Source organism: Melospiza melodia, assembly GCF_035770615.1.
Source record: "Melospiza melodia melodia isolate bMelMel2 chromosome 10 unlocalized genomic scaffold, bMelMel2.pri SUPER_10_unloc_1, whole genome shotgun sequence".
In the NCBI taxonomy this organism is placed as follows: domain Eukaryota; kingdom Metazoa; phylum Chordata; class Aves; order Passeriformes; family Passerellidae; genus Melospiza; species Melospiza melodia.
In genome coordinates, this window is record NW_026948501.1 from 861,063 (window position 1) to 916,579 (window position 55,517).

The following is a 55,517-nucleotide window of genomic DNA, read 5'->3' on the forward strand; positions in this document are numbered from 1 at the left end:
GGGGCTTCTGTTTGGTCTTTTGCTGAGATTCCTTTGGGTTTGTTTTCCAGGGACAGGGAGTTTAAGAGCATGAATTGGAGATAGGTGGGACACCTGCCTGCTGTGGTATGATTTGGGGGCTTAGCAACAATAATGACACGGGGGGAGTTTTAACATTCAAAATAAAATACATTTGCTAACAACAGGTGGTTCTGTCAGGATGTTCTCAGGGAGGCTGTAATTTCTTTCTGCCTGTAGACATGCTTTTAATATTTTTGTATGTGTCATCATAGTGCTTGCAGCACTATGCCTCTGAGTTTTCTCAAGTCTTTGGAAATCCAGTGAAAAATAGGGAACTTGGGCTCTGATGCAGAAGCAGTGCTGGTATTCTGTAAATGTTAAAAATATCCGAGTTTCTAGATTCTGTCAAAGCACATGCACAGACCCAGAAAAAGTACTTGTTACCTTTGAAGTTATCTAGCTGTTATATGTTGTTTTAATCATCTCTTATTAAAAGTTTTGTTTAAAATTACTGTGAACAAGGAATGTTGTGACAATAAAATTTAGTGTATGAAGTTAATGGCTAACATTAGGTGGCCAAGAGGAGAACTGCTCCACAGCTCAGAGAGCAGCTGTATAAACAACAAAGGAATAGAAATGTGGAATGAACAAAAATATATTAAAAATTAATGATTTACTGTAAAGCAGAGTTTGTCACTCAAAAAGTGAGATAAGTTATATGTGTGTGTCTTTCTATGCTCTTCCCTGTGGTTTTGACCCCGCTGTCCCCTTTCAGCCAAGCCAAACAGACATGCAGTTCTTGTAAAGATAAGAAGTTTCAGTCAGATCATGCCAAGATGCTACCAAGTACGCTGAACTGCATGACCAGTCCAGTAGATCTTGGAAATCTGTGTGCAGGAAGACACGTAATGAATACTCCCAGCCAGCCTGAGTACTGAATTAATCAGAATCTAACAATACAGGGATCCATAGGGGACCGTGCTACTCAGAAATTACTTTTTTAAAGTGTTTTTAGTGTCCAACATGTACGAGTCTGAGCAGATAATGTCGCGACATCAGTTGCTTTGTGCTGGGGATGAGGGCAGGGGAGCTGTTGAATGGCCCTGATGGAGGGTAGCCGTGGGCTGATGCTTGGCAGAGCAGCCAGCATTGGCCGCCCCGAGGTCTGGCATTTGTTTTGGCCATTGGCTGTGACCGATTTACAGTCTGGTGTCAGTGAAGCCCCAGTGGATGGCTTCCCTGCTGTGTCTGTGTTCGCTCCGCAGGGCAGTGCGGCCGCCTCCTCCCGCCGCCGCTGGGCTCGCTGCGGCTCCTGCACGGCAACGGCACCGAGCTGGGAAGCGTGCTCGCCTTCCAGTGCTCCGCCGAGCACCAGCTGCACGGAGCGGCCGTGGTCACCTGCGTTTGGCAAGGGAACGGCGCGCAGTGGACAGCCGGAGCGCCCTCCTGCAAGCGTAAGGTTCTTCCCAAACCCTGCCCTCCCTCTGGGATGCAGTGCCTTCCTTTTGCCCTGCCTATCCTGCGGTGTTGGGATTCTTCCTAGATACCTGTGCAAAGAAAAAGACAAATTCCATTTTCTTCAGAGTTGCCCCACTGATGGTAATTCCACGCCGTATATGTTCTGACATGCCATTATCATGACACACAGAAAAGACTCTGTTGGATTCGTCCCTGATCTCATGTCACTGGTAGCACCTGGAATAACTGTGCCTCTAGCTAAAAGCTGTATGCTTCTTTAGAGAATGTATGGGTGTCTCAGTTTAGAGGCAAATTTAGGAGAAAAACACTCTGGAATGAGTGTTTCCTCGAAAAAAAAGGGTTCCAACAATCCCTTTCCACCAATAAGAAATGAATACCAGTGGATGAAAGTGAAAAAACCCAACCGTTTATTGACAAACAGATTGCCCATGCAGCACAGGAGAAAAGGTAAATAAATGCTAGATATTGAACTGTCAGACCTTAACACACACACCCTCCTGCCCTGGAAAAAAACCCCAAAACACCAGAGCAAGATAAAAACCCACAACGGCCAGCAGGCGGGTGGGGAGAAAGATGACGCCAGCTCCTGTCTCAGAGAAAAAACCAAAAGGTTCACGCAGCAGCTGGCGCAAGCAGATGGGAACCCAGTGAATCTGTGGTGTTGGTCCCCTGGTGAAGCAGATGCGCTTTCCCTGCCCGGCTCTGGCTTTTTCCCAGGTCTGGGACCAAAAAGGAGCAGCCCCTCCCTCCCGCCGGGCCCGGCCAGTTCTTCTCCTGGCACTTGTTCTCACTGATCTTGGACGAAAACTGAACTGTCCAATTCACCTCGAAAAGCAGCTGAAGGATTGCTGCTGCAGCCTCTCCACGCCCAAGAAAAGCAAAGAAAAAAACCAAACAAATTTCCGCCTGGGCTAACAAAAAACCCCCAAACTAGCCAAGCAAAACCCAGACTGCACCACAGTCCCGGACGCTGGGCCACTGAGGCTTTGGAAAAGCCCAGCAAAGGGCCCCAAGGCTCCCCCTTCCCTCAGACCCACGTTAAAGACACAGCAATCATATTGGGGATAAAGCAGAGAATCAGGGAATAGACCATCATCATAAATCACCCCAACACTATGGGAATGACCAACTGATGTGCAAACATATTTGCGAACCTTTTATCTCCTGGCAGTCTTTTCTGACAATGTTTTTGCTGTAAAAGAAGCACAGTGATATTTTTTGAACAATTCTTGGTTGTTGCAGCTGCATGGGAAATTTACCATATAGATAGTGTCTGAATGACAACAGCATTAACTACCTTTTAGCTGTGTTTCTGCTTATTTATTCTAAGGTTGCTAATAGTTTGACCAGAAGTAGACCCAAGGAAAACTTGGTACCTCTGAGCTTTGAGGTGCCTCAGACCTCGTATAATTTCAAATCCCCAATGGATACCTTGCTCTTCAGACACCTAGTGCTCTCTCCCACACTCAGCTATTCTTACCTCTTCTTTGGAGATCTCATAAAAGAAAAAATGAGAGAAATCATTCCCCCAGAGGCTGCAGAAATATAATACTTTGTGTGGAGGTCAGCTGAACCATTTGTGATGCTGGTCATTGTGACATTGGGAGAACTAGCTGACTTTTGAAGCAAGACATGCTTACTGCTCCAAGTGGGTTGGCAGAGATCTGCGTTAGCTGTGCCACATCACATTCCTACTCCTTTTGTCTGGATGACTCGCTTCCAGCATCAGATCCTTGTGAACACTCAGCCCTGCACATCACTTCTTCCATCCTGTATTCTTCCCCAAACAGAGGAAGACCTGCTCTTTGCTGCCTGCCAAAGAGGATGTAATTACATGGAACTGTCCTTGCTCTAAATGGCTTCTTTAAGCCCGTTTACCCGTATTAGTATTCATTTCTGTAGCTTCAGTCCTTGTTAATAAAGAGTTTGCAGCTCATCTGCAGACTTGTGCTTTTAAGCTACTGCAGTGCTAAGGGCGCTGTGTTTAATTAATTGCAGTGGTGAAATGCTTGTGAACAATTCATGGGTAACTTATAAACAGGAGATTTTTACATAGTCCAGTTTGAGGCTTGCATAAGTCAAAGCTGAAGCCAAGATTCTCTGGTATCTTGACACATAGTAATGTGGAAGTCCTCACTGAGCAGAAGTGTGAAGCAGGCAGGCTTTAGCACGGTTTAATGAAAATGTGAAAGATAAATTCATGGACTGATCTTAGAAACAATTCTGTGTTTGCTTTGTTGCAGCCATATCAAAATACGAGACTTTTGGCTTTAAGGTCGCAGTGATTGCCTCCATTGTGAGCTGCGCTGTCATTCTGCTGATGTCCATGGCTTTCTTAACTTGCTGTCTGATTAAATGTGCAAAGAAAAGTGAGAGGAGAAGAACTCAAAGGTATGTCAAGATGACAGTTTTAATAACAGTGTAAGAGTTGTACATCATATGGACCCCGTTGCTGTGATAACAAATGCTTCAAAGGATTTGCTGCTTGCAGCACTGCAATAATGTTCATTACTTAAAATCCCTAATTTGTAGGTCAGGCTTTAGGCGTAGAAGGACTTGGAATTCCAGAGTACTTAAATACCTGATACCTGTTAGTAACAGATAACCTCAACAGGCTTAGGCATGTCTGGATTTATCCAGGGTTATGCAGAAGCTGAACACACAAGTCTTATTTTCTGGCACAGCATTTCTCTTCTCAAGTTATTGAAGATTGGCAATCATTCCCCTTCTTCTCTATTTCTTTCCTTTTTCCCTTTCTTTCTTTGAACACTGCTGGGAAATGGAATCTTCCTGTGTCAGAGCCATCCAAGGCCTCACCATCTGCTGAGCATCCTCAAAGCTGTCCCAGCATGGGGCTGGAAGAATGGAGGATTTTGTCTTCTGGCTTGGAGCACAAATTGGTGGATTATAAACAGGAATAGGAAAAAGTCAAATTTTCAGTCCAGTTCATTATAAAAATTCAGTGTGAATAGTGTCAGCAGGAGCGTGTTTGCCTGTAGGCTGGAGCCAGGCTGCTGGTGCTCATGAGAGCACCCTCCTGCAGTCACTGCTGCAGAAAGCTTTCCACAGGAACTTGGCTTACCTCTCCCTTTTCTTGCTAGTTACTCCCACCAGGCCCTCCAGTGCACTGGAGGGAGACTGGGGAAGACAGTAGTGAAGGTTCTATGCTGAGCTGTGATTTATCTGAAGCTGTGTGGGAGCCGGCTGAAGGGGGAACTTCTGTAATTTGAAATCCAAGTGTAGCCAAAATAGAGATTTTCTGTTTCTCTTAAAAGACATTTTTGTGTCAAAAAATGAGAGTCCTTAGTGTCGGTCATAATATTCAGGTATTTACTGGTAGCATGAAATAAATTGCTTTGAAATGAAAGGTTAATTGACATTTTTGGAATTGCCACTTTTCTTTTTGATAAGACTATTCATATCACAGTCCTTGTTATTAATTTATTTTAAATGAAGTTTTGTAAAAACTAGCCATTCTCATTATTTTGATGACTTGATATTTTTCCTCTTACAAAAGAAAAGCCCTTCACTCTGGACATAATGACCTGATTCTGTCATCAGGCTGTAAAATTATTCCTTTTGCTGAGATTTTCTCAGTTCCCTGCTCCCCTGTGCTTCTTTCCCTGTCTCCTGAAGGAGCTGCTCCATCCCATTGGCAACAGAGTCCAGCTCCAAGGCAGGTTTGCAGGCAGAGATGATCTCTCAGGTGACCAGCTAAGAGCCAAAAGAAGCAGACTGTCCATTGGTGCTCATAAGAAAATCGTTCTCGTTTTCTTGTTTGTTTGTTTGTTTTTTGAGGAGTGCTGGACAGTACTTAAAATAACACTATTTTGCACAATAATATTTATGCTATTGAAGAACTCCCTATTTTAGGGTGTTATTTAAATCTCTACAAATTTGGCTTACACATGAAGTTCAGCGCATGTTGAAGTGGTTTTTTTTCAGTAAACTTGTGTCACAGACATGTTTTATGAAAAATCCTTTCCTTAGGACTTTTTCTCCTGAGAAGCTGAGAGGCCTCAGGACCAAAATGTAAACAATGGTTATCTGCTGCTGTGGAATGCAACAGGTGCATCTGTGGTTGGTCTCTGTGGCCATTTCTAATTAATGGCCAATTAAAGTCCAGCTGTCCGGACTGTCTCAGTCAGTCGCAAGCCTTTGTTATCAATCCTTCTTTTTCTATTCTTAGCTAGCCTTCTGATTAAATCCTTTCTTCTATTCTTGTAGTATAGTTTTAATATAATATATATATAATAAAATAATAAATCAAGCCTTCCGAAACATGGAGTCAGATCCTCATCTCTTCCCTGGTCCTGGGACCCCTGCAAACACCACCACAAACCTGGAATGAGATTTAAGCTCTAGAGACTCAGGCCTGTGGTCAGATAACAGCTCAGCTGTACAGCCATATATCACAATACTGTTTCTACTGCTTGGTATATTCACAGAGAAATGCAGCTGTGGTACCAGCTGAAGACTGAAGAACTAGAGCACATGCAAGCTGCTTACTTTGGTTTTAAGGGAAGGAACAATAACAACAATAATAAGAAACTCAGGAATACATCTGTATTTGGTGACATGACTAAGATGGCATATGATAACCAAGGCTTCTACAGGTAAGGCTGTTAAAATAAAGTAGGTTTGAATGAGCTGATGGGATCCTGGCTAAACACTAACCAGAGCTAAAACCAGCTATGAGAGCAGGTTTATCAGTCTGTGCACCCTTAGCCAAAAGTCTGGCTGTTTTGGATATGGAGAGTGGGCACTGCTTCTCATCGAGATGAAAGTGTCATTAAAGGTGATTCTAAATAAAACTGTCCTGGAATTGCTCTTGGAATGGATGTGACCCTTCCTCATTTACACCTTGTTCTCTTTTTTCACTCAAGTAAGAGCTGTTTAATCAAGTAATTTCAAGTGATTTCTATTCTTTAATTCTGTAAAATGAATAGACATGCAAGGTGAGATGTGGGAATTCTACTGACAGATTCCATGAAGACAACAAATGGCCTGTCAGTTTTGTATTTCACTTGCAAGTTGTTTTTTTTTAGTGTGTGTAACAAATTAGGCTAAGTTTCCTCATCCTGTGTTCATCTGGCTTACTGGGAGCAGGAGAACAATGCAGGCACTGGGGAGGTGCAAACATGGAGCTGGGCTGTGCTGGGAGGACCAGAATGAAAGGACACATTACACCTGTCTGGGTGATTGCTGTGGTACCATTTCCCCTCCAGTGTGAGGTGGGAATGCTGGCAGCCTGTGCCTGGAGGAAATCTCTAAACCTGGGCGCATGTTGCTGCAGTGGTGAAGCTGTTACAGTATTGATTGTCCAAAGAAATAAATACAGGCATGTGGCATGGTTGAAAAACAGCAGCAAAACTGAGGGTGGGCAGTCTCAAAGGAAAGATTCCATATATTTCTGCATATCCATGGTCAAGAACCAAAAGAGAATTTAACCAAGACTCCTCAGGGAAGGTTCAGGCTTGACATGAGTAGCCATTTGTGTACCAAGAGGGTGGTCAAACCCTGGAACAGAGTCCTGGAGCGGGTCAGTGTTGGTGGCCCAAACTGACATTGCTCAAGGGGCATTTGGACAATGCCCTTAGTAATGAGGTTTAGTTTTTAGTCAGCCCTAAAGGGGTCAGGCGGTTGGACCCAATGATCCTTGTGAATCCCTTCCAACTGAAATATTTCAGTCTAGTTTAGTGTAGTCTATCAGCACCCTATCCTTGTTCTATCCTACCCTATCCTCTTCTTGTGTTAAAGTTTCAGCCATTTGGAGGAATTGCCCAATGCATCATGAGATCTCCAAGCACAGCAGCAATCCTGCTTGGTTTTTCTAGGCAGGAGCTGTCTGAAGAGGCACAGGGGATGAATCCTTTCCTCCCTGCCTTTTCCAGGGCTGTGGTACATGCTGTTTTCTGCAACCCAACCATGGGAAGTGGCTCTGCAGCCCACTTAGAAGGGGAAGTTGAGATGAATGATGCCCATGTCTGACAAGGGAGAGGGTGGAGGCCTGAAAAATTCAGTCATTTTTATGATAGCTTTCTCTCTTTTCTTGAAGAGAGTTCTGCTTCATATTCTTGTAGCATATGAAGTATCTGGAAGAGTAAGAACTCTTCCATCCTTGAAAAAGACTCTCTTGAGTATATCTTAATTTATTTTTGACTAGAAAATCATGTAGGTTGTGCTACTTTTCAGACTTAATTGAATAGATTTTGACATTAACATTTTGATTCAGTACTTGAGGGTCAAAATACTGTAAGAAGAGATAAAATAAAAAGCTGATTCTTTTAAGTAAGGCAGTATAATATAAAAAATCAATTCTTTCAGGCAGGTAAGGTATTAACAAATACAGGTTTACAAAACAAATAAAAGTTTACAGACAAATTTAAGATTAAAACACTCTAATCAGTTAAAGAGGGGCCTTAGGACGCTGACAAGATAATTTTGGCTGCAATGAGGTGACACAATGTGGGTGCAGAGTGCTGATGTGCAGAGCTTATAAATAACAGAGAAGCCCAGCTGTGTGACTGTAGGGGCTCCACTGTGCTGTTCTGGACCTGGCTGCCACAAAATGAGAACTTTCTCCCCTCATGTTTGAAGCATATCACAAACATCGTGAATATGCAGTTTTGCAGGAAAACATTGAATTTTAGTGGCAACTGCTTTAATTATAATGATCCTCATTCTGGCTGCTTTTCTGGTTGAACAAATTGCTTTAAAATGATAAGAAATATGTGTACAAATACCTGGGATCATTAACTACAGAGTGCTGTCATTCCAGATGCCACCTCTTTCATTTGGATGTAAAGAATCATAATAAGGATGAACATACCAATTTTTAGCAGAAAAAGGTCTTATATGCATGAGCTGCAAGTATTTACAGCATATTTGCTCTATTGTATTATTGAAAACACTAAATAATGTTGAGCAGGGAAAAACAAGTTACAGATCATGGTGCTGCTGGGAGGAAGGTGTTTCCCCAGCGTTGCTTCTGAGAAGCTCAGAGCAGCAGAGATAGCAGTTTTCTCTGTGGTGCAGAGGTTTGAGCCAGATTAGCTGAAAACAAGGGTCTGTGTCTAGGGAAGGGAGATTAGCTGCAGCCCTGGGCCACGCAGTTAGAGGAGAACAATGTCCCTGAACCTCCAAAGCAGTCCCCAGGAGGACTGCTGGGCAGAGGGCTTGTCAGCATGTTGGGAACGGCTCTCAGAGCCTGACTGCAAGATGTACCAGGATGTGTTATTTTTGAGTCAGTTATTTTGTGATGAAGAATAATACCTGACCCTGCACTAACTGTGCTCTGGAGCACTTGCTTGGGCACCCACCACCCGAGACAAACAGCTCTCTGCCATCCCAGCAAGCAGCAGTGTGGGAGAGCTAGGATCAGGCATCTGCCCAGGAAGGCAGGTTGTCCTCTGCCACATGACAGGCACAGGGTAAAATATCAGTAAAGAAAAACTTAATGGCAGCTGTCCTTCCTCTGTGCCAGCTGCTAGTAGTGTTTGAGAGATGGAGTGAAGATCACTGAGGCGTTATGTTAAAGAAACGGGTGTCCAAAAGCAGAGTGGGGTCAGCTTAATGTGGAGGGGCCTAAGCTCACCCACTGCTCATGGTCAGCTGTAGCTGCTCCACAGGTGAAGGTATTTCAGGGTTTGACAACCTTTTCTGTGAGGAATTTTTTCTCAATATTCAACCTAAACCTTCTCCAGAATGACAGAGCTTAAAAACTGCCTTCAGTTTTCAGCAAGGAGGCAAAGCTTCGCAGCAAACTAGTGCAACAGTCTCAGCAGAGCTGTTGCTCTAGGAATACAGCCTGAGGAAATGCAAATAAGCAATTGCTCTGATAAACATCATTGCCGGTTTTAAAATTTTTAAAGAATTGTCCTGTCCACTGCTGTAATGTACATCAATTAAATTGTAAGCATCCATTCAGGAAGAGGACTGTCCTGTGCTTGTTTAAGTAGTTTGTAGCATTTACATTTGTTCTGGAAGTGAAGCCATCAGTTCCATAAAAAGCACAAAGAAATGCAAGTGTTCTGTGCCAGAAATGGGATCCTGAATCCAACTGGAACCACTTTTGTTCTGACAAAATATGCACAACCTTCTGCATGTGTAGAAGATACTGTCCCAGGAGCAGCACAGGTAGCAAGTGTAAAGAAATCACTGAGAGCTCATTTCAGTTTGCATCATCTTACTAGTGATGGTCAGAAATAGCCATGCCTTGGCTCTGTTGCTCTGCTTTTCAGTGTAAAAGTCCTGTAACCTGTCCTGGAATAGACACTCCCGTGACTCAAGGGATGTGCTGATTTTTTGTAAAGGAGACTTGATGATCCAGCATTTTCCATACTCAGGAGAACGGAATGTAGCTGTACTCTAACTCCTTTTCATTCTCTGTCAGCTAAGATGACAACAAAAAAAAAAAGTAGTCCAGCTCAAAAATGCAATCTAAACAGAATCAAAGAAACTTGGTGTGGTTTTTTTTGTCTAGCATGGAAACATTTGGAAGAAGTTGGGCATTTCAAATTTGGGCTGCTTAGAGGTGAATTATTTGTCACAGCTCTAAGTTACAAAACATTCTCTATGAAGCAGTTAATCTGACTGCAGAAGCTAGTCAAGTGGAAAAGCCCATGTCTCAGTAGGGTTAAAGTCCTCCTTTCAGCTATTCACACAGCTGGAACATATTACCAAGAAGAAAAAATCCTTCTGCAGAGAAGCAGGCTGGTATATTCTCGCACAGAAGATCATTTTAGTTGCTGAAATTTTTGCATCAGAGACCTTTCTGACTACAAGATGCTTTACCATTCTACTTGGCAAAAAGCAAATAAGAGCAATCCAACAACAAAGAATCCCAACTGAAAAGATTTTGTAAAAAATCACAAAGCCAGCATGCTATTAGGAGAGGCAGCTCAGCATTTTCAGCATCACTGCGGGGTTTAATGCTGCATTGCATAGAGCATTCACTGATACAATTGTATGGAATTGACACAGTTTCCTACACAAAATGTTTGATTGCATGGCGCCATGAAGGGAAGACAGCAGCATAGGAGAGGGGCAGATTTCCTTTCCCTCCTTTTCCCTGCTTTTGCCCATGACTAGTCCAGCCTTGAGCTTCTCTGTTCATGGAGTTACTCTTTTTTTACCTCTTGTTTTTCCTGTGCTCTGTGTTCCCCACCACCACCTTTTAGAGGCTCAGATCTTCCCAGTACCTTTCGACATGCAGGTTTCAAAGAAAGCTGAGACAGCAGAAGTGAGCTGTGGTTTCACCTTGGGGCCCTGTTAGAAGGGTAGGATAAACTGGCTTTTAAGTTACACCCATTTCTGAATTTCAGTCTTAATTGTCATTGCAAGAGCTTGAAAGGGGCATGTACAGCAACATGTGCTTTTAATAGAGCTGCTATTATTATTTTCATAATGCTTTCCTGATTACCCCAGGGTCTTGTACAAAGCCACTAGGCATACAGCAAGGAAAAAATGCCCTCCCATCCTCTAGTATAAAAGCTGTTTTGAGAGGCAGTACCAGCACCAGGCAGCTTTGTGGCTGTGTTCTCACACGTCTCGGATGTCCTGTTAACAGTGTTTTCCCTCCAGCAAGGAGCATCTCTCAAGTCACACAGAAAAATATTCTTGTGAATCCTCTAAATCCCATTGACAAATGCTGTAATGGCTATTCTTCTCCCCTGATGGGAGTTCCAAATTTTATCTGTCAGATACAGTCTGTCCTTGGCAAATGCATCATGCCCTTGGCTGTGCAGTGCCCGGGGCAGGTTTATATAGCCAGGTAAGGGTGCAGAGAAGGGTTCTAATCCCCTTACTGTGGTGTTTTGAAGTAGCTCAGTTGGGAACTGGAGTTAAGGAAAGTTGAAGTGCTTGAAAAAACAGTCATGCTTATTCAGGACAAAGTACAGACAAACTGAAGACTGTGTCTGACTGAAGGTCATGCACACAGAGCAAAGCCCACTGCATGCACAGTTGCCCCTTGGTGACACTGCAACCCTCTTAATAGCTCTTCTCATCCTCTGCTGAGGTGAAACCTCACTGCCTTCACTGTCCCTCTGATGTCCTCAGGGTTTAATCTGTTGCAGGGAAGAGAGGTGCCTACTGTCTCACCCTACACTTACAGAATCACATAATGATGGAATGTTTTGGATGGAAATGGGCCTTAAAAGCTATCCCATTCGCCCCCTTGCCATGGGCAGGGACACCTTCCACTAGACCAGGGTGCTCCAATCCCCATCCAACCTGGCTTGGACAATTCCAGGGATAGAGCAGCCACAGCTGCTCTGGGCACCCTGTGCCAGCAGATGTCAATGAAAGCTTAGTAGTTCCTGAACTGGGAGGAATGGGTTGCTAAGCCAGGAGTACATTTCTTCTCCAAGTACAGTTTTAGCCAGTGTGGGTTCCTGAGTGGTGGACTATGGATAATTGAAGTGTTTCACAACATAGAGATTTATAGGGAAAAACATCAGAATGGGATGACTTCTGCCCAGGTGGACTGGATTTATTGCTCTATAACCAGCACACCTAGACTTGAGCTATAATCCTGGCAGAACAATTTGCAAAGACTTTTTTTTTTCAAAGGCTGTTTTGCTGGCCCAGGCAAAGCTTTTTTCCAGTCCCTCTCTGTCTATGTGCTGCTTTGATTTGATTTTTATTTTGACCTTTGACTACCAACTCAAGAAGATGGAACCAAGTTCCTTATACTATAAAAATAATAAATAAGTGCACAACAGCAGTTATGTCAGGAGATTTTCTTTTGGCAATGAGGTGTGCAGCATTACCCCATGTAGCTTCTGTTCCCTGACGGCAGGTCACAGTGGTGCTCAGTTGGTACCCAGCAAAAAGGTACTTGAGGTCTTGTTGAGGTTTTACAGAGACACAATTATTTGCACCACTGCTGCCAACTGGTTTTCATGCTGGGAGAAGCAATTTTTCATGTTAGAGCACAAGTCAATTGCAAAACACCTGATGTGCCAATAAAATGCACAAATTCTGTACCTTCACCAGAATTAATGAAGCAGAAATAACTTTTCCCTTTGCTTACAGGTCCCAGGAAGAGCAGACTCGGGATGTCGTCGTTCCTGGGTGTTGCAAAGACAACAGTCACCTGAAGGTAGCCAAGAGCAGTGGTGCACCCGGGGCACACATGGTACTGAGACACGACTCTGCACTGCAGATGGTGAACTCCATACACCTTGTTGAAGTCTACAGTCATAAGGATAGTTACAACAAACCAACCTGCCAGATACCTGGATAGCTGGTGTCTCAAATGCAACTGCTTCTCTGGACCAAAATGAAATGTTGATAGAAATATGTGCCTTAAAGACAACATAGAAAGTTCATTATTCATATGAACTGTAAGTTTTCTATATTCCAAGATGGTTATTTAAGAGAAATGCTTCAAGGTCTGATACAAATAAAGATATGAATATTGGGGCTGTCAGTCCAGAGCTGTTCTCTGTGGTGTGCTGTGCAGTGTGACCATGGCAAAAGCATAATGCCCTTCTGCACAGCTAGAGAGGTGGTACCCAGTTTGCATATTTGCCTCATATGAAGTTGCTGATAATAACTACACACCCCTCAGACTCCAATCTTCTCTGAATCAGTGGGTTTTGTAAGAATTTCAGAAAGAAAAGTCCCCCATATTTTTACAAAGTAGCATGATAGAACTACAAAAAAAATATTTTTAATTAAGTGCCACATTGTTTTGTATCAGAAAGGTCTTTAGTTCATCTGCTCTGTGTTTTGAAACCGTGTGAGACTGGGTGCAGCAGAGGCCCATCTGCAGGTCTGCCAGCCTGAGGGAGAGGAGGTGGCACATGGAGGGATGTGGTGTCCCCACCTTGGGGCTCCCACCTGTGACCTCCTGTAGCTTCTACTGGTGTCCCAGTGCAAGAGCAGTTGGTGTGCAGGTGGGGACAGCAGTGCAGCCTTCCTGGAGCAGCCAGCTCGGGATCACTGCAGCATCATCTCTTTGAGACCTCTCTAAATAAAGGGCTGAGGTAGCTTTTGAAAGCCTGCCTTCTTTTCCTGTTGTTCATCTGTACATCATGTGAGGAAACAAGGTGTGGTTTTTTTCTTGTTTTGTCCTTTTTGAATAGTTAAGTAACAGATACAGTGCTTTTTCTACTGTTTATATGCAAATAGATGTATATACTACTAATAGTTATTTTTGTTCCAATTGAAGCTTTACTTAATACTGTCATCAGCTGTCTGTTTAATGGGTATCATCACGTCTCTCTCGTGGGTGGAAACATGACCTTATAGCAGACTGCAGTAATTGTTTTATGGTATATTCCCTTGGTATGAATCAGGTATCGTCTCACAACCTGCAGTTCTGAAGCTTCAGTTTTGAAATTCAAATTACTGTAGCTTGCTGGCAAATGCCCTCTTCTATCCTGGCCATACTCTGCAGAGATCAAAAACACGTGCTTGAAACTCAGTAAGATGAAAGTTGCAGCAAAAGAGCTTTTTTCTTGTTTCTAATAAGCTCAGTTCTACTGTACGTTATTCCAAGGTGCATCCTGCAACACACCTTCTTACTACGCACTGCAAAAAGAAGAATGGATGTACTTCCCATCACTCCACCCAATTAAGTTCTCAATTCATCCAGTTAGTACTAGCTAGTGTTTATCACGATATGGTTGTGCTGTGAACTACTCTGCCTGCAGTTTTCAGTTGCCTGTCAGACCCAGACAGCGTCTGTACCCAGCAGTGTGGGCAGCAGTTCAAGGGAGATGGTTCTGTCCTTGTGCTCTGCCAGGATCTCGTCCGCAGCTCTGTGTCCAGCTCTGGGGCCCCAGCACAGGAAGGACATGGAGCTGCTGGAGAGACCCAGAGGAGGCCCTGGAGCTGCTCCAAGGGCTGGAGCCCTCTGCTCTGAGCCAGGCTGGGAGAGCTGGGGGTGCTCACCTGAAGAAGAGAAGGCTCCAGGGACACCTCAGAGCCTCTTCCAGGGCCTAAAGGGGCTCCAGGAGAGCTGGAGAGGGACTGGGGACTAAGGGGAATGGTTCCCCACTGCCAGAAGGTTAGATGAGATACAGGAAAGAAATTCTTGTCTGAGAGGGCCTGGCCCTTAGAAAATGGAAAAGGGCAAATTTAACTTTAATAAGGGGAGAGAAGAGAACCTCAAAAGTACCAGAATGGGAGGGCTTCTCTGATCCCCTGAACTGTAGAACAAATGGTTAAACAAGTCCTTCACAAAGAAGATACAGCTCAGCCTAGGATTAAAAAAGAGTTACAGGCATAGGAGGGAGGTGATCTGCCCTACTGGCAATATTATGCTTAAGGTACACATGTGAAGGGTGGCCAAGATATCCTTGATCCTGCCTCTCTGTAGCTCTTTTCAGTTTCCTTCCTCTTCCCATCTCTATGATTATGCTCACAGAATTCCATTATTTAGTTCCCTGGTGTTTTAATTTCATTATTTGGCTTTAAAATGCAATAATATGACTGCAAGTGAAATAAATTCCCTGTTGGGATGTTTGGGTCAACACTTTGTGTGAGCAGACAGCCTGAGTCCTGTTCTGCTTGAGGAGAAGCTGAGTAATGTTGCATGGGCCAAAAAGTGCACCCTTGAGCTGGCAGGGATGCCTGCAGCCGTGGGAAGCCCCCCAGAAGGCAGGTAAATTCACTGTCCCTGTGCCAGAGCTAAATGACTGTCATTTACTTGGGCAGCTAATGCAAGAGGCAGCAAAGTTACACCAAGGTAACTGTTTGTGAAAGATTTGTGGCTTGGCTTCCTCTGGGACTGTGCTTAGTTCTGATGGCTGCACCCCCTGGAGTTAGCTTTATTGCTTGTGCAAATGTAATTTATTGTCAGAAGGGAAGTAAGTGCTGTGCAGGAAGGAGACAAAAACAGCTGAGACACTAAAATAGACATTTAAAACCTTGTAACCTTAAATGTTTGCTGGCCAGTGATTCCAGCTGGATTCAAGCTCCTGTTTCTGCTACAGAACACTTGCATTTCCTTGTGCATTTTGTAAAACTGATGACTTGCACACTGCTCACAGAGGTGTTTCTCACAGGACTTATGCTCTGTCTATGAGCTGGAATCTGCAGTGGCCTCTAAGCTGTTGCAGCACAGGCAGATGGTTGGTTGCTGAAACCTTCCTGAAGTGTCCCCACGAGGAGAGCGCTCCACCAAGCACGCAGCAAATGCCACACTCACACGCAGCAGCTGCTTGTGTGAGACAGCGGAGGCAGAAGGGTCTTTGTACAGGTTTCCAGTGGTAGCTTATTTCACCTACACCCTGAAAGGGTCCAGGGACAAAGACAGGGAGAGGTGGAGGGTCCAGGACTATATACTGTTCCAAAGGGGCAGAGCCAACAGCAACAACCAATCACCTGACGGTGTGAGTGAGAAAAATATTACAGTGCCCAAAAGGGAAACACAAGGGTAAACAGACAGGGGTACAGACAAACGAGGGTACAAAGAAACTGCTAGAACTGTGACCGTATATGGTTAGCAGGCAGTTGAACAGCCAATGGGCCACAGGGGCTGTGACACTGGGGTTGACTGACAGCATGTCACAGGAGTCCATGGGAGAGGTTGAAGTTCCAGTGGACATTCTTCCAGGGCAAAGACGCAGGAAATCCCCTAGCAGGTCCACATGCCTCCACAGCTCCCCTTTATTTATTAAAAAGGCCTCTCCTATGGATTTTTGTAAACATTTAACTAAAGAGGAAAACATAAACAAGACTATGACTACAACAACTAAAACCCCCAAAATCCCTTTTACAAAAGATAAAGGCATCCACCCATTTGAGCAGACCATCACACGCCAGCAGCTCTCCATCAAGCTCCATCAACCCAAGAGCTCTAAGGGACCTCCACTAACCCATGCCCAGGGCTTTGCTTCACACAGGCTGCACACCATCCTGTCGTTCATTCCTGGCTCTGGGGGTCAGATGAGGCCCAGAGCTGGCACAGGGATGACTTCCATGTGAGGACGTGTACCTGAAGTGGCTTTGTTCCCTTCCCACAGCTCTGCAGAATGTCAGTTTGCCAAATCTGTCAACTGTTTATTTACACAGCTATTTTAAGGGGAGGATGCTGTAACAATTTTATTTGCTTCCTATCTTCAAAGAATTCAATTGTTTGGCTTTTAAAAAAATAATTAGCTGAGTATTTTTTCATGGGTACAATTTGATTTGTGCTTTAGATAAGGAGCCAAGTGCATTATTGAACATGTTTGTGAAGCTGGTTGTTCATTCTCCAGAATCTGTGCAGTATTTACCAGGACTATTTGTGATCACTATACACTTATTCTACATGCCCATTATTCCCTTGTGCCAGGACTGAGATACACAATTTTTTTCATTATCTGCATCATCTTCTTGTTTTACTTATGTTGTTAAAATTTCCAATGATAGGGTAGCATAGAGCAGAACCAGGGGTGTGTAATTCACCAGGTACAGGGTGAATATACAGGAACTTACAACTGACCAGGGGTTTCCAGACCTGCGGATGCTCCAGGCTATCATAGAATATCCTGAGCTGAAATGGACCCTGAGGGATCAGCCAGTCCAACCCCTGGCCCTTCCAGACCCCCCAGCAATCCCACCCTGGGCATCCCTGGCAGTGCTGCCCAAAGGCTCCTGCAGCTCTGGCAGCCTCGGGGCCGTGCCCGTTCCGTGGGCAGCCTGGGCAGGGCCAGCACCCTCTGGGGGAAGTTTCATCCAAGTCAGTTCTGTTCCGATTTCACGGTTTGGCTTAACTGGTTAGGAATAAAGAGCTGGGAATTTGCAGCACAGCTTCTGCTTTTGTGTTTGGAGTCAGATAATTCTTTTCTTCATCTCCTTCTAGCCAACAAAGTAATCATACGAATAATCATGCTCTGACTATATAAATAATACTGGAAAATAACCCATTTTATGTGCAAAGCAACTCTAGAAATTATTAGCATACACACAAAAAGCCTTCATAACTCTGAGCAAACAAACATCTTGGTTTTCAGAGCTAATTATACGTCCCCTAAAATCATCAGCAAATTGCTGCTGACTCCCAGGCGCAGAGGAGCAGCCGCCCCCCGGGGCCGGCGGAGCTCTGCCGGCTGTCACAACTGGACTCGCTCCCTGCCTGTTTTACTTTCGCTTCTCCAAGTTGCCCGTGACCTCCGCTTATCCCATCAAGGAGAATCGCACTGCGGCCGCCGCGCGTGGGACGTGTGCCGGGCACGGCACACCCCACCCCGAAACCCATGGATGATGTTCTACAGAAGCTGTAAGTGCACATTCGTAGCGAGGAATTTGGGCAAAACAAGGGTCTGAAAGGCGCAGATCTGCGGGAACAGGAGCTCAGACAGAGGGGCAGTGGCTCTGACGGGAGTGGCCAACCCGTCACTGCCTTCACGTTTTCCCCCCTTTTAGAGCTTCTTCTTGTAAATTATTGACTGAAACTTACTGAAGGGAGCCTAGTGCGCTATCTGACCTTTTTAAGAAACACTTGATTGTATTTTCTTAAGCACAAAGAAAGACTGTTAGAGGAACTGCTTGCGCTATCTAGATTTAATTTGTTGCTAAAGAGATTCAGTCCTCTGGCGGTGGGAAAACAACAAAGCGTATTGTGATCCAACAGTTAACAGATAAAACACTACATGATAATGTTGCCAGGACAAGGGTGTTATTTAGTAAGTAAAATAGTTCGCTTAAATAAACAAATCGGTCTCTTTAGCGGGAGGAAACAGTACTGGCAGAGATTTCAGTCCATATCGCACTAAGATGACCAGGTTTTCTGTTTAGTGGTTTAGATTCTACGAGTTTCAAAAGTTCTAAAAGCTTTTAAATTTAAAACTTCTAAAATTTCTGAAAGTTTCCAGGGAAACTTTTTAGTAGAGCACAAAATGCAGTGAATTCACAGAGGTATAAAGGGGTCATAAAAACAAATTCTCAGCATGGCATTCTCCCACTGCTTCTTAATATTAGGCAACCCCTCTTGCTGTAATGTTTTAATATGCATATGGAAGTGAATCGTAGAATACAAGAATGGTTTGGATTGGAAGGGACCTTCAATATAATTTTGTTCCAAACCCCTGCCATGGGCAGGGGCGCTTTCCGCTGTGCCAGGTAGCTCAGCCCCGTCCAAAATCACATTAAAATATATCACAAAAGGAATTACAAAATTCCAAGTTACTTTTCCCAAGATTTCTGTTTCTTTACTAAAATACATTGCCAAAAATCACACCAATGCAGGTGTGATCAAGGTCTCCATGGGCAATAATAATAATAATAATAATAATAATAATAATAATAATAATAATAATTTTAAAATGTATTTTCGTGCTGTTAGGATGATCTGGATTCCGGAGGGTAAATAGGATAAACTCAGGATGTATATACTCTACTAATCTTCTCAAGGATATGCACCATGAATGTCACAGCAATTGACAATGCTTCAATCCTCTGCAGCATTTATCCCTAGCAAGGCATATTCTCTTCCATTCCTTGCTAGGTAATTAATTGTTGATGAAATCTGGGGCAAATAGCAGGTTTTACATCCACACATTTGCTTGTACTTTTTCACTCACAAAGTTAACTATCCCAACTAATTACATGCTTCACTGAAACTTTTTCTAGGAGATAAATTGTCCCTGCTCCTTGGGCTTGAGTCACTACCTGCCCAATGCACCTTACGTGTCCAGATGCACTTAAATGCATGTTGTGCTGCAGCACAAGGAAAATATAAATTCTGCATGGATGTTGTGAAGATGTAGACATGGTGTTTTGGACACTGTAATTTCTTCTGGGAAAAGAAATCGCGGCTTTAATTGTTTAAAAACTTGTGGCTGAGCCAGTGTAAATTCATGCTTCCACACGGGACGGGCTGGTGAGCACAGACATTTGAAGAAATGTTTTACCTCGGAGGTCAATGCGATGGGAACGCCGGTGTGGGCTCCGGGGGGACTGCCCCGGTACCGCCCGGGCTGCCCCCGGCCCTGCGCTCCGCTTCCCCCGCCCCGGCTGCCCCCGCCCCGGCTGCCCCCGGCCCGCGCTCCGCTTCCCCCGCCCCGGCTGCCCCCGGCCCGGCTGCCCCCGGCCCGGCTGCCCCCGCCCCGGCTGCCCCCGGCCCTGCGCTCCGCTTCCCCCGCCCCGGCTCCCCCCGGCCCGGCTGCCCCCGGCCCTGCGCTCCGCTTCCCCCGCCCCAGCTGCCCCCGCCGCCTCCGGGCCCGGGAGGCGGTGCCCAGCGCCGGCCGCCCGTCCCGCCCCGGCCCGGCCTGGCAGGAAGGCCCAAGGCCGCCGTCCGAAGGCCGCAGCCCGCGGGCCGGGCGGGGCCGGGGCTGCCATGGCCGGTGAGTGCGGGACGGGCAGGGTCCGGGGATCCTCGGCGGCTTGGCGAGCGCCGCCGCGCTCCCAGGCCCGGCCGGAGCCTCCGGGGCCGCGGCGCCGATGTCGCGGTGTCGCCGCAGTGGCCCCGCCAGCGCGGGGGCCCCGGCGGTTCGGTGCGCGGCCGCGGCCCGGGCGTGGGTCGGGCTGAGCGCCCCGGGACACGGCCCGGCCCGGCCCGGGCAGGCCCAGCACAGGCGGGCCGTGGGACGGCGGGCGGGGCGGGGCCGGGCGCGGGGCTCGGGGCCGCAGGGCCGCGCGGAGCCCCGGCCTGGCGTGCCCGGGGTAGCGGGGCCGTGCCGCGGTTCACGCCCTGGCACACCGGCTGCCTGTTGTGCGGCGGCGGAGTCTGCTGTTTGCTCCCAGCCTCCATCCAGCTCCCTGGGATTGTGCCTCTACACCTGGGGAGCACACAGGTTAGTTTTCCTGGTGACTCCGGTTGTTTTAGCCGTCTTATGGAGCTTGGAGGATTTGGACTGTGTGTAACCTAATGTTGCACTCTAGTATCAAATGCTTTTTAATATTTTGCTCGCTGCGGTTGTTGAAGTCTGTAATTCCCTGACGGGTGGGTGTAGCCAGTTGGGTGTCAGTCTCCTCCCAAGCACCAAGTGACCAGATGAGAGGTAACAATCTCAGGTTGCACATGGGGAGGTTTAGGTTGTGTATAAAGGAAAATTTGTTCATTGAAAGGATTACCCAGGCCTGGTATGGGTTGCCCATGCCTGATAGAGGCTGCCCATGGCAGTCATCATCCCTGGAAGTGTTCAAGAAACATATGAATGTGGCATTCCATGACATGGTTTAGTGCTGAACATGGTGATGATACTGGATTGATGGTTGGACTCAAAAGTCTTAAGGTTCTTTTCCAACCTAAATGATTCTGTGATTCTCTTGACTTGCTGTCAGAGTCCCTTGACGTCTGGTAACTTGCCAGTAGCACATGGCAGTAGGCCACAGTAGCAGAGGAGGGTGGCATCTTGTTTTTCACCTCTCTGTCATCCTTTCAGCCCAGAGGAACAGACCAGTTGCTCTTCGTGGGTGCGTTTGGTAACCAGTGCCACCTGATCTTCTCGAGACCATTTCTCTGCAGCCAGTCTTAAATCCTTGGCATTCCTTTCTTGTGATCTTGAAAGGGAAGAGGCAAAACTAAATTAGTGTTAAGCTAACATTTTGTTGAGAGAGAGTTTTTCCTCTTCCTGAAATGCTTCTGAAAGGAGTTCTTATGGACATGTACAAATGGTTTGATCATCAGATCCAAACCTTCCAGGTTTTAGTTGCCAGCTTTTCTGTATATTTATGAAAATCACCTAGGAATTTTACAGGGAGTAGCAACTCATGTTTGCACTGCACAGCAGACACCACTGAGCTTTCTGGAATGGATGTTTGCAAGTTCTGTGTTTTCCAGAGAACATCAGAGAGCTGCACCGGTTTTCATGTCTGTTGTATTTAAATTTATCTCCTTAATGATCCTGTTTGTTTGCTTGATAAACTTAAGAAGGCTTTTAAGGGGAAAACAAACCAAAGATGAAACCATAATAAAGATACAGTGGTGTCAGAGGCAGTGTCCAGAGTCCTTATGTAAATATTGTTGGACTTATGAATTGGGAGGGTTCACCTGCCTGACTAAAGGTGGTTGGCAGCTCCCAGGCCCTGGGTGTGGATGAGAGTGCTTGCGTGTTGCAGCGGGGCAGGGAAGGGCTGATCTCGGCCTACAAATGTGAAATGCAGCTGTACTTACTAATTTACTGTGATAAATATGAAGTGGCAGTGCAACTCCTTAGGGCCCTGTGGCTTTATCCAGAAAGGCAGTGAAAGTAGATAATGAAGAAATGTACGCAGGGGATTGTGACAAACAAAATCCTGTTTGATGTTTCTTGTACAGAAAGCAACATGAGGGTTTTATGCTAAAAATAGTTAAGCAGAAACAAAATTACAAAGGGGTTTTTAGCAACCAATGTAACTTGAAAGTTCCAGTTTGTGTTGTGCCAGTGGCTAGTGACAGCTTTCAGGGGCCACACACCTCAGCACAGGCACATAAAGCACAGCGCTTTATATGGGTTTGTCCAACGTTCTGGCTGCTGCCAGGGTCTGGCACATCCCTTCCTCTGTTGGGAATCGTGTCTGACAAGCTCCCTGTTTGAAGAACTTAAGAAAGGGTGTCCCTGATGTTTTTTTTCTGCAGGTGCTCTACCAGACAGCCTGGCAGCTTATGGTCATGTATGATAAGTTTTTTTATGAGCCTTATTATTTCCAGGAGCAGAATGGGAGCGTCCCATTGGACGGGAGAAGCATCTTGCAGGTGCCTTAAATGTCATAATCTGATTTCATAAGTGATAGAGTATTTATCTGCAGTAATTAATTAACTTTAAGGCTGTATTTGATTAAATATCCATCAGAACTTGACTTCTAAATGATTTATAGCCTTCTCCCTTTGGAAGGAGAGAGGCAGTAGGAGTGACCAGCCAGAAGTTCTGATTAGTGTAATTTCAAGTGCATGAGTCTTTGAAAGCACGTGGCAGTGTTATATTTCCCTAACAGATAGTTCAGCTTGCTAATATTAGATGGTGGGGATAATTTTATTTTAGCTATTTAATCACTGGTAGTAAAATGAAATGTATGGAATTTAAAAATGGCTTATTAATTAACTGCATTGGTTTCTTCTGTGTTATTTTATCTTTAGATCAGTCGTATTGCCATCGGCTGCAGCATGACATGTATTTCCTTATAAGCACTAGCCGACTGAATGAGCAAGTGGTTGATAAAATAGTTCTTCAGCTCAACAGAGTCTATCCCCAAATTCTTACCAATGAAGAAGCAGAAAAGGTAATTTGAGGAGTTTTGCTGTGTCTCTGACTGCTGTATCGCTTCACTACCCCAGCTGCCCTCTTGCTGACACAACTCTTGGTGCCACATGCAGCCAGCCTGCCTCACCTCCTGCTTGCTGACCACTTATGTCTGGGCTCTCATGCACGAGGAGCAGTCACAGGGCTGGCACGTTCCCTGTGCCAAGTGGTCATGGGAGAGAATGCTCTCTTCAGCAGCAGTGTAATGCCACAGTCCCTGCCATGATCAGGGGCAGCCAGTCCTTGGGCAGGAGGGCACCCATCCTGTGACCACATGCCTGACATGCCTGCCTCCTCCCATGAGGTGGTGTGGAGGGGCACACCAGATGATCTGTGCTGCATCCATCTCTGCCCACAAAATCATCTATATTAGCTCAATCAGTTTTGGTAAAGAATTAATAATTTAAAGTATTGGTGGAGAAGTGGGGGTGTTAGTCCCATTAGTAAGTGTGGAGCTGTGGGAAGTGGGTGGAGTTAAATGTCTTGCAGTGGTGCCGCCATGTATGGAGGAAGGCCACTCTCCCTGATGTGAAGCTTTCAAAAATGAGTAGCTCTTTTTAGGGAGAAAAAAGCTTCTGATCTTGTGTGGAGACAAAATTAAAGTCAGCTAAGAGCTTCCACCATCCTACTTACCATAGTTTGTACTTACCCTCTGCTGGCTTCATGTCTGCAGAGAGTTTTGGTGTATCAGTATTTGAACATGAGGAAAAATAGGTCCAATTCTACCAGAATCAAACTTCATGGAGACAAATAGTGTTTTGTGGTGTACAGCAGAGCTAGATCATTTACTGAGCCAGTCTTGCCACTTCCCTCAAGAGTTTCAAAATAAACCCATAAAGCATCTGAAACATGATTTGTGACTTCTGCACTTAGGCAGAAATGAACTGCTTTTTAATAGATTCAGGCAAGTTTGTGTCAACTCTGTTGAATGTTTAGGAAGCTCATAATCTCAGCTGTATCTGGAAGACCCTGTGGGAATTTTGTCAGAATAAGAAGTATTGTGTAAAATCTGTGGTATTCTTGTCCCCCTCAAGCAGCAATTGTTCCCAACTCAGTATGTTACAAAGGTTTTCCACTGTGCTGCTATGAAATATGGTGTTTTGCTGAGAGTGGATTTGGATTTTTTTTGAAATAAACTGAAAACGGTTTGATGTGTAAAGTTGGAGATGCATTTTCCTTCTCTTCGTAAGGTCTGCTAATACTCATCACATTTAGCACTACAGAAAAAATGTATTTCCCACTGCAACTGTTTGCCAACCTGAGTAATGGGAATTTGTGCCTGTTGAAGTGGGTGTACAGCAGTTAATTGGCTGGAAACAAAATAACCCCATGAAGTATGAAATCTTGGGATGATGAACACTCCAGTACTGGGACCAGGATAAGCAGTATAAAGTGCCTTTTAGGGGACCCTTGCTAGGCAGCTAAGGACAAACTTGAAAGCATCAAACTTTATTTCAAATGATAAGATTTGCTGAAATATTCTATCTACAGCTGCCAGAATTAAACTGCACAATAGCAAGTACCATGTCAGCTTGGATGCAGGGAAGATGTCAAATGCAGTGTCTTTCACTTGATTGGGACAGAAAAAAGCAGAAGGAGAGGCAGAGACAAAATGCTCCATCAGATTCTGCTGACCACATGGAGCTCAGGGCTGTGCACTGCATGTGTGTCCTTTTTAGGTTTCCCTTTTTGGCCCATTCTTTTAGTAAATATCAAAGAAGCTCTATAAAGAAGCTACATAACTGGCATAGTGATGTAAAATTGATCTTTTAATCTCTCTTCTGTTTTAATCTCTTTTCTGATGAGCACTTTTCTCTTGCAGTTCAGGAACCCAAAAGCATCACTCCATACCAGGCTCTCAGATCTGCTAAAACACCTCCAAAAGAAAGGAGACAGACACTGTCAGGAGTTTTACAGGGCTCTGCAGATCAATGCTGAACAGCTGTTTAATGACCTGCCAAGCAGGAAAATCTTGAGTAAGTTGATTTGTAAGTTGATTGAGTTGTGGATTTCCTCACCAGCGTATTACAAAACCTAATTTCAGATGCAGTGTAGGTCATTTAAAAAACCTAAACAGATTATAAATAATACAAATAAACAAGTTACTTAAATAATTTTTGGGGTATACCTTAATTCCTTCTGACTTGAGTTTTCCAAAAGCTGTAAGGGGATTTTGTGATGTAAAATTGTAAATTTCCTTCATTTTGTCTTTCATTTTGAAAGAAGTAATTTGTATCTACCCTGCACAAACTGGTGGAGGACCATTTTCTTGCCTGCATGGGGAGGCTGCAGAGTTACCCACATCCATACCTGAACCCTTTTGAACTGGGGAAGTCTGGGCCCATCCTGCCTCAGAATCTCAGATGAGCCCCAGTCCCAACTGACTGAGCCTCGCAGCAGCTTGGAGGCAATGCTTTGGTCTGATGTTCACCTTGCAGAAGTTGTGCACTTTGGAGAACAGGCTCTTCAATCAAATTGCCTTGGGTCTATCATTTTTACTTTGGTAGAGGTCAAGAAACAAGTTTTTTTGCCAGGCTGACTAGCAGTTAACAGACAGCCTTTATGAATTAAGAGCAGTTTGAGAAGTCTTGGTGTAATCACTAAGAAGAAAAATTTCAAGACTGTTTTGATGTTTAAGAGTTAAAGCTTTTTAGATGTTCAACAGCATATTCTACAAGCCATTTTTGAAAATGTATCTTTACAAGGAGACTTGCATAGGGTCTGTGGGATGTTTCCACTTTTAGCTAGAGCAGAAACGTGCTCATCCTTGCACATGTGGTGACTCTGAGCTTTCCTCAGGTAGCCATGAGTAGGCAGGGTGAGGGTTTCTCATGTTCAGACTCTGCATAGCAAATACCTGTGCTAGAAGTGCTTCACATTAAACATACAGCTCCTTGTGGCACCCAACAGTTTTGCTGCTGCTGCAAACTGCTGACTTCAGTAAACATGAAAAGTCATTAAATTCTGTGTTATCTTGGTACACTCTTTTATGTTACCATCCTCAGAAGGATAAGGATAATTTAAAGAACAGAGTTAAAACTTTACTGTGTGCTGAGATTCAGCAGTTTCTTTCTGTTGACCTAAGAAATAAATATGTAGATGATTGTGTTAATATGCTTGCTGCTTCCTAGAGTTCTGTAATTAAAACAAATGTCTGCATTCTGGATTGAATGGTCAAGAAACATCTGTGCGGCTTTTGAAGCTAAAACTGCAAACACCTTTATGCTTCAGGAAAAGCTCCTTTTGTCAACATGAGGAGTAACTTTTCCTTTAAGTGAACTTGGACATTTTCAATATTAAAGGCATTATCCTTCAGACCTTCAACACGCACAATTTGTTACTCGAATTTTACTTCTTGGAAGTGCTCAAGGGTTGTTACAGGCCAAAATCTGTGGGGTCCTGAGCACTCTGGTCAGCAGAGGATGTCCCTGCTCGTGGCAGGAGGTTGGAACTGGGTCCCTTCCAACACAAACCATGCTATCATTCTATAATGCTCTTAGCAATAGTTGTTAAATTTAGCGCAAAGCATTTACAGAACTGCCACTAGAATTTGTAAATATGGAGGATCACTAACATGGGGCTTTTCTTCTAAATGCAGGCTGAGCTGAAACAAGCAGCATTACAAACAGCTGGAGAAATTATCAATGAGGACACGGATGGTTCATGGATGAACTCCGTAGTTCTGTAATAAATTACATGCAGCTATACATATGACAGATTTTTTCAGCAGAGGAAATCCTTTCAAATATTTCTTTTTCATTTTTAAGACAGCTTTAAAATTCATACTAGAACAAAATTTCTTTGCCTGAACTGAAAATTGCCAATGAAGTGTCTGGTAATGTCTGAACATTCCCACTAGAGGGGAGGTAAGGCACATGGTATGGGCAGCCTCAGAGCTGTTGAAGCAAATGGGTGTTTCCAAGGGACTCAGAAAATGTTTTTATTTCTCTCCATGCTGACATGGACTTAAAGGATAAAGGCTTGGATCAGCCCCATGCAGCGATGGAAGTGGCAGAGATTTGTCTGTGCAGTGTGAGGATTTCCTAGTTGGAGTTTCTAGGAAGGACATCAGCTCCTCAAAGGGGCAGGCTGGGTGAGGCTGCTAGGGGCACACCAAGCTTATGGGAGCTTTGCAGCAATCCTTGCTGCTCTGGTGGCTGTCAGGCTTCACAGCCAAGGGCACAGATGCTTCTGTCCTGCTCCAGGCCATGCCCTGTCCCCCCACAGAGAGGGATATCCTTTAGCAGGGGGGATGGATGTTCCCCTGTCCCTGCCTGGGTGCACTGGGCAGTTTCCGAGGCACCTCTCCTGCATCCTGGTGTCACGTGAGAGGAGGAGAGCAGTTGAAACCAATCAATCTTAAATTCTTCCTCATTGACAGCCAGATTCAGAACTCTCACTTTTTCTTCCTTTCCTTATTTAACCCTCCTAGCCCTTTGACAGTTGGACTTGGTGATCATAGAGGTCTTTGCCAACCTTTATGATTCTGTGATTGCATGACTGCAGAAAGCTTTGGCTAAAACAGTGTTGCAGATCAGTGATGTGTTATGAAAAGTCTCTCTTCTGCCGTGTCTGGTGACAGCTGTGCATCCCCCTTCTGCAGACAGCATAATCTCCAAATCTGTGTGGCAAAGGCAGCTCTGAAAGGGTCCTTCTGCCCAGGCTGGAAACTACTGAACACCTCGTCCTATGGCCAGCCTCCTTTTCTACTGGAATTTGCAGAAAGATAGAGGTTGAAATTGCTTGTGCCAAATGTTAACATGTAGAACCCACAGAGTTTTAAAGAATGCCTTCAGCTGAGACCTGCATTTAGTAAATAATCTACACCAAGAAGTTCTTTCTATGTGCTTTACCTGCTAAATACATCAATGCCCGGAGATTTGCTCAAGAACAAAGAATGGTGATACATGAAATTATAGAGATGTTTTGAGATTAGTGCATCTGTTAACAAAGAGTTTCTGTGTATTACAATGAAAACTGCTGGTATTGTGAAGGATTATCTACTGCTTTCCTAACTTAGGAAAAAAGTGTAATGTTACTTATGTGGTCAGTGCTTAGGCTGATCAGAGGTGGGGCTGCAGCTATTTGTAGTTGCATCAGATGACTCTATGCCTGTGTCTTTTGGTCAGTCCAACTTTAACTCTAGCAATGGTTTACCATTGGAGGGGTTAATACTTTATGTCAATATTGGATATTTTTCTGAAATACAGTGTTTTGCACCATTTTGCATGTGCTGATTATGTTTGTTTGTTTGCTTGAGCTGAGTACTAACTTTTCATGTATTGCTTTTGTTTCTAGAAACCCCAGATCCCACAGAGATAGACACTGACAAGGAGCAATATATGCTAAATGACAGGGGTAAATAAATCATACAGTGTCACCGGATGGAATGGCTTTGCAGATTATGATGCAATTTATTATATCATGTAATTTGCACTGTATATAGCAACTACTTTGGCTTATGATGTGTTTACTGTCACAAGTTAAGTAGAATTAATGGAGGAAAATGTACTGAGTTACTGTCGAGGAAACCAGTGCCAGGAAATTGAAGAGACTGTAGAGTTTAATCAATATTTACAATGGTATTACTTACACTAAAACAGCTAAGCTCCTAATTTCCTGTGATTTCTTCAATGCCTGAACAGTAAGGTCTATTCATTTTGCATAAAGCCATCAATAACTTTTTGATCTGGCTTTCAATTTTTTTCAATTTTTTTTTAAGCTCTCAATTTAACTACAAGTCATTTGAAAGCAATGATGGAAAGGCAGGAAAAGCTTAAATATATTTTCCTTAGGAAAACATATTAATTAGTTTCACCTTCCTCTGTTCAATGCCAGATTACAGAGACAAATATTTTTTTCATGGGAGGATATTTTGAAAAGGAAGATCTCAAATAACGATGAAGAATTCTCACCATTTATAATGAACTATTGTGTCATTTAAGTTCAGTATTTTATTTAGAGATTTAGATACAATAATGAGAGATTCAAAACACCTTCTGTGAATTATGCCTTTTTTGCAGTTTCCTGAGAAAAAACTGAAATAAGTAACACTGTTTAACTCAATGTATATTTTTGTCTGTGGTGGTGGTGTTTCTGTGAATATTGAACCAAATTGCTGTTCAGAGTTTACACATCTCTGCTGCTGTCTGCAGCATAACAGTACAGGATGAACAGAGAAAGTGTTTGGAAATAAGAAAATGAAGAAGTAGTATGGTTTTTTTGGTTGCTTTTTTTTTTTTTTTTTTACTTACTACTTTTTTTTTTTTTCTGACCTGGCCTCAGACTAGAGATTGTTTGGCCACTAGCCACCCTCCTTGTGAGGCTACATGCCAAAGAGCAACCAAATCTGTGCTCCTGTGGTGTTTCTCCAATGTCCTTGTCCACGCAGGCAGCTCCAGGAATTTGTTGAGGCAGTACGCTTGACCTTAAATTGATAGGTGTAGCTTAATTGTATCTACAAGTAGATGTGTAGTTTAATTGTATCTCTGTTTGTAGTGAGATAGTAACTACAAATAGAGTATAAGGTAATAAAGAAACAGATATAAATCTTAATGCTGTTTTGTCAATGGATAGGTATGAATTAGAAAGGTTTTATTGAACACCATCACCATTAAACTCTGTGTAATTCCAGGCAGACAGTTTCCAGAAGATTTGGTTTGGAAACTTTTCCTTAAATGCCATAGTCTGTAGCTGGTAGATAAGCAGAGGGGAACAGGGAATGGTGGCAGAGCAACTGTAGTAAAAATTAATTGCAGCCTAATAAATGTGCTTCACAGTACATTAGCTACAGTACATTAGCTACAGAACATACAGAATTGTGAATGTGTTAGCTTCATTTGAATATGCTTAATTATGCATATTGATAGCAATTGGTGATTTGTGAGCTGAGCTAAACTTCTGGTGCCCTGCTCTTGTCTCAGTGTGTTTTCTTGCCATTTTCTGTAGGCCCGGTGTTTTTCCTGGCGTGTTTCAGCGTGGCTGCAGGGCTGGCCCTTTTCTGGTACTGCTGTAACTCAGGTGAGTTCCCAGGGGCTTCTCCTGCCTGCCTTCCCCCAGCAGGGGTGCAGCGAGCTGGGCTCCTCCTCTGGCAGGGCTCCCCGACAGGGGGGGCAAGGTTTCATCACTCATTAATGAGCTCCGGATACAAATTGCACAGCAAACACGCCGAGCTATAAATAATGGATATTTTGCCTGCAGATGCCACAAATGGGGGCACTTTTTAAAGGCAGTGGTCGTGTGAACTCCTGTTGCTGTGGCAATGGGTCATGATCCCCAGCAGTCATGGGACAACCCAGAACCTTCTGGCTCCCACGCCCCATGGGAGCTGGTGGGAGCCTGGCCAGGGCTGGGGGATGCTGGCTGCATTTGCTGAGTTCCAGCAGCTGCAGCTGCCCCACGCTGCTGGCTCTGGGTGTGAGCTCGGACTGCCCCCTGACCGTCCACACTGGCTCCACACCATCCAGTGCTGTGCTCCGGGGTGAAGCTGCCCCCTTCCCCAGCTGATCAATCTCCTCTTGCTGTCTCGCTTGCAGCAATGAATCTGAACAGATTCCTTGTTCACCTCTCTTGGCAGTTGATTTCTACAAATTGAAGGAAATGGGCTTTCCTCTAGAGTTATTTTTAATTGGTTTTTATTTTTTGCAGATGCTGCTTCCTAGATAAAATGAAATCTAACTGTGTTCACTTTCTCTTTTTCCTCTCATCATTCCATTTTAGAAACGCAAGTCATAGGAAGAGCCAGGAGAATCTTGGGTTTTTCTCCTATTATCATAGGAGGACATGTTAGAAATATTTGTATGTTGTATTTGGAAGACATGTCAAGAAATTAAGGAAAAGCTGTCTCTTTGCTTGTCTGTACAGTACACCAAAGGAAGCCAACAGTGGATAAAAATGTCCTGTACTGATACCAAAGATTTTATTAACTAGCTTAATCAAGAATTGCCTTGCCTCCAGATGTATTCGAAATTTCAGCTATAAATGTCCTTCTTTATGGGAATGGACCATTTATTTTTGTAAATGCTTGAAGTATTTATTGTTTGTATAAAAAATTTTTTTATTATGAGCTTTAAAATGATCTCTTAAGTGCGCATGGGTCTGAAGCCATGTTTGCATATGTGTTTTCTATATTGGAATGAAGGATCACAACTGTTTGAAGAACTCCGGCTTTCTTGTTGTGAGAATTAATTTAAGAAAAGAACTTAAACACATGCACTCAAAGCCCTTACTAAGAAATGGATCTCCATCTCAGAACTGTTTTGTCTAGACCCTTTATAGTCACTGCCTGAGCTCAGGTGTACTGGCACCTGGAAAAAGTTTGTGGGCGCCAGTTCCCTTGATGTGTGCCTTGTATTCATTGTGTCTTCTGATTCCCAGTTGGTGCCTCATCCCAGTCTGCCACAGCTGCTGGCCCTGGTTTGAGTGCCCTGGAGCTGTTGCAGGCTGCTTCCCAGCCCATGGGCTGTTCCAGGGAGTGGAATGTCTGACCTGAAGCACCTCAGACTACCAAGAAAATGTTCCAGATTCATTTAGCTTTCCCTTTCCCAGTGAAGTAAAGGGAGACTGCAGGGAGACCTGGACACGTGGGAGGGCTGGACAATCACCAACCCAGTGAAGTTCTACGAGGGAAAGTACCAGATTGTGCACTTGGGATGGAGCAACCCTGGATGTATGGACAGGCTGGGGAATGAGATGCTGGAGAGCAGCACCATGCAAAGGGCCCTGGGAATCCTAGTGGATGGAAAGTTGGGTATGAGTCAGCACAGCCTGGCAGCCAGGGGAACATCCCTGCTCTGGGGGCACCAGGCCCAGCAAGGGCAGCTGGGCCAGGGAGGGGATTGTCCCTCTCTGCTCTGCGCTAGGGCAGCCTCACCTCCAGTGCTGGGGCAGTTTGGGCATCACAATATAAGAAAGATATTAAACTACTAGAGAGCTTTGAAAGGGATGGGGCAGCAACAGCTTCTCTGGGCAACCTGTGCCAGGGCTGGGGGAAGAATTCTTTCCCAGTATGGTACAGGAAATTTTACTATGGCTAGGGCTACATTTTCCTCCCTTCCTGAGGTTGCTTGAGATGAGGATATCTCTCAGGGAAAAAGTGATCCAGAATGAGCTATGCCAAGGTTTAGAGCTGGAAGGAGGAAGAAAAAGTGAGTCTGGGTTCATCCTAGTGTTAAAGGACCTAACAGCAAAGAATAGAAAACAATTTGTTCTTTCATTAGTGCCAGTTATTAACATGAACAATGAATGTCAGGCTGCCTATACAGTTGGCATGTGCACAGGCTGGGAGACATTCTTAGAATATTTTTCTTTTAGGAGCTTGCTTCTCTGCAAGCACATCACATCTATGCAGCACATATGGAGCACAGTGATAATTCCATTTTCAGCTCCTGGAGGAAGCACATGTGCACCTGCATGGAGTCAGGTCCTTTTAGGCAAACAGTGTTACAGACTTGGGAATAAATCAAACAGGGTCTTGGATGAAGCTGTTTAGCTGCAGAATTCTGGTTTCCCTGGCAAGTCAAGAACAGCTTGGCCTTTACTGCTGAAACTGTGCTGGTACTAATTTATAAACATGGTTCACACTCTGTGCAGGGAAGTTGTCCTGGCTGGGTTGTATGTGGTTCCATGCCAAGGGTGGAGACCCTCCTGGTGAGCACTGTGGCTGCCATGCTGTAGGCAGGAATTGTCCAGGAGCTGAGCAGGTACTGGCCTGAGCCATGGAAATGTTCAAGGCTGAGTACAGGATCATCTGTGTGCAGAGAGCTGGGAAGCAAAGTGATAGATCCTACAAAGAATTTGCACAATTCTCTTTAAAGCCAGACTGCTATTTAAAGGACTTGGTGAAGGATGATGTGCCTGATGAGCTGGAATGGGAATGAAGTGATGATTCATTCTGGGATGCACTGGGCTGCTTTACAGCTGCTGGATGGAGTTTGCAGTTACAAGTGCCTTTGCCAAGACAAAGTTATTCCTTTTGTTTCTTTCAATTGTTGTTATTTTTCTCATATTGTAATAAATTGAAAACATACTCGATCAAAATGTGCCATTGTGGATGCTTTTCCCTGCACAGATGTTACTCCTTGTTATGCCATGCCTTGGCTGTGCTGGCAAGAATCAGTTTGCTGCACTTCAGAGGGCCTGTGTCCTGTATTCATTTCTCTGGATGTACCTCCTTTAGGAATTAATGTATTTCTTTTTTTAATGGGGTGAAGCTGTCAATTAAATTGAAATAAAATCTGGGAGAAGAATGCTGCTGTTTTTCCTGTAGTTAATGCACTGCTCTTCCTTGCAGAAGCACCCCTTGGTTGTTGCCCTCCTGTGGCTGCTGCCCGACCCCTCCTGGGCTCTTGCCTCTCATGGTTAAATTTTTCTGGGTATTTGCACCAGGATTTTTAACATTTTCACCTGATTTCAAAATTGCAGTTTTTCTGCTTAGCTTGTTTAGGGATCTGGAGTTAAACAGGGCTCATCAGTTCAAAGACTGGGTGTCTTTGGGTTAATCCTTGTTTTTGTGTCATTTTGGGAGTTCCAAGGGTCACTGCCCATGAAGCCTTGGAGGTGCACCAGTAAAGGGACTTTGGCACACAGCTCATTTGAACTGCTACTTGGGCCGCCCGAAAAGGGACTTCATTTTGTTACTGGCCTGTTCCTTTGGGTAAGGGGGAACTGCTGGCATGGGTGCCTCTATGAGGAGTGTTGAGCATCCCACCAAAGGAACTTGTTGCTGTAGCAGGATAATCACGGGATCACAGAATTGTTAAGGTTGGAAAAGAGCTCTTAATACAATTGAGGCTGATCTGGCACCACCACCATGTTCACCATTAAACCATGTCCTAAAGTGCCATATCCACGTTTTTTAAACACTTGCAGGAATGGTGACTTCACCACTGTCCTGGGCAGCCCATGCCAGGGCTGGACAGCCCTTTCCATGAAGAAATATTTCCTAATATCAAATCTAAATCTCCCCTGACACAACTTAAAACCTTAGGTAGAGTGACTAACCCAGAGCCAGGATTGCAAGTGCTGCTACAAGACTCTCTGGGGACAAGAGGAGCCCCAGAGCTTGGCACTGGATTCTGTTGAACAGGGCCTGAGTGGTGATGGAGGAGGATCTCTGAGATAACTTCATCAGGAGCAGAGATCCTCTTCATCCTGTGCCCTTCTGTGCACTGCCTCCCTGGTGAGTGGGAGCTGGGCTCCCCTCCTTGCCGCTGCTCTGTGGCCCCTTGGGGAGAGGAGCAGCTCCCAGTGGCGGCTGTGCTGGGCAGCGTGCCCCAGCCCTCTGCCCCTGCAGGAGCAGCCTTTGCCAGGCACCAGGTGAAGGGACCACAGCACAGCGTCAGGGCATCACCAACGCTTGGATATGAGTGAAACAACAGCCTGATGAAACTACAAAATTACAGGATTCAGGGGAGGGGGAAATTTTCTATCTTCATCTCACCCACTGCATAGAGATGTTATTAGAGCCAAATGAAAGAAACAAGTCAGAGGCAGGAGATGAGACAGGTATGCAGCAACACTGCTCCAGTTAATTCAGTCCCATTGCTTTGGCATAAAAGAACATTTTGGGGGAATCCTGAGCTGCCCTTGCTATTTTGGAGCACAGGCCACTTTACACTGTTGTCACAAGGAAAAACGTTCTGCCGTGGTGCTGTTGATAAATCTTTAATAGCATTGTGTCTAGTAAAGCAAAATCCTTTCAGACTCTGTGCTTCACAAACTGGTAAAAGGTGAAGTTGGGTGCCAGCAGCCAGAGTGCCACTGCACGTGAAGCTTGGATAAATCACAGGCGAGACGTGTTCTCACAGCACGATTTACAGCAAACCTTCTCCATAGCAAAATATTTCATCACACTCAGGTGGCTTTTTTTTCCTTTTTAGGCCTGGCTTTAGCTACCCTGGGGGTGTCCTGGTGCTCCAGCCCTGCGGGTGCTGCCCAGGGCTGCTCTGTGCTGGGTGCCTCAGCGGGTCCTGCGGGGTGCCCGGGGCTGAACGCTCCGCTGCAGCAGAAACTGAGAGAGCCGACGTTGTTTTTCCTCTGTGGCTCTGAGCTAATTCATTTTAAAAGCTCCCAGTGAAGGCTGGAAAGATGATGCCTGTGCCTCTTAAATATTCCTGGTCCATAATGGTTGCATAGAGCTGGGTTTTGTTTCACCTGTGCCTCTGGAGCTGGCTCACGGCCAATTTAACCTGGCTACTTTGCTCTGCTTTGCAAGAACTCTGTTCTGCCAGGAGGTAGGGAGATAACTAACATCAGATTGGAACCAACTTCACAGTCCAGGTATAACAGGTAAAATTATAGCACAAAATAAAAATTATTATTAATGGTAATCATTTAGATAGCAGGTTTCTATGAAAGAATTGCAATGATATCTTTCAGGGTATTCCCAAGCTATGAGTCCTGTGAGATACAAGTGAAACTCATCTTGGTGATCTCAGAGTCAATAAGAAAACAAGTAGGAAGTAAATTCCTCATTCTGAGCTGGATGAAATTCAGCCCTGGATGAGTCTAGGCTGGTCCTGGCTCTGGAAAGATGAACAAGACACATCATTCCATCACACCCTGTGTCTGCAAGTGAAGAGGACATGCAAGTTAAGCAAAATATTATCAGTGGTACCAGGTTTGAAGGTTGCAGGACTTCTGTGTGATAACCAGGGTCCCTTCAAGAGGCTGTGAGGCATCCTACCAGTGCAGCTGGGATGTGGGGCTTCCAAACCTGTTTTGCTACTAGCATGGAGAAGAAAGAATTTTTATGGAGTATGAAGGAGAACAGTGACCCACACAGGCACATTGTGGCTCGCTCCCAGTGTTCCCCAGTTAGTGCACTTCATACAGTTTGTGAAGTTCAGTCATGTTCCCAAGTCGTGTTGCCAGGATTTGAAACCCCACAAGGGATGGAGAGGCCTGAGGGCTCTCTTTCCTGAGCAATGCTCTCCCTGGCATGCCTGGTGAATCATGTTTTCTGGCACAGAAAAAACTGATTCCTATTTCAGGAGACATAGCTGTCTCCCTCCATATCTTCCACAAGTCCAAAACAAATCTGAAACATTAGGCCTTCCCAAGAGTTTAGATTATTTTCATCCTTCACGCCAGAAATCTGTGGTAATGTTGGGTGGTGATGAAGCTGATTTACTCTCAAATATTTTTGGTACCAGTGAAAATGTTTTGCAATGTTTCAGTAATCTTGGTGTGGTGCTTCCTAGCATGGCACCATATTTACACTCACCTCTCAACTTGTTAAAACTTGTACCATGTAAAAAGGGGGTGGGACAACTTCTAGGCTGGAAGACTGGAAAAAGAGGAATGGAAAACATCAGAAAGGAGGCTGAACGAAAAAGGAGTTTTTGCCATCTCCATTTCTGACAAAGCCTGACTTGCCTGATGAGGAACTATTGATAAGTCTCTGTTCCTGACTTGTAGCTGTGGCATTCTTCTTGGGGAGGCAGCCAGGTTAGTAAATAGTTCTCATTATGAGAACCCAAAGGGATAAAATGAACCATGAAAATCTTCAACAGACTGTGGAGGAGGAGAAAAGTGAATTCAAAATTACCCATAATATCCAATAGGAGGGCAGGTTATGTTTTGTCACCACCCTTTTAGGAAGTTGGATAATTATTGGTCAGCTATTATTTTGAAAAGATTGTATCCTGTGTTTCACACCCGATCCTGCACTGACACGTCAGTGACTGGCACAGCCAGGGACTGCATGAACATCAGGAGCGGGATGAGGTGGGGCATTACAGGTGGAGTCAGACAAAAGTTGGACTCGATCTTTGATATCTCTTCCATCCTAAATGATTCAGTGACTCTGTGACTTCATGATTTCATACAGTGAAAATAATTTGATCAAGTGTGAAAAGAAGAAATTCCTGCAAACAGCTGAAGCCTTTATATACCACATTTTCTCCTGTCTCTTTGCTGTAGATGTACCTCCAACAATGTGTGTTTGCCTCCTGACATGCCCAAGAGCTGTCTGCTATCAATCAGCTCAAGTTGTTTGGTCAGTCCTGCCCATGCTCCTTCCCCTCTGCCCTCCCACCGCTGCTGGACGTGTTGCAGTGTCAGGCTGGGAATACTCAGTGATGGGGAGAGGAGTGAAACTCCACGTACAGCTGACATGTCATGCTGCAGCACCTGGGTGCCACCCAGCCTCTGATGGAAACTCTGCCCTAAGGCCTGCTATGACCATGTTGTTATTTATCTCTTCCTGGAGTACCTTCTCTCACTTATTTCAGTTTACTTCCTCCTCTAGGGACGTCTCAGCTCCTGGCTCTGGTTCGGCCTTGTTGATCACCTGTGAACAGTAATGGGCTCCCCCAGCAGATGCTCATGCCCTGGCTGGTGGGGTCCTGCTGGTGGTGCCTCCCCCAGACCCTTTTCAAGTTGCACCACGACCTGAGAAATGTACCTGGGCTCAGCTTCTCTTGGGCCTATCAGAAACACCACCTGCTCCAGGAACTGGTGTTGTGCAATTCCTCCCAGCACCCACCTGACCCTCCCCAGGGACAGCTTGAAGCCACTCTGTCTCCTCCTGTCCTTGTTTCCTGGGAGCAGAGCCAGAAGCCCTAAGCTGCTCCCTCCTGTCAGGGAGTTGTGCAGAGTGAGAAGGTCCCTCCCAAGCCTCCTTTTCTCCAGGCTGAGCCCCTTCCCAGCTCCGTTCCCCTCTCTGGACACACTCCAGCCCCTGCAGCTCTTTCTTGTTGTCAGGGGCTCAAAACTGACCCCAGCATGTCCAGCACAGGGGATGGGCACTGCCCTGGCCCTGCTGCCACACCAGTGCTGAGCAGCCCAAGGTGCCCTGGTCCTTCCTGCCCACCTGGGCTCCTGTTCAGCCACTGCCACAGCACCCCCAGGGCCTTTGCTGCCCCTCTGGCTCAGCCTGGAGCTGCTGGGGGTGTTGAGACCCAAGGACAGGACCTGGCACTTGGCCTTGTTCAGCCTCAATCACTGGCCTATGATCCAGCCTCTCCAGATAAAACTATGGAGCCTTCCTGCCTGACAGCACATCAATACTCCCAGCAACCTGAGTGTCATGTGCAAACTCACTGAGGGTAAAGAAGTTGTTAATTCAAACAACTGAATGGCAGTTGAGGGGATACAGAAACCAGGATGGTGTTTTCTGCTTCAGCCCGTTTTATATAAGACTCAGCATCAGAACGAGCTCCAGCAGTGACCTGGTTTAGAAGACAAATACTCAGAGTGAGTTCCAGTAAATATGGTTGTTGTCACCTGCTTCAGTAAGTAGAGCTACGCTGAAAATCCCAGCCCAGGCTATTCTGCATGCTGAAGGGACTAATGAGCAGGACCGTGAGCAGTGCTCACCCTGCCCAGAGCTTATGAAACAGGAGCAAACGGCTGACCTGGCACGAACTGCTCCCCACAGAGCCTGGAAAATTCATCTCCCTTCATTATTGATGACCTCTTTTTAAAAGAGATATTTGCCTCCAACCAAAACCTCTGAAAAAGCACAGCAAACCAGAGAATGAGTCAAACATATGTATTTGTTTGCTGCCCCTCTGAGATATTTGCCTGGATTTTAAAGCAGCACCTGACTTAAAAGAATAATAATCCTGTGATTAAATTATTTATACTTGAAACCAACTTGCAGATGCTTCTGTCTTCTAAAAAATACATGAACTCTGAAGGCTTCAAAGACTTAAAATACAGATTTCATGTCTAAGAATGTTTTGCAAATCTTACTTAATCGCAATAAAAGACATGGGAAGCAGCATCAAAAGTGTGACAGCCATGACAGACAGACAGTGGGCACGAAGAGTCCTACAGCAGTTGGTGGTTTGTGAAAAATAAATACAGGAAGGAAGTTGTCCTGCATGCCTCCTTCAGAACTTGTTCTGAGTTATGTTTACATTAGTATAGCCCACAAAATTAAACCACTGCCTGCTGGATACTGGTTAAATACATGTAACAGTGGAAATGAAGCAACAAAAGACAAATTAGAAAATAAAAAAAGAATATCTATTCCATTACTAATCACATGAGTTTGATTTGTTTTCTGTTAGTAATCCTTACAGAACATATACATGAAAGTCTGGTACATCAGTGGGCTTTGAGACATAACCAAAGAGAAAGGTCAGTAACAAAACCTGTAAATGAGATGAGACACATGAAGTCAATCTTCTATTCTTATGTACAAAGGAGCTTTTGAAAATTGACACCGAGAAAATTGATTCATACAAATCTACATCTTACATTTACATATAAGTGCAATCTAGAAAACTTAGATTTTTCTGATTGTAGGTACGATACTTTGGAAATAAAATTACTAAAATGTTTTTGTTGAAGAAATTATTGTAACCTACACTATTATTAGCAATAGTGTATTTAGAAAAAGTGTAGGTCCCTGAGCCAGCAGGTAAGAGACTAGAAGATACTTATAACTCTATATATATATTTAAAAATAAAAATTTAAAATTTTATTTTGCTTTTAGCCATAAACTCATAAAAGGAACAAAACTGCAGCAATCAATGATGGGAAGGAGAGAGAGGAAACTAGATAGAAAAACTCAGTTCATTTTGCCATTTGAGTTGCTGCTGACAGGCACTTGGTTCCAGTTTAACAGGTAAAGTTCACCCTGGATCTTCCAGTTTACCAGTAGAGCCTAGAAAAGGTGGCACTTGTAACAGAGTTTCCAGAAATCTGATATAAGAAAGAACCTTTTACAATGAAGGTGCTGAGTGCCCAGAGCAGCTGTGGCTGCCCCTGGATCCCTGGCAGTGCCCAAGGCCAGGCTGGGCAGGGCTGGAGCACCTGGGACGGTGGGAGGTGTCCCTGCCATGGCAGGGGGGGCACTGGATGAGCTTCAAAGGTCCCTTGAATGCAAACTACTCTATGATTCAAATAAATACATATAATGGACAGAATACACAGAATAGCAATGCATGGTAAGAAACCATTAACAATTAGGTGATTTGTGTCTGTGCATGAAGGGCAGGAAATTTTAAGTGTGTCCAGAAGAAACAATTCAAATGATTACCTGTGAACAAAACTGGGCAAAAGAATGCTGCTTATTTCTTTTTGTCTCATCTTTCCTTTAGCTAGAGTGGAAAAGAAAGCAAAACAAAAAGCTGTGCAAAAGCAGAGCTACCTTTACACACTGCAAACCAGAGCCCTGCTGGGCTACAGAGTGCATGGCTTGGTGCCAAGCTGTGAAATGAAGGACAATGTGACCACACCAGAATCAAAGGCCTGACATTTCTTACCATCATGAAATGACAAATTGCCACAAAAACCAAAGGCATGTAAAAAGAAAAGTCCTGTGAAATGCTACCAGATGCTATTTCCTTGTTTCATGAATTTATGTCACTTCTCTGAAAAAATAAAAAAGTTTCTTCAGAAATTGAAATGCCAATATTCCAGAAAAACAGCATCCTTAGGGCAAAGCTAACCTTCTCTTAGATGCCAGACAATTTAAATATTAACACACGGGAAAATTTCAGGTATACAGGTGTGTTGGAAGCTTGAGAAAGCTGCTTGGTGTGTCCAGCTTCTTCAAATTATTTTTCTTTCCCCACTGTGTCCAGCGTAGCTGGCTCAACTGCAAATGGCATCTAAAATGGATGCTCCAGGTCTCTGAAACACAAAGACATTGATATTTTAGTGATACAGGAATTATAGTAAATGATACATTTACTTTAAAGGGGCAATTAAGTTTTCTGTGGAAAAGGATGCATAATAGTAAAGGTGAAGCCAGAACACGGCCACTCATTTCTCTCAGGGTTTTGAGGAGACTGTGGCAACAGACTGAAAAACACTTATTTCTCAGGTTACATTCAGATGACAAGATGTTTTTAGCAAGGGCAATGCGTACAAATCAGCAAACAACAGCTGTAATGTTCCAAAGCAATAAAGAACTTTCACATTTAATAAGTCTGCAGCAAAAAATAGGTTCTGGACACCACATTTGGCTGTTTAATTAGGAAACTGCATGTGTGAGAGCATGGAGGCAGGAGCCCACAGCTTCGGGCTCTGTTCTGAGCTTCCTTATGCCTATTCCAGATCCTTGTCTGTGCCTCTGTCCCAGGTATTTTGTGTGTTTCATCCCGTGAAGGCAGCTAAAATTCCAATAATCCTTCATGCAGCTCCCTTGGTTTTGCCAGTGTTAATTTTTGGGTTATTGCTTCAGTACTGCTTTAACATGTTCTCCTGAAGTCAACATTCTACCTGCATTTTGGGTAATAGCTCAGATAATCTATGTGCTCTTCGCTGTTAAAATTAAATACTTATTAGTCTGTTTGTAGCAACGATGGCCATAAAATGCATTAAAACTAGCTTGTTTCACTACCAGATTTTCACAGGTTTTGTTAAAGGAGAAAATTACACCCACATCCTGAGATAAATTACTGTAGTTCTTAATTTTCCTGGTAATTTTTAACAGTGATTTCTCCTCATGCTGTTTTGACGGATTATAAATTTTGGTTTGATTCCCATTTTTGTCACAGACTTCTGTTGCGCTGTTCATCTACAGATTAATGGTTTAAAGGCCTTGTATCTTTGTTTTTATGGAGCAAGGGTTTCCTGTAGAAGCTTGCACAAAGCAGTGCTGTTACCTGCACGGGCTCCCTGTGCAGTACAGAGTGCAGCCATGGCCTGCCAGCCCAGCCATTCCTCCCTCAGCGGGTCTCTGACCCTGGCCTGACATCTGGGAGAGCAATGCCACAGCAATGCTGGCACACACAGACTCAGCACTGCTACTTTAAAGGCAGATCTTGACCATGGTGCTTCTTGCATTATGAGCTTATAATTTAGGTTTATGTCCTCCCAAACTGCTCATCATAGCTAGGAAGACATCCAGTTTGATCCCCACAATCCCTACATTTATCCTTCTGCATAAGTAAAGAACAAAGCTGCAAGTGCAGGTAGAGCACGAGGATTGCCCTAAACGGGCACATGTGAAGTGACAGTGCTCATCTCCGTGAGCTGAGTCTCCCACAGAGCACAGCCCCGTCCTGTGAAGGACACAGCAGCCACACGATCTGGAGCCAGCCCAGAAACAGAGACTCCAGCATGTGCAGGGTTACATGTCAGATTGAACAGCCTTGGAAACAGATTGTCTTCAGCATTAAGTAACAGACCGGATGCAAACCTTCCTCAAAAAAAGGAGAGGCATTTGGAGAAAGCAGAACAAAATTTCCCTTATTGTCTCAGTCAGCAGTAAGGAAAAGGAGTGGCTAGGCCAGGACAATCCCTACACTTCTGACGGGTGACAAATGCTGCCATCAACTTTTGAACTCCACATTCACAAACACATTGTAATAACTTACCAGTTCCCAGCAGCTTCTGCTTTTGCACTAATGGGAAGTGAGCTCAGGTATCTGCAAGAACTTCAACAGTACAGATCAGCCTGTGGCTGCTTCTGAGGTGCCCCAGTGTGCCCTGCATTCCTGGATGCAGTGCTCTGCTACCTCATGCTGCAGGAGACCACACTCACCTGGTCCTTACTGTCTTGATGCTGGCTCAGCAACTGGTTTCTGCACTCCAAAGGCAGTGATAAAAATATTCACAACTACTATAATGAATACTAGTCCAGTTGCAAGGTTGTTGAGGAAATTCAGCTTTCCATGTTTTGCAGGGTTGTTAAGGTCATATTTTACTTCAAAGAAAAAGGAGAAAAAATGTTTAATAATATGTATATTTCAAAATCCAGAATAAAAGGCTTCTGCTGCAGTTACAGAATTTATCTTATGCTAAGCTATTTGGATCAGTCATATTTAAAAGGAAGTCAGATTCTGCAGTGTCACTGAAAGTGCTAAGGGAAAGGTCTGTAACCACAAGGAGCTTATTAACTTCAGTAATTAGCATCTAATCTCTGTGGAGACACATGGGAAGTAATGGATGCACTAACATCACTAGAAATCTTTCGAGTTCTTGAGGTTTTGAAGCCTAGCTTTGTTGCAGACTTTAAGCATTTAAAAATTATTTCAATCTTGAATACATGAAACTTGAAGCCCTGACAGGATGAAGTTAAATTTCCTAGTTAAAATGCTACAAATGTCATTACCAGGGCTGGATTTTTTCTGTACTGGTGCCCTTCCCCAGCTTGTATTCCCTTGTACTCCCTGCCTTTGCCCTGATTCTGTTTTTAGCAAGCAAGGGTACTCTATCTGTTAAACAGAGGGGGGTGTCAGAGCAGTGTAGCTGCAGTCCTTTCTACAGAGAGCATCTGCTGTGTAAACATTTTCCTTTGTTCCTTGCAGCTGTTTTTTGGTTGAACTGCTAAAGGGAGTGAGGGAGGCTCACACAAGCATTAATGGAGTGTAAGCTTTGATTCCAGGCCTCGTGATAGCATACAAATTAGTTACATCGGGCTGATAACAGGTTTGGTTTTAAGACAGTGAGAAGTCTGGGGCACTTGCCTGGCATCACAGAATCATTAAGGCTGGAAAAGACCTCCAAGGTCATCAGATCCAACTCCGACCAAATACTATGCCCACTGAAATACCATGTGAAAACCCAAGAGTTTCCTGTCTCTATTCCCTGGCAGGAAGGGCCCTGCAGCTGAGACCCTCGGCTACATTCCTTTGATGCTGATGGAGTGAGTGCTGATGAATTCTGGAGCATGTTTTGAGAATGGGTTTTGTCTGTTGAGACTCCAAGTTCTCAACAGCATCTATCACTGGAGTTTGTGTCTGAATGTGCACAACATGTGAGAGAAAGTTTATACCAGACAAGCTTTTACAGCAACATAAAACCTAGGGCTCCTTCTGATGGGCACATACATAGACACACAACTTATGACTACCACACAAAATAAATCTTGTTACTTGCTTGTACCATCATCGCTGTGTTCCACACTGCAGAAGTGAACCACTGAACCAGCATCCCTTGTTGTTGAATGGTGGCAAACACACTTGTGATGCTGAAGTGCTAACAGCCAGGTTCACCTGGGGTCCCTAATAATGCTGTTTTGGTTTCAAGGAATCCTGAGCACCTGCTCAAGTCCTGTTTGCTAAAGCAGCGTAGTCAAACATCACAGGCCAGGCAAAGCATTGAAGAACAGTGTGGGGGAACTGCCCTGAGAAGCTACTGCACACCTTTGCAGACATTAAATAACTGAAATTCAGTAAGCACTTCGACTTAAAATGAGCTTACACATCTGTAAAGTATCTGGAGGCATGTGGATGCATGTGAGTGAAGAATAAATGAAACTGAATCATGAGTTCTGAAACATAGAATAACAGCATTTGGGACAGCTGGATAAAAACAGAAAGGCAATAATGGCCTGACTGTTATGTGAGTTAAAAGCAATCACGCTGAAAGGCAAACTGACACTTTCAGAGCTGTCCCTTTGTCCACAGGAGGGTCAGAGAAGACAAGTAATACTTGTCAGTTTAGGAAAAGCTCTAAACTTTCAAGTAGAATTGCAGTAATCCTATCTTTGTAATTACAGCACTTAAGATGAGGGTGTTTGTGAAAATGATTTCAAGCCACTGAAACTATTTCAAGACATTCTTTGCTTTTCTTCCAAAAAGTTAAGGTCACCAAATCCCTCCCAAGGACAAGTTTGCTGAACATTTCTCACATTGTTTTCGTGAAAGGCTCTTTAGAAGGAGGAAAATCTTTTAATACCTAGTAGAAACTGTGAGAATTGGTAGCTCCCAGGACAAAACCCTGACTCAAGGAAAGAAACTGGATCATGGCACAGACTTTTGTTTGGCCATGTGAGAGCTTGAAGAGACAGAATTTCATGGCTGGACAGAAACAAACTATTCCTGCAAGCCAAAACTATAAAATATACTTTGTGAAAAGCAAGTTCTTGGTCTGATACCTGCATTTTTGTACCTTTGTGTCCCGTTTCCTGTCTTCTTCCTGTCTTTTGCCTTAGCAGGACAACACTGCTCCAAGGGTGCATCACCATAAGCCAAAGGCTCTGTTACCCTCAATGTGACAAAGATAAAATTGACAGCAATTTGTCACAGTACAAGCTGGCTTGTACTGGGCAATTGATTTGGCTATAAATCAGTTTATGGTTCCATAAACTGGCCCCTGGGTTGACAGACAGGAACCTCAACCAATTACACTCCATCCTAAGCTGCAGACATCTCACTGGTCAGGAGCTGGGCCGTGTGGGGATCAGATCAATCAGCAGTTGGGACCAGGGGTTTCAAATCCCCTATATATACTAGGTTTGGACACCAAAACACTCTGTTTGTCAAATGGGGCTTTGAGGTGTGTGTGTCGTCCCTGTCTCCAGCCACCTAAGGGACTGAACATGTGGCCCATAACATAATAGCAATTTAAACCATTTCAGCAGTGTCTTGCAGAAACAAGTGTTAAAAGTAGTATCTCAGCATATACTGAGAAACTATTGCCCAGCAGAAAGACAGGGAGCTTGTTTACAGCCTCAAAGCCTGCTGAAGCAACCAGTGAGATGCCCTCAACTGAGGAACACAGAAGTATTTTACTGATTTTTCCATTACTTGTTTCCCACACCTGCCAGCATCAACAGGTTGGGTTTTTTCCAGTTCCCTTCTGCAATCTCCTCTGAGCCAAGACCTGGATTCTGCTTTTACACCAACTCTAACAAATGCAGAGACAGCTGTATTCCATCTCTTTTGTAAGAAAGAAAAAAGCCATATCAACTGTGAATATTACAAGTCATGCATATCCTGGATGCCTAGGAACTTTCTCCTTGAACAGAACGTTGTTTTTTCAGCTGTGATAAGAGAGCACAACACTGAAAGATTGTCAGGGATGCCAAACTCATTAAATGCCATGTGTGAAGTCTGCCTTTTCATTTGCATTAGGCCCAAGGTCAGTTACCTAGTTCCCACTGAGGTAAAGGATGAGATTTGAAAAATGTTATGAGAATAAATGATCCCATATCACTAGCAGAAATGATCCACAGCTGTTTCCTACCATTGGCAGTGTCATTTATTCCAGGTGGGCAATGGTAGACGCAGTTTGATTGCAACACAGCCAAGCCAAAGACAACATGCCACACTAACATGACGATGGACATTTGACTTTCACTTCCCCTTTGGAGTTCCCCATTCACATTATCTTCTTATATGATATGGAAGAAACACATTTCAGTCATAAGATTAGGTAACAGGTCTTGCCAAAAACATTATTATGAAACTTGATAGACCTCACTATCCTATCTGGCCTACTGATTCTTTTACAATATTTCATAACTTTCCTTCCTCCTCAGGCTTTCTGGAGGAAAAATATTCATAGTATGGGCAAATGAGTAGGAGAAAGGTGACAAAACTGAAGATTTCACATAACGTTGACCTTCCTCCCTTTGCTGCAGTATTTCTATGGTTTCAAGAGAAAATCTGCTTTTTTGGATATCAGAAAAATTTCTTTACTGAAAGGTTTGTCAAGCATTGGAACAGACTGCTCAGGGAAGTGGTTGAGTCACCATCCCTGGAGATAATTAAAAGGTGTGCAATTGTGATGTTTATGTACATGGTTTAGTGGTGAACAGGGCAGTGCTGGGTTAACTGTTTGGCTAAATGATCTTAGAGGTCTTTTCCAACCTAAACGATTCTGTGATTCTTACCTGCATCGGTTCTGAGGTAAAGGCTTTTTAAAAGCAAAGGGTGTTTATTTACCATCCTACAGGCTGTGTCCTATAAGAAAAATACGAGTCAGTGGTTCTTGGTGTTGCTACCTACCAAGGAATATCAAGAGCACTCCCACCAGGACTTGCAGGGTGAGCGACAGACTGATGAGAATGATCAGCGGGACGTAGAAGGAAAAGGAGGGCCCTTGCTCCATGACAGCTTTGAGCTGGGAGGCGTTGGCCATCAGCAGGGCGATGTCCAGCATGCTCTCGGCCGCGCTCTTCTTGTTGGCATAGTGGTTGATGTTGATGGGTCTGTTCCTTTGGAACCACTGCCACCTTCTGCGCTGGAGCCAGCAGAGAGGAAAATGGTTACTCACATCTCTTAATTGGTGCTGAGTGGGACATCACTTGGCCCACCAAATGATTCCTGTGACTACATGGGCACAACCACAGCAGTGCTGAGTTCTTCTGGGCAGCTTTCCCCTGTTACCCCCGTCCTCCAGAAGGAGAGCAGAAACCTGCCTGCTTCTACTGCCCTTTTACACCTTGTCCAGCTTGCCTATAGGATCAGTTCAAACAGTCAGCATGTTTCTACCCTGGGAAAAGAAGAGACTGGAAAGGCTGAAAAGTTTGCACTGAGAAAAAGTTGAGAGGGAAAAACCACTGTAACACAATCCAGCAAACAACAGGTTGTTGTGACTAATTTACTCCTGAAGGCACACTTAAAAATACAGATATTTATTAAATTCACTTTCTCTCCTTACACATCCAAAAAGTTCTGTCATTTCTCATGAATCTTCTTTTAAAGACAGATGTGAAGTTGGCCAATGTGTGAGCTTTACTTGCCCTCCTTTCCTTGCTACTCCTTCCTTCCATGCCACTCTTTCCATGCCACTGTCCAGGACCATCCATACACCCATACACAGATGTTTTTCCACTTAACTATCATTACATCATATGATGTGTTGTTGCCAAGAATTGCCCAATTACAAGGGAATCTTTTTTCCCCCATTTTCACATCAGCTGTTTTGGGTTGTTTTTAATTTGTTTGGTATTTTTTAAATTGCTCTGCAAACAAGCAGGAAAATAAAAACCAATTGCAGGGCAAACTTAGGGCTAGTTAACCCAACAGGATGAACATATGAGTGTTTCCTGATGATGATTCATGTGACCTGACTTGCAATTTCACTGCTTGTCTCCCAGCAGTGCCTATTTCTCTATGGATTAGATGCACTTAGGGTAACTAGGTTAGACTTAGCAGTCCAACTCCATGAGGAATGGAGAGTAAGTGATCCTCTATCCTGCTGTCTCTGAACAGGTTAGCAATTTCATTCTTTCTGCTCTTCTAGACTTTAAAAATAATTGACAAATATATGAAAAGTAAACTTGTTCTAGCTGTCTTCTTTAAACCTACTTCTTAGAGACTTTTTTACTGCCCAGATGTGTTGCTCCTTGCCAGACTCCTGTGAAAGGAGTCTGGCTTTGCAGGTTAGCTCAAATGCAGAAGACACCTACTAATTACTCTCCTCAGCAGAACTAAACATTATCAACTCCCAAGCCAGGCTTGCCACAGTCCAGACCTAAAAGCCTCCTTTTAAACAGGGTAGATATTCATATACACATTGCCAGTTTTTTCAGGGCATTTAAATACCAAACTTGACCTGTTTTCACCAGACATGTAATCCATCACAAGCCTAAATGTTTGACTGAGTGTAACAGGGCAGCAGAAAATGTCAGAGGTTTTTCTCAGCCTGTGATCTTGCCTTCACCAGGAAAAATGGCCTGTAATCATGAAAACCCCTGAAACATTCACTTCCTGCCTCCTGACTGATGCTGGAAAACCAGAAAACAAAAATCCAAAAAAGAGAGCAAATTGGCCTTGTCTTCTGGGAGCCAGCTGAAGGCCACTGCCAGAGGTATTGAAGCTGATGCAGTCAGTACTACATGGGTACTTTTTAAGATCAGATTGTGTGTAAAACAGCAATATATACACAGGTAAGGAAAAAAGAGATGTTGCCTTAACCTCAGGAGAGGGACAGTCTGTACAACAGAAATTATAGTAGAACTTGGGTTATGTGGCTTTATGGTTTCAGGGGGATTCCAGGCATGCAGCAACGTGTGCAGCCCACAGCACCAAACAACATTAGCTGTGCTTTGATCACCCACAGGAGTACAGAGGGACAGTGGAATGTCTGGAGATTTTCTAGGACGCACCTAAAGGAACGCTCTTCCTGCAGGTGTCACTTGGCAAAAGAGCAGTACGCATTGCACAGGACTGGCTTCAGCCTCAGGGCAACCAAAACATCTCCTCACACACATTGAACATTCAAATTCCTTGGCAGAGACAAGATAAGCCCTTGTGTTTGTGTCTCCAAAGGACTCTGAGCAAAGCCAGCTCATGTGTTCACATGTAAGAGCCATGTGCAGCTGGGACACCATTCCCTGCAGTATCGCCTGCTTGCCCTCAGGGCCTCACAGCACAACGACCTGCCCTGCTGGTCCGTGCACAGTTAGACAAAGGATGGGAGTGAAGAGCTGATTTTCACAGGGACATGGCGCTGTCCCACAGGCAGTACCACTCTGGGTCTCCTCACAGAAGCAGGGGCTGTTTGCTTGCCCAGAGCACTGCACTCTGCAAGGACAGAGCCACAATGCCACGTCATAAACAGGCATGGTTCCGGTTCTGTAGGACGGAACCTTCACTCCAAGATTGCACAAGTCCCTCTGTGTCAGTACACACTCTGCATCTGCTTTGCTTCACTCCCCCTTTCAATCGTACACCCAGAAAAACTGAGTCCCTCTCAAGTACAGAAAGAATTTATTGGTTGCATTTATTAAAAAGCAAATACAGGCGGCTCTGCAGCAAATGTCCTTAGGTGCTGAGTGTATGACAGCGAAGCCCCACCTGGTGATTCAACGGGAAGGAAACAGCACTGAAAATGGAAATATCTGAAAACAATAAAGTATCTTTGCTAAACACAGTAAATTGTTATAGAAAGGATTACAGCAGTTTTCCTTCTATTTGGGGTTAGTTATTAATGCAATTTTATGGGCCAACAGCTTTGATTGAAAATGAGACTGGACCAGAATGACCTCTGGGTTTGCAATGCCATAGAGCAAGCTTCCTGAAAATCTCGTGTTTAGGATAAGTCTGAATTATAAAACAATGGAAACTTGCTAAATAATAATGAAGATATGCAGAACTAAAGCTGAGCCATACTGAACTTAGTGGGGCTGCTCTTTACTGTGTTCTGCAATATTCTTCCCAATCAGAATGGATAAAAAGATGCTAAAAAGCAATTTTGTTTAAGAAGTAATTTACTATGGTTTTGAAGTATTAATCCTTCAGAAAAATACCACACGGCTGATTTTTCCAGATCTTTGAGGGAAAATTTCATGTTTGGAAAAAATTCCAGTTAAATCAAAAAAGAGATGGATCAGACATAAAAGGAATAATACAGGACTGAAACAGAACACCATTTCAGAACTTTTATTTTTTTGTAAGATCAAACTTACAGTTACAGGATTGAACTAGCAACTTTGCACTAGTATTTAATAATACTTATAGTTGTAGAATTTCTGTCCATATCTCCATCACCTACACACTGAAAGTGTAAAGGGCCATTTATGGCCACTCTGAAGTTAGTCCTCCCCTCCATCTCAGAGACCTTGCTGATCTAAAAACAGTCAGGTAAATATTCAACAAAGAAAAAAAGTATTTGCCCAACAAAAATATTTTAAGCCATATCAGCCATGTAATGGATGATTACAGATTCACAGAATAGGCTGAGTTGGAAGGGACCTGCAGGGGCCACCCAGCCCAGCCCCTGCCCAGACCCCCAACAATCCCACCCTGGGCATCCCAAAGGCTCCTGCAGCTCTGGCAGCCTCGGGGCTGTGCCCATCCCTGGGGAGGCTGGGCAGGGCCAGCACCCTCTGGGGGCAGAGCCTTGCCCTGAGAGCCACCCTGACCCTCCCTGGCACAACTTCAGGCCATTCCCGCAGGCCCTATCGCTGGCCACCACAAGAGACACCAGTGCCCCTCCTGTGCCGCTCACAAGGAACGTGTGACCCCAGTGAGTCTCCCTCAGCCTCCTCTTCTCCAGCTGAACAGACCAAGGCTGCCCCTCCAGGCCCTTCACCATCCTCGTGGCCTCCTTATCTCCAATGGATTCTTTGTACACTGCCTCAGAGGATACTCTGTGGTTTATCCTTCAAAAACACATCAGATCACTCGCTCAGTTTAGTACTGACTCAAGAGAGAAAAACCCCTTCTCTGGCCCTGGAGTGAATCATCAGTTTCATTTCCCATGGAAATTTCATTCTGAGGAGAGGGGGGAGATGTTCGCCCAAGTAGCAACCCAGTGTAACACTAACTAGTTTGTGAGAACTCTGCAATCACATGATGCGGTTGCTGGCAAATACAAAAAAAGGAAAAAAAAAAAAAGAAAAAAGGGAAAAACTCAGCATGTATTTGTGTTTCATAGACATCATGATTTTCTAGCAGCTCCAAAACCTTGTGCTTAAGAAGAATCGCTTTTATACAAACAGATCATGCTTGCATGACTACATTAAGAAAAAAACGGTGGCAATCATGTTGAGTCCTGAGAGCTAAAGAAGTTAATATTAAAAAAGGGAAAAGTACAGTCTGCTGAGGGCCAGCTTTAGCAGCTTTAACAGCTTTAGCACTGTTTTCCTAGAGCTGTACTGTTTCCAGGGTCCAGTTAAAATATTTCTACTCATTAAATTACTGTAAAATAATCAGCACATCTCATGACTAAATTTGTGAAATGAAGGAGTAACTTAAATTTGTTCACACAGCTATTTAAATAGAAGTTGGCTCCTGTATAATTTTTTCTGCCTTGCATTATTACTACTCATTCCACTCATTTGGTCTTACAATACTATTTCTCACAACTGGGCTCTGGACTGTCTATTTTGTGTGGTTAACACACTGTTTATTATAGCTACTTAAAAATATTCAAGCAAAAAATTTACACCAATAGTATCAATATTTGGAGTATATAGAACACTCCAAATTCAGTTTGATATGAGTCATGAGAACATACTATTTCAGGCTATATGCAGCAAAATAATTTCAAGTTCCTACAGATTGGTTACTTGCAATATGATGCCAAGAAACTGCCATGTCTCAAATTACTTTCATGTTCCAAATTACTCCTGAATTAATATATGGACTTCAACACATTTTTAGGAATAACACAATTAAAACTGTTTGTTTCTACTATGCAATTCTTGTTCACCTTTTTCATAGCTCTTCTTTAACTCTTCATCTAGCACGTCCTGTTATCTTGGAAACACTGAACTAGATTTTACAACACAGTGGATGGAGAGTGTTTCAATATGGACAATGAACAAGGAAAGCAACTAGATGGATGAAAAACTAGTTATAATCTGTATTTGTATGAGCAGATCCTTTGAAGAAGAGATGAGATACTTGTGCCAGGTGTAATCCCACATATTAGTCAGTGAGGTGTGCCATGCCAGACCAATCCTAGAAGCAAGGAATTTCTTGCTTCCAAAAGTCTGACATCTGCTAAAAAAATGTATTCAAATTAATGCTGGAGTAAAAATAAACCACATCAAACCACTGTGTGACCCTTGTTCAGACCTACCGAGAGCTTAACTGGTCTTTTAAAAATTCTTATGCTTTGATTGCTTTGAAGGTAACAACTACATCTGCATTTCATGCCAGCTCTTCTGTATGAGAAGGCAGTGGTCTGTGGTGAAGGTGTGCAAGAGAGTCTGTTTTGAGGAGAGGACAGACGCTGGGACAGGCAGGAAGGAAACAAGAGGGGCCCATGTTCCCATGCCTGTGAGCATTCCTCAGACACCTCTTGACCCCAATACAGAAGATTCAGGCAGCTGCAGATGGTCCCTCCAGGTTTAGGTGGCTGCCGAGCTGGGGCGTTCTTTTGTTTGTGGGAATTGTGAACACTGGCAGACTTTTTAAGGTATCTTCTATTCAGAGATGGGTTCTTGGAAAATCCATTTGTTTTACCTGGCATATACTTTGGGTGTGTGAGTGTGTGTGTGAGAGAGAGAGAGAGAGAGAAAATTTAAAAAGTGTTTATGAAGTTCACTGAAGTGCCACTGTATACATTTAAAACAATGGAATAGCATGTCTCACTGCTTATTCTTTATATGGCACTCACTGAGAACTTGAGTTTTGATGGGAAAGATGTGACAAAACGAGAGCTGCTTGCAACTGAAGATGAAGTAAAACAGGAAAGTTGCTGAAAAATTCTTGGAGCAGACCACACTGGGGTCTGTACTTGTGATGCAATCACAAAGCTACATCAAGAAAATGAGAGAACTCCTGAGAAGTCAGAGGTTTAGAGGAAACCACTCCAGACCACCAGTTTGACTTGCATATCCTAGGCTTGATTAACTTTAGGTAGGATTTCCAGGATTTATTAAAACCAGATTTTTATTTTTCTTGGTTTCATATTTATGACTCCAAATGTTTGTTAGGGAGGGAGGGTTGGAGGAAGGACAGATGTGCTACACAATCAGCCCAGTCTGTCTGTAACCAGAACATTTTACCAGCGACACAGAAGAGGGCTTAGTACAGTGGTTTCTGTGTGGCAGAGACTTAGGCTGGAGTAAGAGCTGCCTTTAGAGTTTAGTCCTTTCCAAAACAAGATAAAAGCCACTCTTTTACCCGTCTGTTTTCTTCAGATAAGTGGCATGTTCTGCAAATATCCTTTATACTTAAACAGAATGCAAATGAACATTTCCCAGTGAGGATGTCTGGTCATGTTTTGACCATACATAGTATGAAAAAGCTGCGTATTCTGGCTTTTATTTTGATTACTGCACGGAAATTAACCATACAGGCACAACCACTTCAGCAATTCTTCCTGCTTTTGTAATTGCTTATTTCGCGCGGATGTCCTCTCCCAAGCCCTGCAGGTGAGGCGAGCTGCGGGCGGGCCCCGGCCGAGGAGGGCCCTGGTGGCCCCTGGTGACAGGTGACAGCTGTAGGAGCCAGGAACAGCCCTGGTGGCCCCTGGTGACAGGTGACAGCTGTAGGAGCCAGGAGCGGCCCTGGCGGCCCCCGGGTGCCCGTTGTAGGAGCCAGGAGCGGCCGGGGATGCTCTGCCCGGCCCGGCCCGGGCACACGGCCCCGCGCAGCGGCCTCCCCGCAGGAACGGCAGGCTAAAAAGCCAGCAGGAGGCGAGCAGCACCGACCGCCACCGCACCCCGCGGAGTCCCCGTCCCGCCCGGCCTCGGGAAGGACACGGAGGGACGGACACGGCGCCGGGACCCCCGCCCCGCCCCGCCGCGCCGGGCCCGGCCCTCACCTGCTCCTCGGCCGCCGAGTCCGCGCCCTCCGCCGTGCCGTTGAGCTCGTGGGTCTCGCTGCCGGAGTCCATGGCGGCCGCCCGGGCCCTGTTGCTCCGGGCGGGGCAGGGGAAGGTTCCCCAGGGGCAGCGGCTCCCGGAGCTGGCCCGGCCTTGCCGCAGCGCGCCCGGAGCCACTCCCGCCGCCGGGGCCGCCTTCCCCCGTTCTCCCCGGCTCTTCCCCGCCTCCTCGCCTGCCTCTCCCCGCTCTCCCCTCCCTGCCCGCGGGCGGAGGTTTCCGCGCAGGGCCGGGCCCGGCGGAGCTCAGCGCTCGGCCCCGGGCCCCGAGGAATCAGCGGTTCTGACAATATCCGAGTCCTGAAAGTGACCTGAATACTTTTATTTACTCTGAGCTTTCGTGAAAAGCCAATGATCAAGGCAAAGGGTAGTGCCCTTCCTTCCTAATCAGCAGGACCTGGAAAGACATTTCAGAACGTTTTCCAGACAATCTGGAAAGACATTAGTGAAAGGTTCCCTGCCCATGGCAGGAGGGTTGTGACAAAACGATCTTTGTTGTTCCTTACAACGCAAAACATTCCATGATTCTGATTTTGGTTTTGCTTGCTGACATGCAACTGGTGTGGGCTTAATACCTGAAGCAAATAAGGAAATTTCCAGCGTCTGTTGTTGGGGAGATCAGTTTCAGCAATCACATTTTTCCATTTTGGATTCAAAATCTTGAAGCCAATGATTAAATATATAATTTTTTTTTTTTTTTTTTTTTTTTTTGCTTAAGATGTGCTGCCTTGCTTGACACACACATGTTTGGAACAGACGTTATGAGAAAGAGAAGCTTTCCTTCCAGCAGTGTGGACTTGTGCCAGAAGGAAATGAGTAAGCTCCTGTGTAGAAATAAGCAGAAACATCTATGCAAGTTGTTTAGCATTAAAATGGGGACGTCTGGAGTTTGTGAAAATGCTCTTACCGTGAATATACAGTTTACCAATACTCTTTTGGATTATTTTTTTGATGCATTTAGAAGTGTAAGGTAGTTCATTTTCTCTGTAAAGAGCAAGTACTACCCATTAGACAAAAGACTTCTCTGTGCAGTAGTGCTCACTTGCCCTGGGCTTGCTGCCCTCCACACAGTCCCTCATTGCTGTGCGGTGTGCTGTGTTCACAGCACATCGCTTGTACCCTTGAATCAGCCTCTCAGCTGCTCCATTCTGCCTTGTACAAACAGCTGTTCCATAGTCTGGAGTGCTGGCTGCTGTTTGGTGGGCAGCCAACGTGCCTGCAGTGCAGATGTTAGTCAGACTATGCCTGGCAGGGCTGATTTTAGGGAGAAGAGGGACCCGAGGGCTCCGGGCTTCTCTGGAACAGAGGTGGCTGGGAGTGCTCATGGGTATCTCGTCTGAATGTGAAGTTCAAATTTGGAGCATGGCCACAAGTCATCTGGAGACCATAGGATTGTGCCTGGGCATGGCATGGCATGGCAGCGTGTTGTCTGACTCCAAACTTTGTGTTCAGAGACAGCTGTGTGATCCCCCAGCCTGGCCCTTTACACAAATTATTGGCATTCCTCCCTGGAGAGTCTGATGATCAGTTTTTCACATATTATTTTTTGAAAATTGTGACAGCCTGCCAGGTTGTCAGGTGGTGGTACTGTTCTCTAATTCTGGAGCACGTTTCCTGAGGAGATCTGGCACTCCTGGCTTAAGCCCTCTATTAATTCCTCCTGGAACGCCTGCTTTGGGGTGTGCTTATACTGCTGCACCTTCCCTGCTTCAGCAAGAGTGACAACACAATGCTAGCTGAGAAACTAGGTGCAGCCTTGCACTTAAAATAGGAAAGAAATGCCAAGAACTTGGATAGAAGAGACTCAATTGCAGGAAATAAAACTCCTGGTTTTATCCTTGGTCTTAAAGACTTCATAGCTGTTATACTTTCTGTCTGAAATTGCATAGCTTAGTCTATTTCTATATATTAATTCCTTCTTTCAAAAGTCCTAGTAGAGTCTCTGCACCTTTTTTAACCAC

The 55,517-nt window shown here is 44.5% G+C and overlaps 3 protein-coding genes across 17 annotated transcripts; 2 read left to right on the plus strand and 1 right to left on the minus strand.

Moving 5' to 3' along the window:
* The first annotated feature begins 836 nt into the window (after positions 1 to 836).
* On the plus strand, positions 837 to 12,916 carry SUSD3 (sushi domain containing 3). Its single transcript, XM_063181832.1, has 5 exons — positions 837 to 931; positions 1,222 to 1,454; positions 3,723 to 3,870; positions 5,928 to 6,095; positions 12,520 to 12,916. Exons 1-5 carry the CDS (start codon positions 837 to 839, stop codon positions 12,728 to 12,730), a joined length of 855 nt encoding a protein of 284 aa, XP_063037902.1. The 3' UTR covers positions 12,731 to 12,916.
* Positions 12,917 to 17,537: 4,621 nt separating this feature from the next.
* Positions 17,538 to 32,887, plus strand: CARD19 (caspase recruitment domain family member 19). Of its 9 annotated transcripts, none has more exons than XM_063181852.1 (7): positions 17,593 to 17,698; positions 19,051 to 19,300; positions 22,478 to 22,620; positions 24,463 to 24,616; positions 27,939 to 27,998; positions 29,589 to 29,660; positions 32,232 to 32,887. In XM_063181852.1, the coding sequence occupies exons 3-7, from the start codon at positions 22,510 to 22,512 to the stop codon at positions 32,351 to 32,353; spliced, it is 519 nt and encodes a 172-aa protein (XP_063037922.1). In that variant the 5' UTR covers positions 17,593 to 17,698; positions 19,051 to 19,300; positions 22,478 to 22,509; the 3' UTR covers positions 32,354 to 32,887. The 9 variants fall into 9 exon arrangements, with proteins under 9 accessions (XP_063037916.1, XP_063037917.1, XP_063037922.1 ...); XM_063181844.1 differs by lacking the exons at positions 17,593 to 17,698; positions 19,051 to 19,300 and adding exons at positions 19,718 to 19,763; positions 22,052 to 22,096; XM_063181845.1 differs by lacking the exons at positions 17,593 to 17,698; positions 19,051 to 19,300; positions 32,232 to 32,887 and adding exons at positions 19,718 to 19,763; positions 22,052 to 22,096; positions 30,360 to 30,979.
* Positions 32,888 to 34,288: 1,401 nt separating this feature from the next.
* On the minus strand, positions 34,289 to 53,688 carry NINJ1 (ninjurin 1). Of its 7 annotated transcripts, XR_010031445.1 has the most exons (6): positions 53,500 to 53,681; positions 46,281 to 46,515; positions 42,089 to 42,250; positions 35,866 to 40,230; positions 35,257 to 35,366; positions 34,289 to 35,164 (listed from the first exon to the last, which is right to left on the minus strand). XR_010031445.1 is itself a non-coding variant. In XM_063181853.1 (4 exons), exons 1-3 carry the CDS (start codon positions 53,569 to 53,571, stop codon positions 42,096 to 42,098), a joined length of 462 nt encoding a protein of 153 aa, XP_063037923.1. In that variant the 5' UTR covers positions 53,572 to 53,681; the 3' UTR covers positions 34,289 to 40,230; positions 42,089 to 42,095. The 7 variants fall into 7 exon arrangements, 1 of the variants encoding a protein (XP_063037923.1); XR_010031448.1 differs by adding an exon at positions 41,922 to 41,981 and having other exon boundaries at positions 34,289 to 40,230; positions 53,500 to 53,688; XR_010031446.1 differs by having other exon boundaries at positions 34,289 to 37,813; positions 38,681 to 40,230.
* Positions 53,689 to 55,517: the final 1,829 nt, after the last annotated feature.

Excerpts from the sequence above, each read along its gene's own strand:
- SUSD3 (XM_063181832.1), top strand. The coding sequence starts at position 837 with ATGCTACCAAGTACGCTGAACTGCATGACCAGTCCAGTAGATCTTGGA. Across the intron at positions 932-1,221 it reads AATACTCCCAGCCAGCCTGA|CCCCAGTGGATGGCTTCCCT; the intron begins GTACTGAATTAA and ends GTGTCAGTGAAG. Across the intron at positions 3,871-5,927 it reads GAGAGGAGAAGAACTCAAAG|AGAAATGCAGCTGTGGTACC; the intron begins GTATGTCAAGAT and ends GTATATTCACAG.
- CARD19 (XM_063181844.1), top strand. Across the intron at positions 22,097-22,477 it reads ACGGGAGAAGCATCTTGCAG|ATCAGTCGTATTGCCATCGG; the intron begins GTGCCTTAAATG and ends TTTTATCTTTAG. Across the intron at positions 27,999-29,588 it reads ATATATGCTAAATGACAGGG|GCCCGGTGTTTTTCCTGGCG; the intron begins GTAAATAAATCA and ends CATTTTCTGTAG.
- NINJ1 (XM_063181853.1), bottom strand. The coding sequence starts at position 53,571 with ATGGACTCCGGCAGCGAGACCCACGAGCTCAACGGCACGGCGGAGGGC. Across the intron at positions 46,516-53,499 it reads ACTCGGCGGCCGAGGAGCAG|CGCAGAAGGTGGCAGTGGTT; the intron begins GTGAGGGCCGGG and ends TGCTGGCTCCAG. Across the intron at positions 42,251-46,280 it reads AGTGCTCTTGATATTCCTTG|TAAAATATGACCTTAACAAC; the intron begins GTAGGTAGCAAC and ends TTTTCTTTGAAG.